The 60,948-nt window shown below is 51.8% G+C and overlaps 2 protein-coding genes across 5 annotated transcripts in view; one reads left to right on the top strand and one right to left on the bottom strand.

The window, feature by feature from the left end:
- Nucleotides 1–201: 201 nt before the first annotated feature.
- On the bottom strand, nt 202–33,536 carry LOC140391494 (sperm axonemal maintenance protein CFAP97D1-like). 4 transcript variants are annotated; one of them, XM_072476018.1, is made up of 6 exons: nt 33,195–33,536; nt 15,238–15,372; nt 12,596–12,676; nt 9,143–9,261; nt 7,801–7,993; nt 205–663 (listed from the first exon to the last, which is right to left on the bottom strand). In XM_072476018.1, the coding sequence occupies exons 1-6, from the start codon at nt 33,285–33,287 to the stop codon at nt 553–555; spliced, it is 732 nt and encodes a 243-aa protein (XP_072332119.1). In that variant the 5' UTR covers nt 33,288–33,536; the 3' UTR covers nt 205–552. The 4 variants fall into 4 exon arrangements, with proteins under 4 accessions (XP_072332122.1, XP_072332119.1, XP_072332120.1 ...); XM_072476021.1 differs by lacking the exon at nt 7,801–7,993 and having other exon boundaries at nt 202–663; XM_072476019.1 differs by lacking the exon at nt 15,238–15,372 and having other exon boundaries at nt 206–663; nt 33,195–33,532.
- Nucleotides 33,537–49,170: 15,634 nt separating this feature from the next.
- rasa3 (RAS p21 protein activator 3) overlaps nt 49,171–60,948 on the top strand; it is a 270,301-nt gene continuing 258,523 nt past the window's right edge. Inside the window, exon 1 of the mRNA XM_072476016.1 lies at nt 49,171–49,266. Within this exon, the coding sequence (XP_072332117.1) occupies nt 49,212–49,266 (55 nt within the window). The 5' untranslated portion in view covers nt 49,171–49,211. The remainder of the gene's footprint in view (nt 49,267–60,948) is intronic.

Raw genomic sequence — 60,948 nt, 5'->3', positions numbered from 1 at the left:
CCCCCTAACCCCATCAGAGTCTCAAAATCCCATCCCTCACTCAATCCCCCAACCCCAGAGCCCCAAAACCTGATCACTCCCCCTCCCCCACCAAATGTACATCACCCCATCACCGGCCCAACATTAGAAATGAATCCCATCATATTCCCTCTGAAACCCTCCTCCCCAATAAAACCAAATGTTTTCACTCTACCCTCCTCCCCCCCTCCCCTCTCCCACTCCCCACCACCCCGCAGCAGTGCGCCCCCTTCCAACAGCTTGCCACTCGTTGATTCTCCCGAATAGTTGATATCCAGGGGTCAGCTGGACTAATTGGTGCCCTTGACCTGGGATCTTACTGGATGGGAAATTGGGACAAGTGCAAATGCGTTGAGCCTCACTGTCCAATCGTGTTACAACTTTCAAAAAATGTTCCCACACTGGGTAAAATCAGGAGAAATAAGATGGGGTTGGTTGAAGCTGGATCTGACTCTGAAGTAAAGGGAGACGGTTCAGATGCCCCATTATTAAGAGTGAGTATTGAAGAGATGGTGTGGGGTTGGTCTGGCTGTCTCACTCCGCTCCACGTTTCTCGTTGTCTTTCGCTTCCTCCCCCTTGCCTATCGGGGCTTCGCTTTTACTGTTTTTGGTTCCTTCCACCAATGAGGATTTACTTGTTCTGGGCTGGGAAAAGAAAATGCAAAATGTGGATTAGGGGAAATAAAAACTACAATTAATGAATTTAAATAAAACAAGTTGAATACTTTCAATTGTAGCCCCAAATCATAAGACCATAAGACATAGGAGCAGAATTAGGCCACTCGGCCCATCGAGTCTGCTCCACCATTCAATCATGGCTGATATTTTCTCATACCCATTCTCCTGCCTTCTCCCCATAACCCCTGATCCTCTTATTAATCAACAACCTATCTATCTCTGTCTTAAAAAATCCCCAAACAAACGCAGAGTCTTCCACTGAAAGTTTAACGCCAATCCCTGAAATTCTCATTGAAAAAAGACAAGACTTGAATTTCTGCAGCAACTTTGAAGATGGCTTTACCACCACTGAGGTCTGGGGCGAGATTCTCTGACCCCCCGCCGGATCGGAGAATCGCCGGGGGCTGGCGTGAATCCCTCCCCCGTCGGTTGCCGAATTCTCCACCACTGGAGATTCGGCGGGGGCGGGAATCGCGCCGCGCCGGTTGGCGGGCCCCCCCCCGCGATTCTCCGTCGTCCCGCCGCTAAAATGCCTGTCCCGCCGGCGTAGATTAAACCACCTACCTTACCGGCAGGACAAGGCGGTGCAGGCGGGCTCCGGGGTCCTGGGGGGGGGGGGGGGGGGGGGTGCGGGGCGATCTGGCCCCGGGGGGTGCCCCCACGGTGGCCTGGCCCGCGATCGGGGCCCACCGATCCACGGGCGGGCCTGTGCCGTGGGGGCACTCTTTCCCTTCCGCCTTCGCCACGGTCTCCACCATGGCGGAGGCAGAAGAGACTCCCTCCACTGCGATGCGCGGGAATGCCGTGAGCGGCCGCTGACGCTCCCGCGCATGCGCTGCCCGGAGATGTCATTTCCGCGCCAGCTGGCGGGGCACCAAAGGCCTTTTCCGCCAGCTGGCGGGGCGGAAATTCGTCCGGCGCGGGCCTAGCCCTTTAAGGTTGGGGCTCGGCCCTCAAAGATGGAGCATTCCGCACCTTTGGGGCGGCGCAATGCCCGACTGATTTGCGCCGTTTTGGGCGGTTTCCGTAGAATTTCGCCCCAGGTCACTGCTGTAATGTTGGAAACACAGCAGCCAATTTGTGCGCGGCAAGATGCCACACACAGCAATGTGATTGTGAGCAGTAAATCTATTTTTGTGATGTTAGTTGATGGATAAAGATTAGCCCAGGGCCCCAGTGAGAACACCCTTGCTCACCAAAATAGTGCCTGGAGATCTTTCACATCAACGTGGGACCTGGGTGAACCTGTGCACAGATCATTGAAGGTAGCAGGGCTGATGGAGAGACCAGTTAATAAAGCAGAGGCTATCCTGGTCTTTATGAAATGAAATGAAAATTAAAATCACTTATTGTCACAAGTAGGCTTCAAATGAAGTTACTGTGAAAAGCCCCTAGTCGCCACATTCCGGCGCCTGTTCGGGGTTTATTAAAGGGCAGAGTACAGGAACAAGGAGGTTATGCTGAACTTATATAAGACACTAGTTAGATCTCAGCTGGAATATTCTGTACAGATCTGGGTGCCTCACTATAGGAAGGATGTGAACGTATTGGAGAGAGAGCAGGCGAGGTTCCGGGCATGAGAAACTTCAGTTATGAGGATAGACTGGAGAGTTGGGACTGTTCTCCTTGGAGAGGAGAAGACTGAGAGGAGATTTGTTAGAAATGTTCAAAACCATGAGGGGGCGGAACAGAGTAGACCGGGAGAAACTGTTCCCACCCGTAAAAGGATCAAGAACAAGAGAGAACAGATTTAAAGTGATTTGCAAAAGAAGCAAATGTGAAATGGGAAGCGGAGTTGGGAATGGAGATCAATTGGGGAGTATGGAGTGAGGCACTGCGAAGGGTAAACGGGACCTCCTCTTGTGCAAGGATGAGCCTGATACAGTTTAAGGCGGTGCACAGGGTGCATATGACTCGGGCGAGAATGAGTGGGTTCTTTCAGGGGGTAGCAGATGAGGGTGAGAGGTGTTGGCGGGGGCCAGCGAATCACGCGCGCATGTTTTGGGGTTGCGAAAAATTGGGAAGATTCTGGGCGGGAGTGTTCGCGGTTTTAGCCAGGATAGTGGAGGAGGGAGTGGACCCGGACCCTTTGGTGGCGATATTTGGGGTTTCAGAGAAGCCGGAGCTCATGGAGAGGAGGAGGGCCGATGTCTTGGCCTTCGCCTCTCTGATTGCATGGCGGCGAATTTTGCTGGCGTGGCGGTCGGCATCGCCACCGGGGGTAGCAGCATGGTTGGGTGACCTGTACAACTTCCTGCGGTTAGAGAAGATAAAGTATGAGTTAAGGGGCTCAGCAGGGGAGTTCGAGAAAAGGTGGGGGATGTTTGTGACTGTGTTTGAGGGGCTGTTCGTGACGGCGGGGGGTGGGGGGTGGGGGGGGGGGGGTGGGGGGTGGATTCAAATAGGCCCCATTGGGTGTTGATGGTGACATAACACCGCAAAGCCTCATCCAACGGCAGCTGCAGATACGCGTTGCTAACGTTTAATTTTGTGAATGTAATGCCGTAGTCAGTTTGGCGTAAAGGTCTTCTATTGATGGAAGTGGATATTTGTCCAGGCGGGAAGCGGTAGTCACGGTTAATTTATAATCACCACAAATGCGGATGCTTGAGCACGGGAAAACCGGAGCAGCAAAACAAACTGGATTATGTCCAATGTTCCCAGACGATCCAACTCTGAATTAACTTTGTCAACTAAGGCGTACGGAGCAGGGTGGGTCCGGAAAAACAGAGGCTGGGCCAGAGGTGAATCCTTGCTCCGGCCCCTCTGATGGTGCCGAGCTCTGGGAGGAATACTGCGGGAAACTTCCCCAAAACAGCACATAGACCACCCAGCCGACCTGTAGAATTCGACTCCAATCTAAATGTAAATGGTGGAGCCAATCACAGCCCAACAAAGTAGGCCCGTCCCCATTAACCACCATTGAAGGCAATTGGGCCTCTGGGGACAGTACACTACGGGGCCTTCGACGCCCCGACAATGTGTAGTTGTGTACAGGTGGTGGGACGCACCTTGGAATTAAATAGTCCAGCACCTGGGTCCCTCTTCAAATATCTTCAAAGGTTTTAAAGCTTACCGCCGACACTGCCGCTCCGGGGTCAAGTTCCATTTGCAGCAGATGGCGATCTACCCGGATGGGGACAGTGATGAGGGCTGCTCGAGGCGTCAAGACACAGTGTCAAAGGAACTCTTCCTCTACCTCCGGATCTCCTATGGGTCCCACCCCTGGACGAACACCGGCTATGGCCAGATCACTGGGATCTGTCGACAGGCCCCTCGGCAGGAGCAACCACAAGCAGGGCACCGAAATCCAACACGCGTGACGAGGGCAGGCGGTGGCCCCGGGAGACGTGGGAACATACGCAGCTACATTTCAGGGGCCTATCGCTGATCCGACCAAAAGGAGGGATCCGCATGGCTCAGTCCACGCCCCAAGGCATCCACCTCCATCGCTTGCCGTTCTCAGACCCCGGTCCGCGCCTTCCTTCGCCTGGGCTGTTTGGACGGCCTGTGACAATGTCAGAGGAGATTCCGCCGCTGCGTCTCCACGTCGCTGATACTCCAGACCAACCAGACTCTCTGATAAGGGCACTCCGATCGAACAGAATCCGGCCATTCGACACAAATGGGCCACGAGCACCGCCACCGACTCCCCTGGATCGCGGGCGGTGTTGTTAAGTCTATACCGCTGAGGGCAGCACGGTGACGCAGTGGGTCAGCACTGCTGCCTCACGGCGCCGAGGCCCCAGGTTTGATCCCGGCCCGGGGTCACTGTCCGTGTGGAGTTTGCACATTCTCCCCGTGTTTGTGCGGGTTTCGCCCCCCACAACCCAAAAATGTGCAGGGTAGGTGGATTGGCCTCGCTAAATTGCCCCTTAATTGGAAAAAATTAATTGGGTACTCTAAAAAAATTTTTAAGTCCACTGCATTATTACCGAAGGCAGTGGGCTAAAATGGGCGCTGACCACCCAGATCAGCTGTTCAAAAGTGCGGGATCGGGGTGTCAGGAAATGCCAAGTTTCAGATCAGACTGTAAGTCTCTGCCCCACCGCAGTGAGGAACATCGCCACGAGCCGCTCATTCTCTGTAATGGTATTGGCCCAAAAGAAAAAGTGAACAATCTCTGTGTAGCCAACCCAATTCTCCCGAGCCGCATCAAACAGGTCCACCCGATCAAACAACGGCATTCCAGGGCACAACCCAACTGGAACTCGGGGATTGGGAGGCGACGAAGGCCAAAGGCTGCAGGGGCGTCCAGAGACCGGAGTTTACTCCTCGTCGCCAATGTTATAAAGTCCGGAAAGGAGTCCACACCGAGCCAAACAGGTTGAGTCAAAAAAAAGGTTTAATGCAACAGAACAAGAGTCCAGAGCAGTTACTCCACTACCGGAGCCCTCACACTTCATGGCCCTCCAGTTTTATACTGTAGAAGAGAGGGGGAGGGGGTAGAGGGTAGGGCCCACCCCTCAGTGGGGGAGTGTGTATTCCCCATGGTCCTTTGGGAATATCAGTCCCCCAGTCCCATAAGTGACACTAAGTCATGGTGCTTGTTTGGAGAGCCGGTGCAGACACGATGGGCCGAATGGCCTCCTTCTGCACCGTAACAATTCTGTCATACTTGAGAGAGCGGACAGAGCCTCGGTTTAATGTTGCCTCCAAATGACACTGTTGGCAGTTCAGCACTCCCTCAGTACTACACACAATGACACTGTTGGCAGTTCAGCACTCCCTCAGTACTACACACAATGACACTGTTGGCAGTTCAGCACTCCCTCAGTACTACACACAATGACACTGTTGGCAGTTCAGCACTCCCTCAGTACTACACACAATGACACTGTTGGCAGTTCAGCACTCCCTCAGTACTACACACAATGACACTGTTGGCAGTTCAGCACTCCCTCAGTACTACACACAATGACACTGTTGGCAGTTCAGCACTCCCTCAGTGCTACACAGAATGTCAGCCTCGATATTTAGGCTCAAGATCTGGAGAGAGACTCGAACCCAGCATCCTCTAACTCAGAGGTGAGATATTGAGACACAGCTGACACCTTTAATACAAAACGTGTGGGTGGAGAGTTGTGGGGAGTTGTGGGGAGATGGGATTTTGAGCCACAAACTACTTCAACATCCTTTACCCACAAATCCTCTAAATTTACACAGGTTGTTTTTGCTTTTGCCTTTTTAATAATCAAAACCCTGCACAAAGCTTTGTAATGCACCTCGGGCGCAATACAGCACAGTGCAATGTTCCTCTGTGGGGTAGGCACGTGGATAAATCAACACCTTTCACAGGAAATAAGATACTGTACAGTTCCTGGGGTGGCTGCGATGAGTGGCTTCACTAGGGGCTTTTCACAGTAACTTCATTTGAAGCCTACTTGTGATAATAAGCGATTTTCATTTTAATTTCATTTCAGTTCAAATCTGACACTGTACCTCATTGGGGCAGGTGAACAAAAGGTAGATTTTAAGAAGAATCCTGAAAGGGGGGGGGGGGGGGGAGAGAGAGAGAGAGAGAGAGAGAGAGAGAGAGAGAGAGAGAGAGAGAGAGAGAGAGGAGGCCGAGACGTAGAGTGGAGAAGTCCAGAGCTTGGGACTCGGGCAGCTGAAGGCTCGACCGCAGGGGATGAAGATTAGGGATGTGTAAGAGGCCAGTACTGAAGGAGCACACAGACCTCGGGCGGGCTGAATGGAGGTTTTTGAACACCCTGGCAGGTAAAGAGTTAAAAGAAGCAAAATGCTGCAGATGCTGGAAATCTCAAACGATTCAGCTGAGAATGCTGAAAAGGCCCAGCAGGTGGGTTCAGCAGCAGTAGTGGCGAGAGAAGCAGGGTCAATGTTTCGAGTCTGGCGAGGCTGCTCAGAACTGAAGACTGTTGGGAAACGGGGGAGGGGGGTGGGTGGAACAAACGAGAAATCCAGAGATAGGTCAGAGGGCAGGGGAGATTAAATGATAAACTTGTCATGGAACAGAAGACAAGGGGAGGGGTAATGATAGTTTTAAACAATAAACGTTTGGTCCAGAGTAGGTGTTAATAGCAGAAAATGGGTCAGAGCTATCTGAAAGCAAAAACGTCACTCCTGGAGGAAAAAACAATCAATATTCACAGTTGATGGTTTAAAGTTGTTGAACTCAATGTTGAGTCCAGAAGGCTATAAAGTGTCTAATCGGGAGATGAGGGACTGTTGTTCCTCAGCTTGTGCTGGGCTTCGCTGGATCATTGTAACAGGAATGAGCGTGGGATGGTGAATTGAAGTGGCCAGTGATGGGAAGGCTGGGGTCACGCTTGTGGACTGAGTGCAGGTATTCAGCAAAGCGGACACACAGTCTACGTCCAGTCTCTTTAGTTTGGAACAGATTTTAGCCGGTCTCTGTGAACATAGAACAGCGACTAGGGGCTTTTCACGGTAACTTCATTGAAGCCTACTTGTGACAATAAGCGATTATTATATTATTATAATGTGGAGATGCCGGTGTTGGACTGGGGTGGGCACAGTAAGCAGTCTTACAACACCAGGTTAAAGTCCAACAGGTTTGTTTTGATGTCATTCGCTTTCGGAGCGCTGCTCCTTCCTCAGGTGAATGCAGAGGTATGTTCCAGAAACATATATATAGACAAATTCAAAGATGCCAAACAATGCTTGGAATGCGAGCATTAGCAGGTGATTAAATCTTTACAGATCCGAAAGCTAGTGACATCGAAACAAACCTGTTGGACTTTAACCTGGTGTTGTAAGACTTCTTACTATATTATTATATATCTGGGACATTCTGGGTGTCTCATTGGTAGAAGCAGGTGATGTAGGTGAATCAAACCAAAGTCCAACAGGTTTGCTTCAAATCACTAGCTTTCGGAGCACTGCTCCTTCCTCAGGTGAATGAGCAGTGCTCCGATAGCTAGTGATTTGAAACAAACCTGTCAGCGCTTTGACCTGGTGTTGAGGGACTTCTTGCTGTGCTCACCCCAGTCCAACGCCGGCATCTCCACATCAAGGTGGATCAAGGCAGGGCAGGGAATTCAATTATTCACTGATGCAGCAGACATACAGACTGGGCAAGGAGCACTGCTGCTGCCCCACAGACTCGGGGGGAATTACCTTTGAGTTCTGTGCATTGTACCAGCCACGAGGGTATCGAGCAATGTGGTCCATGAGTTTCTCAGCTTTGTACCAGTCCTGGTGCCATTTGAGATGATCGTACTGGGGCTGGACCAGTTTGAGGCGTTCCTGCATGCTCTTGTTCTCTTGGCTGACTCTCAGTTGTTCTCGCTGACGCTTTTCACTGTTCAAACTGATAATTGGAAAGGTGACACTTTAAGATAAAGCTCTCATTCATTCACAGCGCCAGGTTGGGAGGTGGTGATGTAATTGGTATTGTCACGAGGCTGATAATCCAGGGACTCAGACCAATGTTCTGGGGATCTTGGTTTGAATCCCACAACGGCACATGGTGAAATTGAATAAAAACTCTGGAATGAAAAGCCTAATGATGGCCATGAAAACATTGCCGGTTGTCATAAGGACCCATCTGATTCATTTGTTTTATGGGTGCGGAGTCTGCACGTTCTCCCCGTGTCTGCATGGGTTTCCTCCGGGAGCTCCGGTTTCCTCCCACAGTCCAAAGATGTGCGGGTTAGGTGGATTGGCCAAGATAAATTGCCCCTTAGTGTAAAAAAAAAAGGTTAGATGGGGTTACTGGGTTACGGGGATAGGGTGGAGGTGTAGGCTTAGGTAGGGGGCTCTTTCAGAGGGTCAGTGCCAACTCGATGGGCTGAATGGCCCCCTTCTGCACTGTAGGGATTGTATGAAATACATTGTGTTACGCATGTACTGAACAATCTGTGTGGCTACGGCACCATACACACCGGAAGGTGATTGGCAAAGTGAGGATATAAAGCTGACAGAGTGAGTTTTGATCTGGGGCGTGTTACTGTTGAAAGTGTGGTGGAAGCAGATTTAATAATAACTTTCAAAAGGGAATTGGAGAAATGCTGGATTTCTGTTTTTGCAGAGCTGTGGGGCAGAGCAAGGGAAGTGGAACTAATTGGATAGACCTTTCAAAGAGGCTGGCCGGGCTGAATGGCCTCCATCTGTGCGAATGCAAATATCGCCACAGTCCCAGACGACCGTAGGCTGCTCGCCCCATTGAGAGCCGACCGGCGGTGATTTAACCTGAGGGTCATCGCACCTCGGGCGAGGGGCGAGGTTGAGAAGGGGGGGCCTTTGGGCGTAACCTCAGCTGTTCCGGGTGTTGAACATGCGCTGCCGGCCTCGCTCTGCATCACGAACCTGCCGTCCCGCCAACTGAGCTAACCGCACCCCCCCCCCCCCTTCTGTACTGTATGGTTCCGTGAAAATAAAACTTGCTACAGACCGAAAAACCATTGCCACACATCTACATAACTGTCAGAATGTGCAGCCACTCAGTCAGGACTGTTACCTTCTCAGTTTATACTCATTCTTGTTGTCAATGCGGCTTGTGGTCCTCATGATGGTCGCCATCTTTTGAAGCAACAGCTGGTTATCTCTTTCAATGGTGGACAGTCTGTCTTCCTCAAGCTGTGAGGTTAGATACAAAATACAATCAGCAACCTTTAACTCTGTTCGTCACTCGCGGGCAGCACGGTGGTGCAGTGGTTAGCACTGCAGTCTCACGGCACCGAGGTCCCAGGTTCGATCCCGGCTCTGGGTCACTGTCCGTGTGGAGTTTGCACATTCTCCCCGTGTCTGCGTGGGTTTCGCCCCCCACAACCCAAAGATGTGCAGGGTGGGTGGATTGGACACGCTAAATTGCCCCTTAATTGGGAAAAATGAATTGGGTACTCTAAATTTTTTTTTTAAAACTCTGTTCGTCACGAGAAAGTACAAATCCGTACATTGCACGTTAAGGATGTGAAACCGAGTCTCTGGCCATGGCTTGTTACCATGGAAACTTTGCCAGTCTCTCAAAAAACAGACTTGGGGCGCGATCCGATATCCACACGGCACCCGAAAGGCAGCTCGGCACGGCGCTGCGTGCCTGATCACAGCCGGGAGATCCCGCACCTGGGATCTACCCGAATCGCAGTGCTTCACCAGCCAATACAACCTCACCAAACATTGTGGGCGGGATCATTTTTGGGCAAATCTGCATATTAGAGCAGGGCAGCTAGCCTCACTCCAATGTGCAGATTCTCGAGGTACCTGAGGCTTTGGGAATCAGCCCGTCCGCCATGGAGTCTCGGGCGAGCGTTGTCACCACTGGTCTCCACAAATGTCGGAAGGACACTTGTGAGGGTCTCCCAGGGGATCGGAGGCTCCCAGTTGCATGTACTTTGGGCAGGGTGGTGCCTTGGAACTGCTGGTGCTGCCTGATAGTACCAGCCTGGCACCCTGGGCAGTGGCACTTGGATGCCGGCCTGGCACTACCAAGGTGCAAAGCTGGCATTTTTGTGGCTGTGCAATTGGGCTGGGGGTGCCCTGTGTTGGGGTGGGGTCTGGGGACAGTCCCATAGTGTATTCAGGCTGGGGTGTTGCTTCGGGGCCCTCTTGCTGTACTGGGGAGTTCCGGTGAGCAGAGCTCCCCCTGTACAAAACAGGGCTATGTGCGACCTAGGCCGTGCGTTCCCTGCTGAGGCCCCTTATTCAACGCATCACATCGAACCCGGGTCCTCAGCGCCATAGTCCCAGTGCTAACCACTGCACCATATGACGCCTGGATCCTTGTCTTTTTTAAGCAACAGGGAAATCAATGCCTGCCTCAAAGTTTGTGGTAACACCCCCTTCCCTATCGCCACCTCAAACATTCCCACCATCAGCGGTATCAGCTTAGCCTTAATTTTTTTAGAATATTCCACCGGAAACCCATCTGGCCCTGCCACCTTCCCCGACTGCATCCTCCCAATCGCAACTTTTATCTCCTGCTCCACTATCGCCTATTCTAATGCAACCCTGTCCCCCTCCCCTAACCTCGAGTACTCCAGCCCATCTAGAAATTCCTGCATCTCCCGGTCTTCCCCAGGTGGCTCTGATCTGTACAACCTCTCATAGAATTCCTTAAAGACCTTGTTAACCTGATCTAGAGCCACCACCAACTTCCCTGCCCTGTCCCGCACCTGGACAATTTCCCTTGCCGCCTCCCTCCGGAGCTGACCCGCTCCATACTTCTCTCCATACTTGTAAACTGCACCCCTTGCTCAACTCAACTGGCACACCGCATTCCTGGTGGACAGTCGGTCAAAGCTCGCCTGTAGTTCCTTCCTCTTTTCCCGCTTCGCTGGATCTGCATCTTCTGCATACCTCCTATCTACCTCCAGCATCTCATCCATTACCCTCTAACGCTCCAATATCTCCTCTTTGTCCACCCTAGCCTTCAATCGCTGGCTTTGAAAGCAGACCAAGGCAGGCCAGCAGCACGGTTCAATTCCCGTACCAGCCTCCCCGAACAGGCGCCGGAATGTGGCGACTAGGGGCTTTTCACAGTAACTTCAATTGAAGCCTACTTGTGACGATAAGCGATTTTCATTTCATTTCAATGAGATTACCTCACCCCTCACCACTGCCTTTAACGCCTCCCAGACGACTGCCTTCGACACCTCACACTACAGTTGAAACCTACATATTCCTCAATTACTTTTTCAATTTTGTCACAGAACCCTCGGTCCCCCACATCGAATATCCACCCCGGCCTCTGTACTACCCCCTTCTCCTTGGGGCAGCACGGTAGCACAGTGGTTAGCACAGTTGCTTCACAGCTCCAGGGTCCCAGGTTCGATTCCCGGCTTGGGTCACTGTCTGTGCGGAGTCTGCACGTTCTCCCCCGTGTGTGCGTGGGTTTCCTCCGGGTGCTCCGGTTTCCTCCCACAGTCCAAAGATGTGCACGTTAGGTGGATTGGACATGATAAATTGCCCCTTAATTGGAAAGAAAAAAAGAATTGGGTACTTAAAAAATGTTTTTAAACCCTATGGGAGTGTGTTCCACATTCTCACCACTCTCTGGGTAAAGACATTTCACCTGAATTCCCAATTGGATTTATTTGTGACAATTGTATATTTCTGGTCCCGAATATTTGAGCTTCCCCACTAGAGAAACTGATCTTTTCCATGTCTATTTTGGAAAATCTCTCCTACGCGACAGTTTTACACAGAGATATACAGAGGATATAGAAGCTGGATGAGGTAGGTCGGCCCTTCCAGCCTGCTCCGCATTCATTGTGAACATGGCTGATCATCAAATTGAATACCTTGACCCTGTCTTCCCCCCCATATCCCTCGATCCCTTTAGTCCCAAGAGCTATATTGAATTCCTTCTTGAAATTACACAATGTTTTGGCCTCAACTACTTTCTATTGTAGCGAATTCCACAGATTCACCGCTCCCTGGGTGAAGAAATTTCTCCTCACCTCAGTCCTAAAAGGTTTACCCCTTATCCTCAAACTATGACCCCCTAGTTCTGGACTCCCCCACCATCGGGAACATTCTTTCTGAATCTACCCTGTCTAATCCTGTTAGAATATTATAAGTTTCACTCTTCTAAACTCCAATGAATATAATCCTAACCGACTTAGTCTCTCCTCATCTGACAGTCCCGCCATCCCAGGAATCAGCCTGGTAAACCTTCGCTGCTCTCCCTCCACAGCAAGAACATCCTTCCTCAGATAAGGAGACCAAAACTGCCCACAATACTCACCAAGGCCCTATTTTGGCATTAACCTGCAGCCCAGAGCAGGTTTACGCATCCTCCAGGCTCCTTCGACACTTTGTTAAACTTTCCTCAATTTCATTTTAAGTTTTTAAAATAACAATTGCTCCACGGGTCCCGGATTCCTGGGGTGTGAATAACTTCACACCAGCAACAATATGAAAAGAAGGTAAAGAAAGAAGAAACTAGAAAATTGAACATGACATGTGTTACCTTCAACTTGTTAAATTTCAGGTTAAGGTGAGGAAAGGTTTCAGGAGAGTTGTTGTCGATTGTTGGTTTTGCTGCCTTGATCTGGAAGAGAAGGTTAAATAAAATGGGATAGTCCAATAATTAAAGAGCACAGCCATCGTTATAGTTCACGCAACAAATGCTGAGTGGAGCTGACATTTTGATACCATCCATTCTCAATTAGATCTGAAAATGGAGAAGTTTGCCAGGCATAGAACGATCCCAATAGGAAGGTCAGACAAACCTCAGATCAGGATCTCTTGGCTTCTTTTCTTAATTTTTCCAATTAAGGGGCAATTTAGCGTGGCCAATCCACCTACCCGGTGCATCTTTGGGTTGTGGGGATGAGACCCACGCGGGCACGGGGAGAATGTGCAAACTCCACACGGACAGTTACCCGGGGCCGGGATCGAACCCGGGTCATTGGCGCCATGAGGCAGCAGTGCTAACCACTGTGCCACCGTGTGCCCCACCACCATACCCCTCCCCTTGGCTTCTTTTGTACCTCTCTCAGTTTAACTTATAAAATGACAAACTTGTAACGGCAAAGAGGAGACATTTTTGTGTATATCAAGTGCACCATTAAAAAAATTTGATCAAAGCTGATTAGATCTTAACTTCAACTACCCGCCTTGGTTCCATAAACGGCAAGCAAAGGATTTATTATTCTTACTTTTGCAAATTTTCATTAACCATCAGTTAACGAGAGATGCTTTTTGTTGCTGCAAAGGGTCACGTGAAGCATACACACTTGTAAAGACCAATTGCCTGTTCCTGAGCTGTAAATTCTATACCATTAATTTGATGAGTACTGAAAGGATTTAATTCATTGACTAACAAACCCATTTGATTTGTAAATTATTGCTTTTGCAACTCCCTGGACAGATTTGCGCGTGTGCTGTTGGATGAACCAAGATCGGTCGACAGCATTGATGAGGAACGTTACACCTTAAACCAGCCGCAGAATTCCTGGGCTGGAGCGGGCAAAATACCTCATTCCCGCGTTTGGGACTTTTCCGGACATTTCATCACGACCCACCCCCCACCTTGAATGGCCCACCCCCACAATGCCCCTATTGGTCACCCAGGTCCATTCCCCTCCCAATCGAAATTCAAAGAATCTCTTCTGATTGGACGACTCTTGGATGTTACTCAATCAATATTTTTCTCTCCATGTCAAATGCTTTTAGAGCCAGTAAACAAAAACATTTGAAGAATTCTTTTATAAACTGCAGTATTTGTTTAACACCAGGATCGATGGATTTCTCCTGGCTGTTTTGCTGCCGGCGCTGAGATTAATTAATTTCTGAACACTCCTTCAGGCTTCCATCAGAAATCCTATTGTTTATGTCCTTGACAAGTCTCTGAGCCTTTGTGAAGGCCCTAAATCTTGAGTAATCAATCACAGAGCAGATCAATTATACTGTCCAGCTGCACAGGGCAAAATAAAGAATTAATGTTTAAACCTTGGCCCAGTTGGATCAATTGCCAATTCTCCAGGAGTGTCCATTATGCTCCAGGATGCAGCTGGGAGTAAACCCAGGAACCGTGAAGATGGCTGTGTTGGGGGAGAAATGGGGAGGTGTGGGGGAGGAGTGGGATGAGGCAGGAGGACGTGTCCTGAATCCTCTCTGCGTGTATCCAACCAGGTTTCGCAAGCCAGGGATGGGGGCCTTCGGTGGATCATGCTGTGCTGGGATAGATGCCCCTTTACAGTCACTGGCGACCCGTCCAGGCCATGCAAAGTGACCCCTGCTCTTGGGGTTTGAGGCATGGCCTCTCACCCAGGTCTAGCCTGATCTGCTGCACGGGTGGAATGGACTCCCAGGATTCAGTGAGACACCCATCAGTCTGTGAGATATGGTAACATAGCCTTATTTAGAATCATAGAACTTACAGTGCAGAATGAGGCCATTCGGCCCATCGAGTCTGCACCGGCCCCTGGAAAGAGCACCCTACTTAAACCAGCGCCTCCACCCTATCCCCGTAACCCAGTAACCCCACCTAACCTTTTGGACACTAAGGACAATTGATCATGGCCAATCCACCAGCACATCTTTGGACTGTGGGAGGAAACCGGAGCACCCGGAGGAAACCCACGCAGACACGGGGAGAACGTGCAAACTCCAGACAGACAGTCACCCGAGGCTGGAATCGAACCTGGGACCCTGGAGCTGTGAGGCAGCAGTGCTACCCACTGTGCCACCGTGTCGCCTATTGATTTAAAATCAACTTTTTCTTAAATTCAAATCCCCTAAAAAAAAATTTCCCAATGCCCTTCCAGGCTGCACGTTCCGGATCACAACAACTAACGGAGTTAAAAAGCCTAACCATCTGTATTGTTGATCTCCTGTCTTTTTCTGTATCTATATGTTGCTGAGACATTTATGCTGAGCTGTACCAATCCTGAGTATTTGTTGCATTATTTGTTAAAATGGAAAAACTCCAATAAAAGATATATATAAAAAACATTCTCCTCATTTGCCCCTCCAGTTCTTTTACCAATTTGTCTTAAACCTATGTCTCTGGTTACCCGCCCTCCTGACACTTGAAACAATTTATCCTTATTTACTCTATCTAAACCCTTCATTTCTTTGAACACCCGTTACAAATCCCCACTTAACCTTCTTCATTTGTGTCCAGATGACTTCTTGTGGATTGTCTTGCATCTGGAGCTTCGGATCAGGTCGGTTTTGATGCTGGTGTCTTTTTCGTGGATCAGTCACAACTTGAACACGGAGATCGTTTGTCACCAGCAGCTTGAGATATTTGGCAATTCGTGGGGGCAAGAGTTAATGAACCAATGGGATCCCTGGTAATCCATTACAAATAATCCATTACTATAAGTGGACAGCTGTGCAGTTGTGATCGATAGCATGCACAAACTGGTGTCACGGAGTATTCACCTTGATTCAAAGACCACCTTACAGCATCTGGCAGTAATTATATGACCCAAACACTCACCTGCTTAACATATGGTGGGATTTTCCCATCTCGCCCGCTGCTGGAATCATCCCTGGCGGGATGGGAAATCCTGATGGGAAATCTAAAGGTCTGTTGACTTTGGGCAGGAGTTTCTGGCCCCATGGTGGGTGGAACTGAAATCTGCCCGTAGTTTCTGTTATAATGAGTTCCTTTGACTGCTGGCCAGAAGTTCCCAAAACATTTATTGTCCCAGCAACATCATTCTTCAAGTTTATAAGAACATGGGAACACGGTAGCACTGTGGATAGCACAATTGCTTCACAGCTCCAGGGTCCCGGGTTCGATTCCGGCTTGGGTCGCTGTCTGTGCGGAGTCTGCACGTCCTCCCTGTGTCTGGGTGGGTTTCCTCCGGGTGCTCCGGTTTCCTCCCACAGTCCAAAGATGTGCAGGTTAGGTGGATTGGCCATGATAAATTGCCCTTAGTGTCCAAAATTGCCCTTCGTGTTGGGTGGGGTTACTGGGTTATGGGGATAGGGTGGAGGTGTTGATCCTTGGGTAGGGTGCTCTTTCCAAGAGCCGGTGCAGACTCGATGGGCCGAATGGCCTCCTTCTGCACTGTAAATTCTATGATTCTATGAAAGCCAACTGCTCTCTGCCAATTGGACTCTGCCAAGCAGGTTCCACTAACCGGCCCCTACTAACCAGGCCCTACTAACCAGGCTACGCCAACCGAGCTCTGCTAACTGCTCCGTCAATCGGACTTCGCTAAATAGGTTCCACTAACCAGGCTTCACTAACCGGTCGGTGGCACGGTGGCGCCGGGGGGTAGCACTGCTGCCTCACGGCGCTGAGGTCCCAGGTTCGATCCCGGCTCTGGGTCACTGTCTGTGTGAAGTTTGCACATTCTCCCCGTGTTTACGTGGGATTCACCCCCACAACCCAAAGATGTGCAGGGTAGGTGGATTGGTCACGCTAAATTGCCCCTTAATTGGAAAAAATGAATTGGTTACTCTAAATTTATAAGGAAGAAAAATTCACTAACCAGTCTCCACTAACTAGGTTCTGCCAACCAGGCCTTGCTAACCAGGCTTTGCTAACCAGACCACACCAACTACTATGCTAACCAGGCTACGTGAAACAGATTCCACTGACCAGGCTCCACTAACCAGGTTCAGCTAACTGGGCCCCACAAACCGTTATGCTAACCGGGTTCCACTAATCCGACTCCTATGACCAACTTCCACCAACCAGGCTCTGTCGATGGGCTCCACAAACCGGGCATTACTAACCAGGCCCTAGCAACTGCTTTGTAGCCAGGCTCCACTAACCAGACTCCGCTAAACAGGCTCTGCCAACCTCGCTCCACTAACCGCTCCTCTAACCTCACACCGCTCTTCTAATTGGGCTCCACTAACCGCTTCTCGAACAAGGCTCCGTTAACCGCTCCTCTAACCGGGCTCCACTAACCCCTCCTCTAACTGGGCCCCGCTAACCGCTCTTCTAATTGGGCTCCACTAACCGCTTCTCGAACAAGGCTCCGTTAACCGCTCCTCTAACCGGGCTCCACTAACCCCTCCTCTAACTGGGCCCCGCTAACCGCTCTTCTAACTGGGCTCCACTAACCGCTCCTCTAACTGGGCCCCACTAACCGCTCCTCTAACCGGGCTCGGCTAACCGCTCCTCTAACTGGCTTCCACTAACCATTCCTCTTACCGGGCTCCGCTAACCGCTCCTCTAACCGGGCTCCACTAACCGCTCCTCTAACCGGGCTACACTAACCCCTCCTCTAACTGGGCCCCGCTAACCGCTCTTCTAACTGGGCTCCACTAACCGCTCCTCTAACCGTGCTCCACTAACCGCTCCTCTAACCGGGCTCGGCTAACCGCTCCTCTAACTGGCTTCCACTAACCATTCCTCTTACCGGGCTCCGCTAACCGCTCCTCTAACCGGGCTCCGCTAACAGCTCCTCTAACTGGCCTCCACTAACTGCTCCTCTAACTGGCCTCCACTAACCGCTCCTCTAACTGGGCTCCACTAACCGCTCCTCTAACCGGGCTCCACTAACCGCTCCTCTAACTGGGCTCCACTAACCGCTCCTCTAACTGGGCTCCACTAACCGCTCCTCTAACCGGGCTCCGCTAACAGCTCCTCTAACTGGGCCCCACTAACCGCTCCTCTAACCGGGCTACACTAACCACTCCTCTAACTGGGCCCCACTAACCGCTCCTCTAACTGGGCTCCACTAACCGCTCCTCTAACTGGGCTCCGCTAACCGCTCCACTAACTGGGCTCCGCTAACAGCTCCTCTAACTGGGCCCCACTAACCGCTCCTCTAACTGGCCTCCACTAACCCCTCCTCTAACTGGGCTCCACTAACCCCTCCTCTAACTGGGCTCCACTAACCCCTCCTCTAACTGGGCTCCACTAACTGCTGCTCTAACTGGGCTCCGCTAACAGCTCCTCTAACTGGGCTCCACTAAGCTCTCCTCTAACTGGCCTCCACTAACCGCTCCTCTAACCGGGCTCCGCTAACAGCTCCTCTAACTGGCCTCCACTAACCCCTCCTCTAACTGGGCTCCGCTAACTGCTGCTCTAACTGGCCTCCACTAACCCCTCCTCTAACCGGGCTCCGCTAACCGCTCCTCTAACCGGGCTCCACTAACCGCTCCTCTAACTGGCCTCCACTAACCCCTCCTCTAACTGGGCTCCGCTAACCACTCCTCTAACTGGCCTCCACTAACCGCTCCTCTAACTGGGCCCCACTAACCGCTCCTCTAACTGGGCCCCACTAACCGCTCCTCTAACCGGGCTCCGCTAACAGCTCCTCTAACTGGCCTCCACTAACCCCTCCTCTAACTGGGCTCCACTAACCGCTCCTCCAACTGGGCTCCACTAACCACTCCTCTAACCGGGCTCCGCTAACCGCTCCTCTAACCGGGCTCCGCTAACCGCTCCTCTAACTGGGCTCCACTAACCGCTCCTCTAACTGGGCTCCATTAACCGCTCCTTTAACTGGGCTCCACCAACCAGGCTGTTAACCAGGCTCCTTTAACCAGGCTTCGCAAACCGCTCCACTAACTGGGTCCTGTTAACCAGGCTCCACTAATCAGGCTCCTCTAACCAGGCTCCACCAACCGGGCTCCGCTAACCAGCTTGTGCCGCCATGGCCCTGGCACACAGTTTAAATCATTGCCATAAGAGGGTTCCGTTTTCACTTCCCTCTCTATCTCGTTATTTTTCTCTCAGGCAGAGCTTGCTGTAAATTGCTGGGATCATCCCCATTCACATCTTCTCCCCCTGACGACACGGTAAGCCAGCGTTTCAAACTGGTGAAGTTGCCACAGCTAGCCTCAAGTTCAAAAAGTGACAAAAACACATCCGCCTGTTTGGGCAGGGAGAAGGGAGTGGGTGGGTCCCACAACCACATTGCGAGGTTGAGCTGCTCGTGTGATTCATTGCTTTGAAGTCCCACAAATGTTTACATGAGCTGCGAACCATCCCTTAACCGGATTTGACAATCACACAGCTTTCTCCCAACACCTGGACTTCATTTAATGTCGAAACATCTCTGGCACTCACTAACATTATTCATCTCACTCGGTCCATCGTGCAAATACTTTGTGTTTCCGTGGAAACCTCTTGGTTCCTCCATACACGCTGCCACTTACAATGAAATCTGTCCAATGAAGTTCAAAAGCACTAACTTTGGCATTGAAAATCAGTAATGCAGCCTGACTGAAATCACAACTCAACGTGACTCATGGATCCTGAGAGCACAATCTGAGGCCATTCAGTCCATCCGGTCAATGCTTTGAAAGGGCTACTCAATTAATCACACACAACTTGTTCTTCCTTCATAGTCCAGCAAAACATTCACCGCAAGTTGAAAACCAATTCCCTTTTGCCAGTTACGGGTGAATTAGTTTCCAGCGGCCTTTCAGGCACTGGATTCCAAATCACAACTTGCTACAGAACAACTAATTCCTCCCCTCCCCCCACTCTGGTTCTTTGGCCAATCGCCTTCAATCTGTGCCCCTCTGGTCACTGAGCCTCCCGCTTTCTCTTTATTTACTCGATCCCCTTCCGTGGATTGCCACCTTGCCGAGGTGGAGCGGTTTGAACGTTCCATTGGTCCCCAGACAACGCTGTCGGGAGTCGGAAAACTCCTGGCAGGGTCACCCATGATGGTAAAGTCCAAAGAGAGGAACCAGACAAAACGCGATCCAAAACAAGTCCTCAACGGCTGCTCAGGCGGAAAATGCTCGTCTGGTATCAACGGTGGCAATGGCGGGTGAAGGTTGCAGCTGTGGGGAGACCCCCCGTCATCGAGGTTCCCTTATCACTGGACCTGGGCCTACCCTCGGTCAAGTTGCGTGTGTTTGCTGGTGTGCAACGGCAAACCCACGTTAAAAGATGCCCCATATCTACCCAGAGGAAACCAACACCCCCCCAAACACAAACTGGCCCTGCGGTGATCGGCAAGAGGTGATGGGGACAGGATTGGGAGATCTGGAAGTCCCGAAGTTCGGACTGGCGCACAGGGGGTGGAGTTTGCTTCAGTCGTCCCGCTCCTGGAATAGGAACAGGAAAGCGTTTCGTCAGCTTTCTCCAGGACTGAGCAGCCCTCTTCAGGGTCCACTCTGCTCAGCCCACATAGGGAAATGACTAGAAACGGTGTCCCAAAAATAGTCTGTTCCATCCCCAACCAGACTGGAAAACCACATCCAGCAGATCATCTACCTGCGGTCAAAAAATCAAAGTTAATCCCAGAACCTGGAATGTAGGAACCCTCATGGATAATGAGAAAAACAATCGACTGGGATGGAGAACTATCCCTGTTGCCGTGAACTCAGGCACTTCAACATTAGCGCCGCTGCCCTGTGAGAGACCCAGAGAGCAGGTGAGAGGCAGAGGTGATGGTGGTAGTTACACCTTCTTCTGGAGAGGAAGACCTGAGGGTCAGCCCAAGACGCATGGAATTGGATTCGCCATCAAGAACAAACTCGTCAACCAACTCTCAGAGCTCCGTGTCGGCATCACCGAGCACCTCATAAACCTCCGCCCACAACTTGCCAAGAATCATCAGGCAATGGTCGTGAGTGACAATGTCTCAACCCTTGATGCCAGTGAAGAATCCAATGAAGGCATCTACTCCAACCTGGACACAGTGCTCTCCAACATTCCGAACGTGAATAGGACCATCCTCCTTGGGGGCTTCAACTCCCAGCTCTGGAAAGGACCATTGGAACGGAAGGAGTTGGGAATTGCAACTCCAACAAGGTTCTGCTGTTGGCCAAATGCACAGAGCACCAGCTGGTCATCACCAGCACACGTTTCCACCTAAAAGACAAGCTCCAGACTTGCTGGGGACATCGGTGATCTGAGAGCTGGTACATGTTTGGCTCAATCATCGTCCCATCCTCCATGTCCATCAAACTCCCCCAGAAGCAGCCGAAGGGGATAAAACAACTCAGAAAAAAAGATAAAAGTTGAGCTGCTTCAAGAGGCAAGCATGTTAGTGAACCTCTAACAATGTCTTCCCCATAATCTCCAAAGTGTCCATTCTAGTGGAAAGAGCTGAATGAAGAAACCATCGGCTACAAGACCAGGAAACACCAAGGCTGGTTTGGCGAGAACGACCACACCATCCAAGGCCTCTGCGACAAGAAGAAGGAAGCTCTCTGTGCCTGGCAAAACGACATCATCAGCAAGGCAAAGAGGAGAACTTATCAATCAGCCATGGCGGAGGGACAAAGAAGGACCAGGGAAATCAAGACCTAATGGTGGACTGAAAAGTGAAGGAGCTGAAACTCCTGCTGACAAGCACGACACCTGTGGCTTTTCCAGTGCCAGCAATGCAGACCCTAGGCCTCACGCTGCGCAGTAAGTACAGAACCATCTTTTTTTAAATAAAATAATTTTAATTAAAATTTTCACAAAATATCAACAACAAAATACAGAAAGAAAAGAACAAACCCCCCACCCCCCCATATACATAATAATAAATTAACAACCTTCATCGACACAAAAGCAAATATACACGGCCACTCAAGAAAAACGAACAAACCCCCCCCCCCCGAGCTCCCTCCCCACGAGCCCCCCCAAGCCCCCCCTCGGAGCCCCCCCAAGCCCACCCCCCCCCGGGTTGCTGCTGCTGCTGACCAACTTCTAACGTTCTGCCAGGAAATCTAGGAACGGTTGCCACCCCCTGAAGAACCCTTGCACCGATCCCCTTAAGGCAAATTTCACCCTCTCCAATTTAATGAACCCCGCCATATCGCTGATCCAGGATTCCACGCTTGGGGGCCTCACATCCTTCCACTGAAGAAGAATCCTTCGCCGGGCTACCAGGGACGCAAAGGCCAGAATTCCGGCCTCTTTCGCCTCCCGCACTCCCGGCTCCTCTGCCACCCCAAATATTGCGAGCCCCCAGCCCGGCTTGACCCTGGAACCTACCACCCTCGACACCGTCCTCGCTACACCCTTCCAAAAGTCCTCCAGCGCTGGGCGCACCCAGAACATGTGGGTGTGGTTTGCTGGGCTCCCTGAGCACCTAACACATCTGTCCCCACCCCCAAAAAAACGGCTCATCCTTGTCCCCGTCATGTGTGCCCTGTGCAGCACCTTAAACTGTATGAGGCTGAGCTCTCAGGGATGTTATTGTACATGTATAGGTAATTGGTATATGTAATTGTATATTGGACTGTTGGACTGTAATTTTGGAGAGTATTTATTTTGGACAAGGCAGTTGCCATTTAGTTTTGTTTTTCTTTTGTTTTTGTTTATATATATTATTTATTTATTTGTTTAAAACTGGCACGATGCTGCATTCGTTAATGGGATCGGAGGCCCTGACGGGTCCGCTGGAGGTGGAGGGAGCCTATCGAATTATGGCGCGAAGACCGAGGGCTGGAGAAACTCCTCGAGCAATAGTTGTGAGATTTCTCCGATATAAGGACAGATGGTCCTCAGATGGGCCAAGAAAACTCGGAACAGTAGGTGGGAGAATGCGGTGATTCGCGTGTATCAAGATTGGAGTGCGGAGGTGGCGAGAAGGAGGGCACGCTTTAATCGGGCCAAGGCGGTGTTGCATAAAAGGAAGGTCAAATTCGGAATGTTGCAGCCGGCAAGACTGTGGGTCACACACCTAGGGAAACACCACTATTTCGAAACGGCAGACGAAGCGTGGACATTTATTGTCGAGGAGAAGCTGGAGTGAGCGGGCCAGAAGAAAAAGAACGTTTGGGACAAAGGTGGGGGGGGGTAAATTTGTGGGATGAAGGAGGGAAAAGGGGGAAGAGAAGACTTCCCAGATTGTTAAACCTGCGACCCTGTAACTTCTCTCTCTTCCCCATGTCGTGGGGGAGGGGGTGAGGGAGGATGAGGAGCTGTGGGCGCCGGCCATTGGGGGCGGGGCCAAAAGGGGAAGCGCGGGCTTTGTTCCCGCGCTATGGTAATCATGGCGGGAACAGGGAAGCAGGAAGGAGGGGGCCTCGCACAGTGTGAGCCGAGGTCATGGAGGGAAGCCGAGGTCGGCCAGAGTTTGCTGACTTCTGGGAGCAACATGGGGGGTGCAATTATGCTAGCTTGGGATCTAGCGGGGGGGAGGTGGTTAACTGGGTTGCTGCTGCTGGGGAGAAGGGGGAGCTGGTATGGGAGGGGGGGGTCGGGGCGGGGGGGCGCCGCCTGGGGGGGATACAGCTACGTGGGAACCGGGTGAGGAGCTGGATTGAAAAAGGAAATGGCTAGTCGTCAAGGGGGGGGGGGGTAAAGAGCCCCCCAACCCGGTTGATCACGTGGAATGTGAGAGGGCTGAACGGGCCGATTAAGAGGGCACGGGTACTCACACACCTAAAGAAACTTAAGGCAGATGTGGTTATGCTTCAGGAGACGCATCTGAAGCTGACAGACCAGGTTAGACTACGCAAAGGATGGGTGGGGCAGGTGTTTCATTCGGGGCTGGATGCAAAAAACAAGGGGGTGGCTATATTAGTGGGGAAGCGGGTAATGTTTGAGGCAAAGACTATAGTGGCAGATAGTGGGGGCAGATACGTGATGGTGAGTGGCAAACTACAAGGGGAGGCGGTGGTATTGGTGAACGTGTATGCCCCGAACCGGGATGATGCCAACTTTATGAGGCGTATGTTAGGACGTATCCCGGACCTAGAGGCGGGAAAGTTGGTAATGGGTGGAGACTTTAATACGGTGCTGGACCCAGGGCTGGACAGATCGAGGTCCAGGACCGGAAGGAGGCCGGCTGCAGCTAGGGTGCTTAAGGATTTTATGGTGCAGATGGGAGGAGTAGATCCCTGGAGATTTAGTAGACCTAGGAGTAAGGAGTTCTCGTTTTTCTCCTATGTACATAAAGTATTTTCACGAATAGATTTTTTTGTTTTGGGAAGGGCACTGATCCCAAAGGTGACGGGGACGGAGTAAACTGTATGAGGCTGAGCCTCGCGCAAGAGGAGGAAGAGTTCACTCTCCCCAGGGCATCCGCCCACGTCCCCTCGTTAATCTCCTCACCCAACTCCTAGAACATAGAACATAGAACATTACAGCGCAGTACAGGCCCTTCGGTCCTCGATGTTGCGCCGACCTGTGAAACCACTCTAAAGCCCATCTACACTATTCCCTTATCGTCCATATGTCTATCCAATGACCATTTGAATACCCTTAGTGTTGGCGAGTCCACTACTGTTGCAGGCAGGGCATTCCACGCCCTTACTACTCTCTGAGTAAAGAACCTACCACTGACATCTGTCCTATGTCTATCTCCCCTCAATTTAAAGCTATGTCTGGGGGGCCCTGCATAGGCTTAACTTTACAAGGCTGGTGGAGCAAATGGAGGAGGAGTTCAAGAGGTGGGACGCGTTGCCGCTGTCCTTGGCGGGTAGGGTGCAGTCAATCAAAATTACGGTGCTCCCAAGGTTTTTGTTCCTGTTCCAGTGCATCCCCGTGTTTATCCCGAAGGCTTTTTTCAGGCGGGTTAACAGGAGTATAATGGGGTTTGTGTGGGCGCGAGGGACTCCGAGGGTGAGAAGGGTGTTCCTGGAGCGGAGTAGAGATAGGGGGGGGGACTGGCACTGCCCAACCTCTGTGGATACTACTGGGCCGCCAATGCAACGATGGTGCGCAAGTGGGTGATGGAGGGGGAGGGGGCTGCATGGAAGAGGCTGGAGACGGCGTCCTGTGTGGGTACGAGTCTGGGGGCGCTGGCAACGGCACCGCTGCCGCTCCCTCCAAGGAGGTATACCACGAGCCCGGCAGTGGTGGCGGCCCTCAAAATGTGGGGGCAGTGGAGGCGGCATAGGGGGGAAGTTAGGGCCTCGGCGTGGACCCCATTACGGGGGAACCACCGGTTCACCCCAGGAAGAACAGGTGGAGGGTTTTCGGGGTGGCACAGGGCAGGGATACGAAAGTCGGGGGACCTGTTTGTGGACGGGAAGTTCGCGAGCTTGGGTGAGCTGGAGGAGAAGCACGGGCTCCCCCCCGGGGAACACCTTCAGGTACTTACAGGTAAGGGCGTTTGCCAGACGGCAGGTGGTGGAATTCCCACGGCTACTGCCACACACAGTACAGGACAGGGTGCTCTCGGGGGGGTGGGTGGGAGTGGGGAAGATCTCGGAAACTTACCAGGTGATGCAGGAGGAGGAGGAGGCCTCGGTGGTGGAGTTGAAAGGTAAGTGGGAGGAGGAGTTGGGGGAGGAGATTGAAGAGGGGATGTGGGCAGATCCCCTAGGGAGGGTGAACTCTTCCTCTTCATGCACGAGGCTCAGCCTCATACAGTTTAAGGTACTGCACAGGGCACACATGACCGGGACAAGGATGAGCAGGTTCTTTGGGGGTGAGGACAGCAGCAACCCGGGGGGGGGGGGGGGGGGGGGGGGGTAGGGGGGAGGAATCGGACGGACTCTCAGGGATGTTATTGTACATGTATAGGTAATTGGTATATGTAATTGTATATTGGACTGTTGGACTGTAATTTTGGAGAGTATTTATTTTGGACAAGGCAGTTGCCATTTAGTTTTGTTTTTCTTTTCTTTTTGTTTATATATATTATTTATTTATTTGTTTAAAACTGGCACGATTCTGCATTCTTTAATGGGATCGGAGGCCCTGACGGGTCCGCTGGAGGTGGAGGGAGCCTATCGAATTATGGCGCGAAGACCGAGGGCTGGAGAAACTCCTCGAGCAATAGTTGTGAGATTTCTCCGATATAAGGACAGATGGTCCTCAGATGGGCCAAGAAAACTCGGAACAGTAGGTGGGAAAATGCGGTGATTCGCGTGTATCAAGATTGGAGTGCGGAGGTGGCGAGAAGGAGGACAAGTTTTAATCGGGCCAAGGCGGTGTTGCATAAAAGGAAGGTCAAATTCGGAATGTTGCAGCCAGCAAGACTGTGGGTCACACACCGAGGGAAACACCACTATTTCGAAACGGCAGACGAAGCGTGGACATTTATTGTCGAGGAGAAGCTGGAGTGAGCGGGCCAGAAGAAAAAGAACGTTTGGGACAAAGGTGGGGGGGGGTAAATTTGTGGGATGAAGGAGGGAAAAGGGGGAAGAGAAGACTTCCCAGATTGTTAAACCTGCGACCCTGTAACTTCTCTCTCTTCCCCATGTCGTGGGGGAGGGGGTGAGGGAGGATGAGGAGCTGTGGGCGCCGGCCATTGGGGGTGGGGCCAAAAGGGGAAGCGCGGGCTTTGTTCCCGCGCTATGGTAATCATGGCGGGAACAGGGAAGCAGGAAGGAGGGGGCCTCGCACAGTGTGAGCCGAGGTCATGGAGGGAAGCCGAGGTCGGCCAGAGTTTGCTGACTTCTGGGAGCAACATGGGGGGTGCAATTATGCTAGCTTGGGATCTAGCGGGGGGGGGGTGGTTAACTGGGTTGCTGCTGCTGGGGAGAAGGGGGAGCTGGTATGGGGGGGGGGTCGGGGCGGGGGGGCGCCGCCTGGGGGGGATACAGCTACGTGGGAACCGGGTGAGGAGCTGGATTGAAAAAGGAAATGGCTAGTCGTCAAGGGGGGGGGGGGGGGTAAAGAGCCCCCCAACCCGGTTGATCACGTGGAATGTGAGAGGGCTGAACGGGCCGATTAAGAGGGCACGGGTACTCACACACCTAAAGAAACTTAAGGCAGATGTGGTTATGCTTCAGGAGACGCATCTGAAGCTGACAGACCAGGTTAGACTACGCAAAGGATGGGTGGGGCAGGTGTTTCATTCGGGGCTGGATGCAAAAAACAAGGGGGTGGCCATACTAGTGGGGAAGCGGATAATGTTTGAGGCAAAGACTATAGTGGCGGTTAGTGGGGGCAGATACGTGATGGTGAGTGGCAAACTGCAAGGGGAGGCGGTGGTATTGGTGAACGTGTATGCCCCGGACCGGGATGATGCCAACTTTATGAGGCGTATGTTAGGACGTATCCCGGACCTAGAGGCGGGAAAGTTGGTAATGGGTGGAGACTTTAATACGGTGCTGGACCCAGGGCTGGACAGATCGAGGTCCAGGACCGGAAGGAGGCCGGCTGCAGCTAGGGTGCTTAAGGATTTTATGGAGCAGATGGGAGGAGTAGATCCCTGGAGATTTAGTAGACCTAGGAGTAAGGAGTTCTCGTTTTTCTCCTATGTACATAAAGTATTTTCACGAATAGATTTTTTTGTTTTGGGAAGGGCACTGATCCCAAAGGTGACGGGGATGGAGTACACGGCTATAGCCATCTCGGATCACGCTCCACATTGGGTGGACCTGGAGATAGGGGAAGAAAAACAACAGCTTCCACCCTGGAGAATGGACATGGGATTATTGGCAGATGAGGGAGTGTGTTTAAGGGTGAGGGGGTGTATTGAAAGGTACTTGGAACTCAATGATAATGGGGAGGTACAGGTGGGAGTGGTCTGGGAGGCGTTGAAGGCGGTGGTTAGAGGGGAGCTGATATCTATTAGGGCACATAAAGGAAAGCAGGAGGGTAGGGAAAGGGAACGGTTGTTGAAAGAACTGCTGAGGGTGGACAGACAATACGCGGAGGCACCGGAGGAGGGACTGTACAGGGAAAGGCAAAGGCTACATATAGAGTTTGACTTGTTGACTACGGGTAAGGCAGAGGCACAATGGAGGAAGGCACAGGGTGTACAGTACGAATATGGGGACAAGGCGAGTAGGTTGTTGGCCCACCAACTGAGGAAAAGGGGAGCAGCGAGGGAGGTAGGGGGGGTGAGAGATGAGGAGGGGGAGATGGAGCGGGGAGCGGAGAGAGTAAATGGAGTGTTCAAGGCGTTTTATGAAAGATTATATGAAGCGCAGCCCCCGGACGGGAAGGAGAGAATGATGTGCTTTCTGGATCAGCTGGAATTTCCTAAGGTGGAGGAACAGGAGAGAGTGGGGCTGGGAGCACAGATTGAGACGGAGGAAGTAGTGAAAGGGATTGGAAGCATGCAGGCGGGGATGGCCCCGGGACCAGACGGATTCCCAGTTGAATTCTATAAGAAATATTTGGACTTGCTGGCCCCGCTACTGATGAGAACCTTTAATGAGGCGAGGGAAAGGGGGCAGCTGCCCCCGACTATGTCAGAGGTAACGATATCGCTCCTCCTAAAGAAGGAAAAAGACCCGCTGCAATGCGGGTCATACAGGCCCATTTCCCTCCTGAATGTGGATGCTAAGATCCTGGCCAAGGTAATGGCAATGAGGATAGAGGATTGTGTCCTGGGGGTGGTCCATGAGGACCAAACTGGGTTTGTGAAGGGGAGACAGCTGAATACAAATATACGGAGGCTGCTAGGGGTAATGATGATGCCCCACCAGAGGGGGAAGCGGAGATAGCGGTGGCGATGGATGCCGAGAAAGCATTTGATAGAGTGGAGTGGGATTATTTGTGGGAGGTGTTGAGGAGATTTGGCTTTGGGGACGGGTATATCAGGTGGATACAGTTGCTGTATAGGGCCCCGATGGCGAGCGTGGTCACGAATGGACGGGGGTCTGACTATTTTCAGCTCCATAGAGGGATGAGGCAGGGATGTCCTCTGTCCCCGTTATTGTTTGCACTGGCGATTGAACCCCTGGCCATGGCACTGAGGGGTTCCAGGAAGTGGAGGGGAGTACTTTGGGGGGGGAGAAGAACACCGGGTATCTCTATATGCGGACGATTTGTTGCTATATGTGGCGGACTCGGCGGAGGGGATGCCAGAAATAATGCGGATACTTGGGGAGTTTGGGGATTTTTCAGGGTATAAACTGAACATGGGGAAAAGTGAGTTATTTGTGGTGCACCCAGGGGAGCAGAGCAGAGAGATAGAAGATTTACCGTTGAGGAAGGTAACAAGGGACTTCCGGTACCTGGGGATCCAGATAGCCAAGAATTGGGGTACATTACATAGGCTTAATTTAACACGGTTGGTGGAACAGATGGAGGAGGATTTCAAGAGATGGGACATGGTGTCCCTGTCACTGGCAGGTAGGGTGCAGGCGGTTAAAATGGTGGTCCTCCCGAGATTCCTTTTTGTGTTCCAGTGCCTCCCGGTGGTGATCACGAAGGCTTTTTTCAAAAGAATTGAGAAGAGCATTATGAGTTTTGTGTGGGCTGGGAAGACCCCGAGAGTGAGGCGGGGATTCTTGCAGCGTAGTAGGGACAGGGGGGGGCTGGCACTACCGAACCTAAGTGAGTACTACTGGGCCGCCAATGTTTCAATGGTGTGTAAGTGGATGGGAGAAGGGGAGGGAGCGGCGTGGAAGAGAATGGAGAGGGCGTCCTGCAAGGGGACTAGCCTGCAAGCAATGGTGACGGCGCCGTTGCCGTTCTCACCAAAGAAATACACCACAAGCCCGGTGGTGGTGGCTACATTGAGAATTTGGGGGCAGTGGAGACGGCATAGGGGAGGGACGGGAGCTTCGGTGCGGTCCCCGATAAGAAACAATCATAGGTTCGTTCCGGGGAGAATGGATGGGGGATTTGGAGCATGGCAAAGAGCTGGGGTAGTACAATTAAGAGATCTATTTGTAAATGGGACGTTTGCGAGTTTGGGAGCGCTGACGAAGAAATATGGGTTGCCCCAAAGAAATGCATTTCGGTACATGCAATTGAGGGCTTTTATGAGGCAACAGGTGAGGGAATTCCCACAGCTCCCGACGCAGGAAGTGCAGGATAGAGTGATCTCAGAGGCATGGGTGGGGGACGGTAAGGTAGCGGACATATACAGGGAGATGAGGGGCGAGGGGGAGATCATGGTAGATGAGCTGAAAGGGAAATGGGAAGAAGAACTGGGGGAGGAGATTGAGGAGGGGCTGTGGGCTGATGCCCTACGTAGGGTAAACTCATCGTCCTCGTGTGCCAGGCTAAGCCTGATACAATTTAAGGTGTTACACAGGGCGCATATGACTGGAGCACGGCTTAGTAAATTTTTTGGGGTAGAGGATAGGTGTGCGAGATGCTCGAGAGGCCCAGCGAATCACACCCACATGTTCTGGTCATGCCCGGTACTACAGGGGTTCTGGGTGGGGGTGGCAAAGGTGCTTTCGAAGGTGGTGGGGGTCCAGGTCAAACCAAGCTGGGGGTTGGCTATATTTGGGGTTGCAGAAGAGCCGGGAATGCAGGAGGCGAGAGAGGCTGACGTGTTGGCCTTTGCGTCCCTTGTTGCCCGGCGCAGGATATTGTTAATGTGGAAGGAAGCTAAGCCCCTGGGGGTGGAGACCTGGATAAACGATATGGCAGGGTTCATAAAGTTAGAACGGATTAAGTTCGTGTTAAGGGGTTCGGCTCAGGGGTTCACCAGGCGGTGGCAACCGTTCGTCGACTACCTCACAGAAAGATAGAGGGAATGGAAAAGAAGTAGATAACAGCAGCAACCCAGGGGGGGGGGGGGGGGGGGGGGGGGGGGTAGGGGGGAGGAATCGGACGGACTCTCAGGGATGTTATTGTACATGTATAGGTATTTGGTATATGTAATTGTATATTGGACTGTTGGACTGTAATTTTGGAGAGTATTTATTTTGGACAAGGCAGTTGCCATTTAGTTTTGTTTTTCTTTTGTTTTTGTTTATATATATTATTTATTTATTTGTTTAAAACTGGCCACGGCTATTTATATTGCTTTATTGTTGTGTAAAAGAAACACTACGTATTGTTATGTTTGGCCAAAAAACTCGAATAAAATATATATTTTTAAAAATCTCCAAAGCTTTGACATTCTTCCGAAAATGCGATGCCCAAAATTAGACACGGTCCTCCAGCTGTGGCCTAGTCAGTGAGTTATGCCGAAGGGTGCCTATGCAAGTCGTCACACTCCAGCTGCCTACGCTAAACCAATTTCCCAGTGCCTCTTTAGAATCTGTTTCAAATACTTATCCATTTCCCTTTTGATGTCATGCCATGGCTGAATGGTAGTTCTCTGTCTCCGAGGCAGAACGCCACGTGATCTGTACACTGTTCCAATTTGCATTGTATTTGCAAACGCGTGGACTGTGCAAGAGCAGATAACCCATCGACAGCAGGTGATAGCAAGTTTGATCCCTGCAAGGTTTAACTTCTGCAAATCTCTATTCACTGTTGTCTGCACCCCACCCCCAACATTTGCCCCCCCCCTCCCCCTATGCAGTCACAGGAGAAGCAGCAAAAAAGTGAAAAGAAAAAGAATGGCCTGAAGAAAGGATTCCCGTTTTGACAGTGTCCTTGAAAACCAGTAAATACCAAAGTGCTTTACAGCCAGTGAAGGACATTTCAAAGTGCAGCTACTATAGGAAGTCCAATTTGTACATAGCAAGATCACACAAACAGCAATGAGGTAAATGACCAGTTCATTTGTTTTACTGATGTATATTTTATAAAATAAATTTAGAGTACCCAATTCTTTTTTCCAATTAATGGGCAGTTTCGCGAGACCAATTCACCTACCCTGCACATCTTTGGGTTGTGGGGGTGAAACCCACGCAGACACAGGGAGAATGTGCAAACTCCACACGGACAGTGACCCAGGGCCGGGATCGAACCCGGGTCCTCGGTGTCGCTATATTTGGCTAAGGCCAATATTTGCAAAATGATAAAATGGACCTGCCTTAATAGACCTGGTGGTTACAAACCTTATAAATGATCAACAATGCAGCCTTAATTAAACTGTGATGAATTATATATTGTTTGCACCAGCTACAGATGCAATACATCAAAATGCAGCAGGCCCATGCAAAGCTTTTTGAACTATTTATGAAATGAAACATGTTAGCATAATGAAACATTTCAATGCAAAACTCTTGATTGACAGGTTGGCCCCAATTACAGTTTCCATTTAAAACCAACTCATTCAATTAAAACAAGACTTGCATTTATGCAGCCAGAGTGGAGAAACAGTTCACATTTTGAGTCAAATATGACTGTTCGACGGGTTCTGGAAAAGAACCATATTTGCCTTGGAAACATTATCACTGCTTCTCTCACCACAGAAGCTGCCAGACCTGCTACGTTTTTTTTTCCCAATTAAGGGGCAACTTAGCTTGGCCAATCCGCCTACCCTGCACATCTTTGGGTTGTGGGGGTGAAACCCACGCAGACACGGGGAGAATGTGCAAACTCCACACGGACAGTGACCCGGGGCCGGGATCAAACACGGGTCTTCAGCGCCGTGAGGCAGCAGTGCTAACCACTGCGCCGCCGTGCCACCCCCTGAGTTTTTCCAGCATTTTTATTTCAGATTTCCAGCATCTGCAGTTTTTGAATTTAGATTATGCTTGCATTAATACAGCTTCTTTTGCCGCCCTTTTAAAAAATCCATTCATGAGATGTGGGTGTCGCTGGCTGGGTCGATACATATCGTTCATCACTGAGGGCATTTAAGAATCAACCACATTGCTGTGCATCTATATGCCATGTAGGCCAGACTGGGTAATGATGACAGATTTCCTTCCCTAAAGGACATTAGTAAAGCAGCTGGTTTTTTTATGACAATTGGTCATTGTTAGAATTTTTTTTAAATTCCAGTTTTTATTGAATTCAAATTTCATCATCTGCCAGTGTGGCATTCCGACCCGGGTCCCCAGAATGTAACCTTGGCTCTCTGGACCCCCTAATCCAGCAACAATACCACTGCCACTGCCTGCACGTTACCATGTTGCAGAACATTTTACAGCCAATGAAGTCGTTTTGTGGCATCCTTCCTGTTCTAATGCAAGAAACAATCTCTCTGTTTCAAATGACTTGTGGTGGGGGGTGAGTTAGAGAATGAAAATGTGCTTTTATTTCTGTGCAGGGTGGCAACCAGGGTGGAGGGCGAGACTTCGGGAAGTCGCTCTCCGGTGCCACCTAGTGGACAGAGTTGGCAACCTGTTACAGGAAACTGTTTACATACAGGATTGACATGGTAAATGCAACATCTAGCCTTTGCATAGAAATAAAAGCAAGAAAAAGTGACATGGGGAATTCGAGCACAACATTTTAACAAGGACATGGTTGCCTGCAGACAAAAACATATTCCTGTACATTTCAAGCTGCAAATGATTGAAAAGACAAGGAGGAAATTGATCGAAACAGAAGCAGCCCTATCCAATCTCATTGTTTGGCTAAATTGACATTTCTTTACATTTATGTGCCAACGAAATATCTGTTGGCTGCTGCCTGTACTTCACATGACAGCGGTGCCAAGCTGAGTTATTGCCAGCAACTCTCCCTACTCGCTTACCTTGCGGCGGTGCTCATGGTAAGAGGCTCGGTCCCATTTCTCCTGTAAGTATTTACTTCCACTGGGGAGAATGGGCTGGTAGGCGCGGTGCATGGCCCAGACTGGGGGCTCACAGCCTGGGGGCTCACAGCCTGGCACAGGGGGGCTGCGATGCACTGTTAGGGGGACCCGGAGCTCCCGTGTGTCTGGCGTGTTTGCGCCCGATCAGATGTCAGTTGCTATGACAAGCGAGCGAATAGCTGGGAGCAAGGTCTTTTGTTCACTGTGTGTTTGAGCAGAGAGGCTAATAAAACCTGGTGAAAACACTGCTCCTCTCTCCCAGTTTGACCTTCCCCCTCGATCGCCCCTCCACTGTGTGCAGGACACAAACACTCCCATTCACAGCACAACAGAGGCTGCAAAGGTGAGGCAAAATCTGAGGATTCTGTAAATCCTCAGCACCAAAAGGAAGATGGGGGGGGGGGGGGGGCTATTGCAGCTTTATTGCCCAAAGCTCAGCCATGTCTGTGTATAATCACTGTTATTAAATGGGAAATGCAGAAGTCAATTTTACAAACAGTGAGTTCGACAACACGGCAACTAGGATGACTGAATCACAGAATTCGGCCCGTTGTGTCTATACTAGCTCCCAAGGGGGCCTCCCCTCCCCCACCTTCTCCCTCTGGCCCCACGCCTTCTTCCCTTTCAAACACTAATCAAATTTCCTCTTGAATTCTACCATTAACCCTGACTCCACCATTATCCTCAGGTAGTGCATTCCAGATCCGAGCCACACATGTGCAAAAGGGTTTTCCTCATGCCGCCATTACTCTTTTGCCAATTACCCCAAATCCTTCCCCTTCCAATCTCAACCCTTCCACCAATGGGAATAGTTTATTCCTATCCCCTCTGTCCAGGCCCCTCATGATGTTGAAAAGCTCCATTAATTTTGCTAAGGCAATGTCCACGGTGCTAAAAACACGGTGGTGCCGGGGCCGGAGGTAGCGATCTTTGGAGTGTTGGAAGATCCGGGAGTTCAGGAGGCGAAAGAGGCTGACGTCTTGGACTTTGCCTCCCTGGTAGCCCGGAGACGGATCTTGTTACTGTGGAGGGACTGAAACCCCCCGAGTGTAGAGACCTGGGTTAGTGACATGGCTGGGTTTCTCAGTCTCCAGAAGATAAAGTTCGCCTTAAGAGGGTCAATGGTCGGGTTCACCCGGAGGTGGCAGCCGTTCGGCGACTTTCTCGGGGAAAATTAAAATGTCAGCAGATGCAGTATTCCAAGGGGCGGGGGGGGGGGGGGGGGTTGGGGTGTGTGAAGATTGGGCTGGGGGGGGGGGGGAAATGTTTATTTTACCATGTTGATGTCATTGTTTATGTTACTGTAATAAACATTTTCAAATACCTTAATAAAATATTATTTAAAAAAACGGAAAGGTCCATTCAATCTCCTCTCAACCTTGTCGTCTCCAAAGAAAACTGCCCTAACTTCTCCAATCTGAAGTTCCTCACCCCTGAAAACATTCAGGTGAATCTTTCCTGCACTCTCTCCAACATCTTCCCATCCTTCCAGAAGTGTGGTGCACAGGGCTGGACACGGTACTGCAACTGAGGCTGAACCAGTGTCTTACACACTTTTAACACAACTTCCTTCCTTTTGTGCTCAAGTCTATGCCCTTGCTAAGAAGAATGGAAATTTAGTCCCAATTAATTTGTAGGATATAGCAGTAACTTGATCCAAAATGTCACACCAGTGCAAACAATCGGTTTTGAAAGTTAGTTCATTGAGGGATAAATATTTTGCCAAGACACCGGGAAGTATCACGTTCATCTTCGAAATAGTGACATGGGACCCTTTTCACCCACCTGAGAGGGCAGACGGGGTTTAACATCCCGTCCACAAGACAGTGCAGTACTCCCTCAGCACTGCAGTAAAAGGCCAGCACGGGTTCTGGGTTCAGATTTTTCGAGTGGGACTTGAACTGGCAATGTCCTGACTCAGCGGTGAGTGAAATATCTCCCTGGTGACTTTGGGCAACTGGGTTGCATTTCTGTTGTGTGTTAAATAGAAACGGAGTTGGTTATACAATGGAGGGATTTGAACACTACAAGAATAGCTCCAATCTATTTCCTGGTTACAGGTAAATTAGCAAATTCAACAACAGTCTCTTGTCCTTGATCTTAATCTGCTTAAGTCCCTTGGAGTCTTTAAGCAACCTGTGAGCCCGCATCTATTTCACACTTGATGTGTATCCACTACATGCAAATGTGGTCTAAGTGAGGGGTGGCAGAGGGATTGGAGTTGTTATGATATTGGATTAATGTTTCAAAGTGTGAATTCAACCCCATCATGGTGATTTGAGGATTTGAATTCAGTTTGAAAAGTCTGGAAATATATTTTCAAAATGCTGATGTCAGGAAAAATACCAGCTGTCAAATGGTTGTTAAAACCCAACTGGTTTACTGATATCCTTCAGGGAAGAGACTCTGCCATTCTTACCCAGGGAGGCCCAGATGTGACTCCCAAGACATCATCTGCTTTATCTGGAGATGAAAAAAAGTGTCCACAGGGACTTGATTACCAATTTTTACAGATGCACCATAGAAAGCATCCTATCGGGCTGCATCACAGCCTGGTATGGCAACTGCTCGGCCCAAGACAGGTAGAAACTACAAGGAATGGTGAACACAGCCCAGTCCATCAGGCAAACCCGCCTCCCGTCCATTGACTCGGTCTGCACCTCCCGCTGCCTGGGGAAAGCGGCCAGCATAATCAAAGACCCCTCCCACCCGGCTTACTCACTCTTCCAACTTCTTCCATCGGGCAGGAGATATAAAAGCCTGAGAACACAAACTAACAGACTCAAAAACAGCTTCTTTGATTTGATTTGATTTATTATTGTCACATGTATTAGTATACAGTGAAAAGTATTGATTCTTGCATGCTGTACAAACAATGCATACCGTACATAGGGAAGGAAGGAGAGACTGCAGAATATAATGTTACAGTTCTAGCAAGGTGTAGAGAAAAGATCAACTTAATACGAGGTAGGTTCATTCATAAGTTTGATGGCAGCAGGGAAGAAGCTGTTCTTGAGTCGGTTGGTACGTGACCTCAAACTTTGGTATATTTTTCCAGACGGAAGAAGGTGGAAAAGAGTATGTCCGGGGTGATTGGGGTCCTTAATTATGCTGGCTGCCTTTCTGAGGCAGCGGGAATTATAGATAGAGTCAATGGATGGGAGGCTGGTTTGCGTGAGGGACTGGGCTACATTCACGACCTTTTGTAGTTTCCTGCGGTCTTGGGCAGAGCAGGAACCATACCGAGCTGTGATACAACCAGAAATAATGCTTTCTATGGTGCATCTGGAGAAGTTGGTGAGAGTCGTAGGTGACATGCCAAATTGCCTTAGTTCTTCCCCGCTGTTACCAGACTCCTAAACGACCCTCTTATGGACTGAACTGATCTCTCACACACCTTCTCTTCTGAGTAGTCCTACACCCTGTATGCTTCACCTGATGCCTATGCATTTACAGTGTGTATTTATGTATGTCCTATGTTTTTTTTCATGTATGGAATGATCTGTCTGCGGACTGTACGCAGGACACGTGACAATAAAACAAATCCTAAAAGATCCTGAAAATGTTGTATGATCCCGTAACAGGGGAGATATTCTGCCCAATGTTGCTTTCATCCCGATGGCCACCTTTGTGTGTGGCTGTATCACGCTGTGTGCAGACCTTTGGTACACATACACCCTGTGTGACTACAGGCTGACATTCTGTCTGTTACCTAGTGTTCTGGACAATGGGTCTGAGGACATTCCTGGTTCGGTTGGACCGTGCCGTACCAACCTGTCCCCTATGGAAACATTAGCACGGAACACATCTTTGACCACCAGTCCATCAGGCAGTGGTGTGTGCCTAACCCTGCAGTAAAAGGAGATGGCAGATCCTGTTGGATGGCTCCCTGAGCAGACTGTCAAAGTCATTTGGCCGAATGCCTCCTCACCAGAACATTCAAACAGGCACTCAGACACAAATTGGCTGATGGTGAGAAGGGAACACCTCGTCAGATACTTCTGCATCATGAACAGTCTCCCCCCCCCCCCCCCCCCCCCACCCCACTGCCTGCTACTGAACAGTTCCATAATGCAGGACTGAGATTTACAAACTCTTCCCAGAGGCGCACACTGAGATAACCATTGACTGCTGTTGGAGGACCATGAACTCCGTGAAAGATGCTCATTGGTCTGCCCGAAGCTTGCTAGTCTTCCAAAGCAAAGAGCTGTTGATGACTGTTGCAGACAGGCACATTCCCAAGCGCAGCACAACACACATCTCTGAAACTGTATAGAAATTGCAATTTATGGAATTAACGTCTGTTACACGATGTGATATACCTTCACAAATGTTATGAATCAAATGGAAAATAAAGTGACTTCAGTTCCACATCAACCTGCTTTTCCCGTACGATCAGCAAGATTCTCAGTTGTTTCAGACCATTACAGGGATATGTTTCTAATGTGCTCCTTGACGGGGAGAGCTCAAGAAATAAGAAAGTAAGAGTAAGAAATACACGGCACTGGACGAAGGCTGAGTTGGAGATCTCTACTGCCTCCCGAAAATACACAAGGCTAACAACCCCATTTTAGGAAGGATGTGGAAGCTTTGGAAAAGGTGCAAAGGAGATTTCCCAGGATGTTACCTGGAATGGAGAGTAGGTCTTATGAGGAAAGGTTGAGGGTGTTAGGCCTTTTCTCATTAGAACGGAGAAGGATGAGGGGCGACTTAATAGAGGTTTATAAGGTGATCAGGGGAATAGATAGAGTAGACAGTCAGAGACTTTTTCCCCGGGTGGAACAAACCATTACATGGGGGCATAAATTTAAGATGAATGGTGGAAGATATAGGGGGGATATCAGAGGTAGATTCTTTACCCAGAGAGTAGTGGGGGCATGGAATGCACTGCCTGTGGAAGTAGTTGAGTCGGAAACATTAGGGACCTTCAAGCGGTTATTGGATAGGTACATGGATTACGGTAGAATGATGGGGTGTAGAATAAATTGTTCTTAATCTAGGACAAAAGTTCGGCACAACATCGTGGGCCGAAGGGCCTGTTCTGTGCTGTATTTTTCTATGTTCTATGTTTAACTAGCCACATGGATCCCAGCACAATGTTTATCGGTCAGCCAGAGATGGGCAATAATTGTCAGCGTTGCCAATGACACCCACATTCGGTGAAGTACTTTTAAAATCTGTGTCCCGTGGTCAAGGATCCACTGGATTGAGAGCGGCATGTGGAGCAGTGGATAGATCTGGGACTGTGGCGCTGAGGACCCGGGTTTGAATCCCGGCCCCGGGTTCGAATCCCGGCCCCGGGTCACTGTCCGTGTGGAATTTGAACATTGTCTACGTGGGTTTCACCCCCACAACCCAAAGATGTGCAGGTTAGGTGGATTGGCCACTTCGTTGGGAAAAAAAAATAATTGGGTAATCTAAATTTTTTTTTAAAAGGATCCACTGGATTGGATTCCTGGTCAAGAGAGGAACATTTGTCCTGCAATGCCACCTTCGATCCTACTGAACATTTACGGCTCTTGTTTTAGGGAAGCGACCACTTGCTGCTTTTACTGGCAAAAGAGATTCCACTTTGTGTGTGGTGGAGTTTGGGGCTGCAGCAATTCTTATAACTCATCGTTATTTCTGACGTTTCGTTTGAACGGGGTGTAATGCCCCACACGACAGAGTTTGTTTATAAAGGCTGCACCACATTTTACTCCACCCAGTTCTTGTCAGCACAAACAGAATAATGTTCCAGCCCAGTCTCTGTGCTGCGGTTTTTACTTGTTGCATTGCAGGAAATGGTCGCAAATGAGCAGCGACATTGCTGTTAGAGATACTGGAAATTTGATGAGACTTCCACTCATATCACTCAACAGGAGTAGACTGCAGAACCGGTCCCATGTTTCAACCATGCACTCACACTTTAGCCAAGTATTTACAGTGGCCTGCCGAAAAATAGTGAATCCCACAAACAACTGACATTTAGCTGGTACCTTTGTCACAGGTGCTGCACATGGACAGGAATTGACACAATCTGACACCAAGCCACGGCTAGATAGTCAGAACATTCAACTTTATTGTTCTTATTTGTAAAATGCAGGGTGGGGTTTAACTTGTGTGTTTAGAAAGCATGTGAATGGAACCATGAAGAACAGCACTTGACATAACAGAGAATGCTGATAAGGCAGAGTTGGTCCATCAGTAACTGGAATGACATTGGGCAGGTTGGCATTTGGATCTTTCATTGCAACAGGGTTAATGCTGAGAGGACGTCTTCCCTCAATTGAGCGTTTGGGACCAGAGGGCTTAGTGTCAGATTAAAGGGAGGGGGGGCAAATTTAAGACTGAGATGAGGAGCAAATTCTTCACTCAGAGGGTTGAGAATCATTAGAACTCTTTGCCACGGAGAGCTATGGGGGCAGAGTCCTTGTGTATATTTAAGGCTGAGATAGATTCTTGATAGAACATTGAACATACAGTTCGGCCAATCGAGTCTGCACCGACCCACTTAAGCCCTCACTTCCACCCTATCCCCGTAACCCAATGAGCCCTCCTAACCTTTTTGGACACTAAGGGCAATTTATCATGGCCAATCCACCTAACCTGCATGTCTTTGGACTGTGGGAGGAAACCGGAGCACCCGGAGGAAACCCACGCACACACGGGGAGAACGTGCAGACTCCACACAGACAGTGACCCAGCGGGGAATCGAACCTGGGACCCCGGCGCTGTAAAGCCACAGTGCTACCGTGCTGCCCTGTCAGTGAGGGAATCAAGGATTATGGGGAAAGATCAGGAAAGTGGACGTGAGGAATATTGAGTGGCCTCCTCCTGCTCCTATTTCTTATGGAAATGGCAGGAGCTATGCTGACATCATAGAATCATAGAATTTATAGTGCAGAAGGAGGCCATTCGGCCCATTGAGTCTGCACCGGCTCTTGAAAAGAGCACCCGACCCAAGCCCACATCGCCACTCTTTTTGATTTGATTTAATTTATTATTGTCACATGTATCAGTATACAGTGAAAAGTATTGTTTCTTTCATGCTGTACAAACAATGCATACCGTACATAGGGAAGGAAGGAGAGACTGCAGAATATGTTACAGTTATAGCAAGGTGTAGAGAAAAGATCAACTTAATACGAGGATCATTGTTAGAGAGTTTAAAGGAGTTAGAATGAAGTTTTAGAAGCATAAAACGAGAGTAAAAGATAGAATTCGAGGGCATGCTGGGTACAGCTTGCAAGAAGTCGCCTCCCTCCGGCGCCATTTTGGACCCTATCTCCGTAACCCAGTAACTCCACCTAATCTTTTGGAAGTAAGAAGTCTTAGTGTCGAAAAGATTATGATGTGGTGATGCCGGCGCTGGACTGGGGTGAGCACAGTAAGAAGTCTTACAACACCAGGTTATAGTCCAACAGGTTTGTTTTGAATCACTAGCTTTCAGAGCACAGCTCCTTCCTCAGTAGGATTCACCTGAGGAAGGAGCAGCGCTCCGAAAGCTAGTGATTTGAAACAAACCTGTTGGACTATAACCTGGTGTTGTAAGACTTCTTACTGTGCTCACCCCAGTCCAGCGCCGGCATCACCACATCATAATCTTTTCGACACTAAGGGGAAATTTAGCGTGGCCAATCCACCCAACCTGCACAACTTTGGACTGTGGAAGGAAACCGGAGCACCCGGGGGAAACCCACGCTGACATGGGGAGAAAGTGCAGACTCTTGGAAACTAAACAGAGGTGTGTCTCACTCACACCCTCCAAACACCCACACACTGCATCCCTTTGCACACATACACCCCCCCCCCCCCATGCTGGAGTGTCAGATGACAACCTGGAGGACCTCTCATGGGTTCTGCCTTAGGTGGAACACATTAGCCCAAGGTATCGTTGGCATGGTCAGTTAACATAAATAAATGCTTGTGCAAGCTAACTGCCTTCTTGTGGTCTCACTGACTCTCTTGAGGACATAGCCTTCAGTTGAATGGAAGCTGCCAACTCCGATTGGATGTATGTCTGGAGATTTCATCACTTGAGGGGGGCATGGTAGCACAGTGGCTAGCACAGTTGCTTCTCAGCTCCAGGGTCCCAGGTTCGATTCCCGGCTTGGGTCACTGCCGATGCGGAGTCTGCACGATCCCTCTGTGTCTGCGTGGGTTTCCTCCGGGTGCTCCGGTTTCCTGCCACAGTCCAAAGACGTGCAGGTTAGGTGGATTGGCCATGATCAATTTCCCTTAGGTTAGGTGGGGTTATTGGTTTATGGGGATAGGGTGGAGGTGTGGGCTTAAGTGGGGTGCTCTTTCCAAGAGCCGGTGCAAACTCGATGGGCCGAATGGCCTCCTTCTGTACTGTAAATTCTATGATTATGGCTATCTGCAGCCACCCCCACCCTGCTGCCATTGGTCATCTAACATTTCCATCCTCAGGGATCACCAATGAACAAAGGTTTAAAGAAAATGAAAAATAAACACACTTTTGCACTGCTGCGATTCTGCTCCTGGATTGGTTCCAGCAGTGAGCAGAGATTCATCCTTCTCCTTGGAAATTCCAGGACCCCTCCAAGTTGAATAGAGGCATCCAGACCGTCAGGACAGGCTCAGATCTCAAACTGGAGCTTTGCCTTTTCCGTGGAACCTCACACCTTGGGAGTGTGGTATGAGTACCTTTGCAATGACCTGGCCATTTATTCTCATAGAAAATCCCAAGGCTTCATTCCGAAGAGCCAGGAGGAAATGCCGGCAAATCTTTGCTCTGATCAATATACAATTGGTCAATTTACAGATGACTTCATTCCTGAGTGCAATGTGTATTTATTGAACAATACAATCTGCACGGGGAGCCGCTATTGAGTGTGTTGTGGCTCTTTGAAAAAGCTATCGAACTAGTCACAGTCCCCGTCTCCTTCAACTTTATATCCAATTCCGTTCTGAAACTTATTCTGGAATCTGTTTCCACTGCCCTTTCACAACAAGTTGCTGTGTCAGAAAACCTCACATCCTCGATTTCTTTCCACCAAGACCATAAATGTGTCCCCCTCTGGTTACAGACCCTCCTCCAGCAGACACACTGTATCCTTATTTGCTCTATCAAAACCATTCCGGATTTAAACACCTCTATCAAACCCTCCCTGAACTTTCCCTGCTCCAAGGAGAACAATGCCAACCTCTCGAGTTTCTCCACATTAACAGAAGTCCGTCCTCACTGGGAACATTCTGGTAAATTTTCTCTGCACCCTCTCCAAGGCCTCTGATCGATGCGAGATCTTCCCAACATTGTGGGACCACATTGCACACAGCTCGTAGGCTTTTACAATGTGTGTGCTCTCATAACGACCAATTCAAAGGAAAGGAAACGGTTACAGATCCGAGTCGGAATAAAGCCCAGTGGTTTTGTGTTTGGAACAGCCCCAGGGCTGGGTGTCCGGAGAGTGTGGCCCTGCAACCCTGTTGCCTTTGGCCACTGGCTGATCCCAGTGGGACTGGTCCGGGAAGGAGCAGGATTAAAGCCCAAAGCTGCTGTGAGTCTGATATTGGGTACAGTCAGCAGCAACATTGTCACTACAATGTTACAATTACACAATGTTACAATGACAGAATGTTACAATGTTACAATGACAGAATGTTGCAATGTTATAGTCACACAACAAAGGCAGCATCCACACAGATACTTTGTGACCAGTGTCCCTTTGCTCCGCTCAGACTCAACGCCAGCTGATACAGTCCGGGATAGAGAGAGAGAGAGACCGGGATAGAGAGAGAGAGAGACCGGGATAGAGAGAGAGAGGAGAGGGAGAGAGAGAGAATGTGCCAGGATAGACAGAGAGGGAGACCAGGATAGAGAGAGAGAGACACCGGGACAGAGAGAGACACTGGGATAGAGAGACAGAGAGAGACCGGGATAGAGAGACAGAGAGAGACATCGGGGTAGAGAGAGAGAGAGACCGGGATAGAGAGAGAGAGACACTGGGATAGAGAGAGAGACCGGGATAGAGAGAGAGAGACACCGGGATAGAGAGAGAGACCGGGATAGAGAGAGAGAGACACCGGGATAGAGGGGGAGACCGGGATAGAGAGAGAGAGAGACACCGGGATAGAGGGAGAGACCGGGATAGAGAGAGAGAGACACCGGGATAGAGAGAGAGACCGGGATAGAGAGAGAGAGACACCGGGATAGAGGGAGAGACCGGGATAGAGAGAGAGAGAGACCGGGATAGAGAGAGACACCAGGATAGAGAGAGAGAGGAGAGGGAGAGAGAGAGAATGTGCCAGGATAGACAGAGAAAGAGACCGGGATAGAGAGAGAGACACCGGGATAGAGAGAGAGACCGGGATAGAGAGAGAGACCGGGATAGAGAGAGAGAGACACCGGGATAGGGGGAGAGACCGGGATAGAGAGAGAGAGACACCGGGATAGAGAGAGAGACACCAGGATAGAGAGAGAGACCGGGATAGAGAGAGAGACACCAGGATAGAGAGAGAGAGACCGGGATAGAGAGCGAGACACCGGGATAGAGAGAGAGACCGGGATAGAGAGAGAGAGAGACACCGGGATAGAGAGAGAGACCGGGATAGAGAGAGAGAGACACCGGGATAGAGAGAGAGACACCAGGATAGAGAGAGAGACCGGGAGAGAGAGAGAGACACCAGGATAGAGAGAGAGACCGGGATAGAGAGAGAGACACCAGGATAGAGAGAGAGACATCGGGATAGAGAGAGACACCGGGATAGAGAGAGACACCAGGATAGAGAGAGAGAGGAGAGGGAGAGAGAGAGAATGTGCCAGGATAGACAGAGAGAGAGACCGGGATAGAGAGAGAGACACCGGGACAGAGAGAGAGACCGGGAGAGAGAGAGACACCGGGATAGAGAGAGAGAAACCGGGATAGAGAGAGAGAAGAGAGAGGAGAGGGAGAGAGAAAGAATGTGCCAGGATAGACAGAGATCGGGATAGAGAGAGAGGAGAGGGAGAGAGAAAGAATGTGCCAGGATAGACAGAGATCGGGATACAGAGAGAGGAGAGGGAGAGAGAAAGAATGTGCCAGGATAGACAGAGAGACCGGGATAGAGAGAGAGAGACACCGGGACAGAGAGAGAGACCGGGATAGAGAGAGAGACCGGGATAGAGAGAGAGAAGAGAGAGGAGAGGGAGAGAGAAAGAATGTGCCAGGATAGACAGAGAGGGAGACCGGGATGGAGAGAGACATCGGGATAGAGAGAGAGACCGGGATAGAGAGAGAGAGACACCGGGATAGAGAGAGAGACCGGGATAGAGAGAGATATCGGGATAGAGATAGAGAGAGAGAGAATGTGCCAGGATAGACAGAGACCGGGATAGAGAGAGAGACACCGGGACAGAGAGAGAGGAGAGGGAGAGAGAGAGAGTATGTGCCAGGATAGACAGAGAGAGAGACCGGGATAGAGAGAGAGAGATACCGGGACAGAGAGAGAGACCGGGATAGAGAGAGAGAGACACCGGGATAGAGAGAGAAAGGAGCGGGAGAGAGAGTGTATGTGCCAGGATAGACAGAGAGAGAGACCGGGATAGAGAGAGAGAGACACCGGGACAGAGAGAGAGACCGTGATAGAGAGAGAGAGACACCGGGATAGAGAGAGAGAGACACCGGGATAGAGAGAGAGACACCAGGATAGAGAGAGAGACCGGGAGAGAGAGAGACACCGGGATAGAGAAAGAGAGACCGGGATCGAGAGAAAGAAGAGAGAGGAGAGGGAGAGAGAAAGAATGTGCCAGGATAGACAGAGATCGGGATAGAGAGAGAGGAGAGGGAGAGAGAAAAAATGTGCCAGGATAGACAGAGATCGGGATAGAGAGAGAGACATCGGGATAGAGGGAGACACCAGGATAGAGAGAGACACCAGGATAGAGAGAGAGACCGGGATAGAGAGAGAGAAGAAAGAGGAGTGGGAGAGAATGTGCCAGGATAGACAGAGACCGGGATAGAGTGAGAGACACCGGGATAGAGAAGAGAGAGGAGAGGGGTAGAGGGAGAATGTGCCAGGAGAGACATAGAGGGAGTCCGGAATAGAGAGACACCGGGATAGAGAGGGAGAAGAGGAGAGGGAGAGAGAGAGAATGTGTCAGGGTAGACAGAGAGGTAGACCCGGATAGAGAGAGAGAGACACCGGGATAGAGAGAGAGGAGAGGAGAGGGAGAGAGAGAGAATGTGCCAGGGTAGACAGAGAGGGAGACCGGGATAGAGAGAGAGAGACACCGGGATAGAGAGAGAGACCGGGATAGAGAGAGAGACACCGGGATAGAGAAGAGAGAGGAGAGGGAGAATGTGCCAGGATAGACAGAGAGGGGGCAGCACGGTGGCACAGTGGATAGCACTGCTGCCTCACGGCGCCGAGGTCCCAGGTTCGATCCCGGCTCTGGGTCACTGTCCATGTGGAGTTTGCACATTCTCCCCGTGTCTGCTTGGGTTTCGCCCCCACAACCCAAAGATTGCAGGGTAGGTGGATTGGCCGCGCTAAATTGCCCCTTAATTGGAAAAAATGAATTGGGTACACTAAATTTTCAAAAAAAAGGATAGACAGAGAGGGAGTCCAGAATAGAGAGAGACACCGGGATAGAGACAGAGGGTGTCTGGGCTAGAGAGAGAGAGACAGAGGGAGTACGGGGTAGAGAGAGAGGGTGTCCAGGATAGAGAGAAAGAGAGAGTCCGGGATAGAGAGAGACAGAGGGAGTGCGGGGTAGAGAGAGAGGTAGCACCGCTGCCTCACAGCTCCAAGGTTCGATTCCCGGCTTGGGTCACTGTGCGGAGTCTGCACGTTCTCCCCGTGTCTGCGTGGGTTTCTTCCGGGTGCTCCGGTTTCCTCCCACAGTCCAGAAATGTGCAGGTTAGGTGGATTGGCCGTGATAAATGACCTCCTAGTGGCCAGGGCTGTGCAGGTGAGGTTATGGGGATAGGGCGGGGTGAACGGGGGTGGGGGGTGTATGGACCAAGGTGGAGTGCTCTTTTGGAGGGTCGGTACAGACTCCATTGTCCAAATGGCCTCCTGGCACTATAAGGATTCTACAATAAATAGAGAGGGAGAAAGTCTGGGATACATGGTGAGAGTATGGAATAGATAGATAGAAGGATAGTGAGTCCGAGAAAGATAGAGAGAGTCCGGGATAGAGAGAGAAAGAGAGTCTGGAATAGAGAGAGAGAGAGAGGGTCTGGGATAGAGAGAGAGAGACTCCGGGATAGAGAGAGAGGGTGAGGGTCCGGAATAGAGAGGGAGAGTCCGGGATAGAGAGAGAGAGAGAGAGAGAGAGTCCGGGATAGAGAGAGAGAGTCCGGGATAGAGAGACAGAGTCCGGGATAGAGAGAATCCGGGATAGAGAGAGAGAATCCGGGATAGGGAGAGTCTGGGATAGAGAGAGAGAGAGTCCGGGATAGAGAGAATCCGGGATAGAGAGAGAGAATCCGGGATAGAGAGAGAGAGTCCGGGATAGAGAGAGAGAGAATCCGGGATAGAGAGAGAGTCCGGGATTGATAAGGAGGGTGGAACTAGGAGCAGAACCAAGATCCCCACCTGATCACTGCCAAATCTCCCACTGCGCCAGAGCCTCACTCGCCACAAAGCTCCCCACCCTCGTCCCATCAAACTGCCTCCTCTGCGAACCACCTTCCTCCAAGAGATACCAAAAAAAACTCTCCATGCTCACTAACCCCCCTCCTCTTCCCTCCCTTCACCCTCATTCAGCTCCACTCCTCACACCCTCTTCCCCAAACCCCCACCCACTTACCCCCACCCCACACTCTCACCTCGCTCCTCTGGTCCCACATCACCCACCCACCCCCTCCCTGCAACCCCCTAGCCCCTTCCCAAACCACTCCCTCCACCCACACCCCCTCCCCACCCACCCAGCCCCATCACACTACCCACTCAGCCCCCTCCAACCACCCTCACCCAGCCCCCCACTCAGAGCCCCTTCACCCAACCCCACATGCCCTCACTCAGCCAACCGCTCCCTATCCTGCCAGAAGCCCCCAAACAGAACTCCCTCCCAGCACCCCCACCCTGACAGCCCCCCACCTCCCAGCCCCCCCAACCTGACTGCCCCCCCCACCCTGACACCCCCCCACCTCCCAGCCCCCCCAGCCTGACAGCCCCCCACCCTGACACCCCCCACCCTGACATCCCCCCCAGCCTGACAGCCCCCCCACCCTGACACCCCCCCACCCTGACTGCCCCCCCAGCCTGACACCCCCCCACCCTGACAGCCCCCCACCCTGACAGCCCCGCACCCTGACCCCCCCAGGCCTGACACCCCCCACCCTGACAGCCCCCCACCCTGACATCCCCCACATCCTGACAGCATCCCCCCACCCTGACAGCCATCCCCATCCTGACACCCCCCCCCCCCGACACCCCACAACCTGACCCCCCCCCCCCTGACTCCCCCACACACCGACCCCATGCCTCGGTCCCTCTTCCATCAATCCCCCCCTTCAGCCCCATCACCCCCTTCCCTAACTTCCCTCCCCTTCCCCTCATTCAGCCCTCCTCACTCAGACCTCACTCACTCACTCAGACCTCTCTCACTCAGACCTCACTCACTCACTCAGACCTCTCACTCAGACCTCACTCACTCACTCAGACCTCACTCACTCACTCAGACCTCGCTCTCTCACTCAGACCTCACTCACTCACTCAGACCTCACTCACTCAGACCTCGCTCACTCACTCAGATCTCGCTCACTCACTCAGACCTCGCTCACTCACTCAGACCTCGCTCACTCACTCAGACCTCGCTCTCTCACTCAGACCTCACTCACTCACTCAGACCTCACTCACTCAGATCTCTCACTCACTCAGACCTCACCACTCAGACCTCGCTCACTCACTCAGACCTCACTCACTCACTCAGACCTCACTCACTCAGACCTCGCTCACTCACTCAGATCTCTCACTCACTCAGACCTCACTCACTCAGACCTCGCTCACTCACTCAGACCTCACTCAATCAGACCTCGCTCACTCACTCAGACCTCACTCACTCACTCAGACCTCACTCACTCAGACCTCACTCACTCAGACCTCACTCACTCAGACCTCGCTCACTCACTCAGACCTCGCTCACTCACTCAGACCTCGCTCACTCAGACCTCACTCACTCAGACCTCGCTCACTCACTCAGACCTCACCACTCAGACCTCGCTCACTCACTCAGACCTCACTCACTCACTCAGACCTCACTCACTCAGACCTCACTCACTCAGACCTCACTCACTCACTCAGACCTCACTCACTCACTCAGACCTCACTCACTCAGACCTCACTCACTCAGACCTCACTCACTCAGACCTCACTCACTCAGACCTCACTCACTCACTCAGACCTCACTCACTCAGACCTCGCTCACTCACTGAGACCTCACTCACTCACTCAGACCTCACTCATTCACTCAGACCTCACTCACACACTCAGACCTCACTCACTCAGACCTCGCTCACTCACTCAGACCTCACTCACTCACTCAGACCTCTCACTCACTCAGACCTCACTCACTCAGACCTCTCTCACTCAGACCTCGCTCACTCACTCAGACCTCACCACTCAGACCTCGCTCACTCACTCAGACCTCTCTCACTCAGACCTCGCTCACTCACTCAGACCTCTCTCACTCAGACCTCGCTCACTCACTCAGACCTCACTCACTCAGACCTCACTCACTCACTCAGACCTCTCACTCACTCAGACCTCACTCACTCCCTGGTTAAATTCCGGGCTATTTGCCTGTCGCAGCGCCCCGCCAATCAGCTCCAGTTCGGGGTCGGGCCTCCCTGGCCTGACCAATCAGCGCCCAGACAGGGACCCGCTTCAGCCAATGAGAGAGCGCGACAGCCTGGTCCAATCAGCGAGTGGCTGCTGCCGGGCTCTGGGCCAATGGGCGGAGAGGGTGCGGGAGGGGGCGGGGCGGGGGTCCGCGTCCCGGTCCCGGTCCCGGCGGCGGCGGCGGGAATGGCGCTGGAGGCGGAGGAGCTGCGGCTTCTACAGAGCGTCAAAGTCAAGATCGGTAAGCGGGAGGCGGCGGGGCCAGTGTCTGCGGGAGGGGAAGCGACTGGAGCGGGGGAGGGAGAACCACCACTGACCCTCCCCATCCCTCAATCCCCCCTCCCGATCCCTCAATCCCCCCTCCCCATCCCTCCATCCCCCAATCCTCATCCCTCAATCCCTCCCGATCCCTCAATCCCGATCCCTCAATCCTCTTCCCGATCCCTCAATCCCCATCCCTCAATCCTCCTCCCGATCCCTCAATCCCCATCCCTCAATCCTCCTCCCGATCCCTCAATCCCCCTCCCGATCCCTCAATCCTCCTCCCGATCCCTCAATCCCCATCCCTCAATCCTCCTCCCGATCCCTCAATCCCCATCCCTCAATCCCCCTCCCGATCCCTCAATCCCCATCCCTCAATCCCCTTCTCTCCAAATCCCCATCCCTCAATCCCCCCTCCCCATCCCTCAATTCCTCCCGATCCCTCAATCCCCATCCCTCAATCCCATCCCTCAATCCCCTCCCGATCCCTCAATCCCCATCCCTCAATCCCGATCCCTCAATCCCCATCCCTCAATCCCATCCCTCAATCCCCTCCCGATCCCTCAACCCCCAGCCCTGAATCTCCCCCATCCCTCAATCCCCCTCCCGATCCCTCAACCCCCCTCCAGATCCCTCAATCCCCCTCCACATCCCTCAATCCCCATCCCTCAATTTCCCTCCCTCAATCCCCCTCCCGATCCCTCAACCCCCCTCCCCATCCCTCAACCCCCCTCCAGATCCCTAAATCCTCCTCCCCATCCAATCCCTATCCCTCAATCCCCCTCCCTCAATCCCCCTCCCGATCCCTCAACCCCCTCCACATCCCCAATCCCCCTCCCTCAATCCTCCTCCCCTCCCTCAATCCCCCTCCCTCAACCCCCCTCCACATCCCTCAACCCCCCTGCACATCCCTCAACCCCCTCCCCATCCCTCAAACCCCATCCCTCAATCCCCCTCCCCCAATCCCCTCCCTATCTCCCCATCCCCCTAATCCCCTCCTCCCCATCCCAATCCTCACTTATTTACATTTCCTCTTGCCCACGCTCAGCCACCCCTCCTCTGTTATCTTCACTGTTCCAGTGCACCTGGCCAACTTGGCTGCTCTGAATCCACCATCAGCTCCCAAGACAAGCCCCCACTCTGTGCTTGCCAATGGCTCCTGCTTCATCAATGCCTCCGTTTCAAAATTCCCATCCTCAACTTAAATTCCCTATGTGGCACTGCCCCTCCCTATCCCTGGAATCTTCACCAGGCTCTGGGATCTCTCTGCTCCTCTAACCCCGGCCTCTTGTGCAGCCCATTCACTGGCTGGGCCCTCAGCTCTGCAATTCCTTTCCTAAGTTTCTCTGCTTCCCCTTTGAAACCCATCCCTCTGACCAAGAATTCGGCCACTTCTCCTAAAACTCCTCCCGTGTCTCGATGTCAAGTGCCGCCTGTTAACAGCTCCTGTAAAACACGCCGGGATGTTGTACTTTGTGACGGGTGCTATATAAATGCACGTTGTTCATTGCAGAGAGCTGGGTGTATTTCTGCTCGGTTTTGAAGGGGTATTCCCGACTCGCTCAGGAACAATAGAAGCTCTGTCAATTTGTTTGAAAAGTAGCCCCGGGGAACGATTTTGAAAGTGTACACTTGAGAGTTTGGGAACCCATTCTGGGAGGGTGAATGGCTGTGCCTTCCTCAGCTGCCTGTCCAGCTCAGTTTTATCGTCTCTGTCTTGCTGCTGTGTTTCCTGCGAAGTGAATGCACAGCTGCATTTAACCTCGGCTTGCCCAGAGTCACTGTCCTAATTCATCCAGCATGCCTGCCCATCTGTCTGCGAAGATCATCTGTGCAGACGTTAAAACCACCCCTTCCCCACCCAGCCCCCATCCCCCATGGGAGGGAGAGGCAGACACTGGAGCCGCAGAGAGCTCTACCCCTCGAGCATCAGAGGTCAGGGCAGCCAGATCATTTTGAAAACTGCATTTTTGTCTGAATTGTTTACAGTGGCACAGTTGCTCTTTCAGCAGGTTAACGCTGACAAGCCCCACAGTGGCAGCTCCACCGTGACTCCAGTGGGAATGCGCTCCCTGGTGTGGTTCAAAACTATTGAGACCAGTATCGTCATACATGCTGCATGGTTTTAGATAGGTGTTAGCACACTGGGGTAATGAGGGAATCATAGAATTGCTACAGTGCAGAAGGAGGCCATTCGGCCCATCGAGTCTGCAAGAGAGAACACGACCTAGGCCCCAAACCCCAAGCCATTCCCATAACCCAGTAACCCCACCAAACGTTTTAAACACTAAGGGGCAATTTATCGCGGCCAATCCAGCTAACCTGTCTGAGCACCCGGTGGAAACCCACGCAGACACAGGGAGAACGTGCAAACTCCACACAGTTATCTGGGGTTGGAATTGAACCTGGGTCCCTGGCGCTGTGAGGCGGCAGTGCTAACACTGTGCCACACTGAGGCAGCAGTTCTAACCACGGTGCCACCGTGAGGCAGCAGTGCTAACCACTGGGCCACCATGCCGCTCCACATAGTTTGCTAGGACTGACTGTTAGTCTACCTGAGCTCAGCTCTGTGAAACCCACTGAGATCTGAACAGGGGAAAGACTGTACGTGGCTGTGAAACTTCATTCTTCTCTTTTCTTTGTTCTTCGCTCCTCAATCTCCCCACATCCGTTTCCCTGTTATAAATACTGGTCAGCCACTCTCAGGAGTTCAAAATAAAAGATTCCTTGTAATTTATGACACTGCGATTCTCTTGAGATTGACTTATTAACGGCTGCCCACGTGTTCTTGTAACGCCCAAAATATTGAACTATTTATGTTTGTGGGTGTAGTGTTTACCAATTAAGATTATTTTTAACTGTTAACACAGCTGTTAAGACAAGAGTATAGCGGAACCTCTTTTGCAATAATGTGATGTACATCAGTAATACAAAAACAAAATAGTGCAGATGATGAGAATCAAAACAAAAACAGAAACTGCTGGAAATAGTCGGCCTGTCAGGTAGTATCGAGAAACATAAGGTGGGATTCTCACAACAGCCGCTGGTGGGTTTGGTGGTGGGGAGCGTGGTGAGTCTGTCGGGGTTCAAAATGTCAGCCACTCGCCAGCAGAAAACCCAGTTTCAATTCTCCCAATGGCAGGTTAATGGCGGGTCGCTCTTCCCACTGGCAGGTGGCGCAAACTGCATTCACTTGCACCTCGTCAATGGTCATGAAAACAGCTGCCCACCGGAATCTCAGCAGGCCTTTCAATCTTGCGTGGCGCTAGCATGAAATGATGTCAGTGTCAAACCCGATTGCTGATGAGTGGCGGTCCTCAGTTCACCTGGGACTTCGAGGTGAATGCGACAACGTTCTGCCACAGAGCTGCCCTGCACCTGATGCGCTGTTCACCACCGGGGCAGACCCGTTCCTGCCTCCATCTCCATTCTGAGCTAGTCTTCATGGACCGCACCGTGCTGCTGAACCCACGTACCCTTTGGGTGGGGGGGGGGGGTATAGGGGGGCTCCCTCCCCGGTGCCACACACCTGTGTCTATCCGGACAGGACTGTGCAGTGGGACCCCTGCAGCTACCACAACAAGGGTCTGAATTTGAACTGGGGATGGAGTGGAGGTAAGGCCAGGGGGTGAGGGGATGTGGCCTTATTAAGACAAGGGAGCAATGTGGAGGGGAAGGGCGAGGGCTCACGGTGGCAGGCAGAGGGGCAAGGAGGGGGATGGAGAAGTTGAACAATGGAAGGCAGGGGGAAGACGGAGGCGAGGGAAGCTGGACCCCGATAAATCTGCAGGAAAAGCACACAGACACGGGCCGGGATTCTCCAATCCCGCAGCCAAGTTCTGACACTGGTGTGAAAAGTGGCATCAACATTCCCCGATAATGGGGAATGCTCCCCTTCCTAGGGGGCCAGGTCGGCGCCAGAGTGGTCCCCGGAGCTCCAGCTGGCGAGGAACGGCCGGCGCAAGTTCGCGCATGCGCGCTACGGCCGGCGTGATTCCGCGCATGCGCGGGGGATTCCCGTCTCCGCGCCGGCCCCCAGGCAATATGGCGGAGTCCTACAGGGGCCCGGCACGGAGGAACATAGGCCCCCATGGAACCAGCCCGCCTGACGATCGGTAGGGCCCGATCGCGGGCCAGGCCACCGCGGAGGCCCCTCCCGGGGTCGGATCCCCCCACCCCCACCCTCCCGGACGGCCCCTGCAGACACACCATCCAGGTCCCGCTGTGTGGAACCTGAGTAACCCACGCCGGCGGGACTCGGCCGAACCCGCCGGCCACTCGGCCCGTCGGGGCCCGGAGAATCGCCATGGGGGGGCGCTTTCAACGGCCCCCAACTGGCAGGGCGGCGATCCCGCGGGCACCCGAGAATCGGCAGCGGAGAATAGGTAAGCCGGCATCTGGGCACGATTCTCGCGTCCCCCCGGGGATTCTCCGCCCCGGCCTGGGGCGGAGAATCTGGGCCACGGGGGTCAAAGGGATAGTACATCGTTTACTGGAAGGGGATCAATGAAAGCTCCAGATGTGGTGGGTAGAGGTCCAAGTGGCTTTGGGCGTCTCTCAGGTGATGGGTTCAGTGGGGGGAGGGTGGTTGAATCGAGGAACTGACTTCTTCTCGAGGCTGTTAGCCTTTTCCCTCTGGGTTGCTGACATCCTGCGCGGTCTGGTGAAGACAGATGGGCTGGAGAGAGTGATATGAGTGCGCTGGACTGGTCTTTAAATATGGCGACGGGACCTTCGAACCCACCAGCTGAGAGCGGGCAGTGAATCAGCGGCGGGCCCACCCGGAGAATGGGAGGAGAACTCGCCTGTGCATTAATGAGCTTCCACGTGCCGAGATCCCCCCCCACCCCTTTCCTTTCCTCCCTCTATGTTAATTGCCCCTTCATCTCCCCAGGAAGAAAAGCTGTTGTTTCCCAGATTTTTAAGTCTGCTGCCTCAAGGTGTAGGAGCGATGGGTTCAACGCAGTCTGTTTGTAATAGCAGTTGTTGGAATATTGAGCAAAATACACTCACTCGCTTTGCCAATTGTTGGAACACGCATGCTCTCTGGGCATGGTATTAACTCTTGGGCTAATTAGTTTTTTTGGGGGGTTTCGATTCTTCAGTTCTAACCAAGAGTGAAATTTCCTCATTTCTTTCAAACTGTGACAAACCAGAATGGGCGACTACAAATGGACGTTCATCTGTGGTTGTGACAGAGAAATGAACAGAAAATCAAAACTAACATCTTTCATCACATCAGAATGTCCCAAAGTGCTTCCGAGCCAATGGCGTACCTCAGAAATGTAGTCGCCGAGGAAAGAAGGGATCCAATGTGTGCACAGCAAGATCCCACAAATAGCCATGAGATCCGGTCGGATCATCTGTGTTCAGTCCTGTTGGTTGAGCGATAACTATTGGTCAGGACACTGGGGACAACTCCCCTACTTGTCTTTAAAATAGTGACAGTGGAATCGTTTGGGTCTACCTGAGAGGTCAGATGGGGACGTGATTTGATATTTCATCCAAAAGATGGCATGATCAACAGTGCAGCACTCCCTCAGTACTGACCCACTGATACTGCAGCACTCCCTCAGTACTGACCCTCTGACAGTGCAGCACTCCCTCAGTACTGATCCTCTGACAGTGCGGCACTCCCTCAGTACTGACCCTCTGACAGTGCAGCACTCCCTCAGTACTGACCCACTGACATTGCAGCACTCCCTCAGTACTGACCCTCTGACACTGCAGCACTCCCTCAGTACTGACCCTCTGACAGTGCAGCGCTCCCTCAGTACTGACGCTCTGACAGTGCAGCACTCCCTCAGTACTGACCCTCTGACAGTGCGGCACTCCCTGAGTACTGACCCTCTGACAGTGCAGTACTCCCTCAGTACTGACCCTCTGACAGTGCAGCACTCCCTGAGTACTGACCCTCTGACAGTGCAGCACTCCCTGAGTACTGACTCTCTGACAGTGCAGCACTCCCTCAGTACTGACCCTCTGACAGTGCGGCACTCCCTCAGTACTGACCCTCTGACAGTGCGGCACTCCCTCAGTACTGTCCCTCTGACAGTGCGGCACTCCCTCAGTACTGACCCTCTGACAGTGCAGCTCCCTCAGTACTGACCCTCTGACAGTGCAGCACTCTCTCAGTACTGACCCTCTGACAGTGCAGCACTCTCTCAGTACTGACCCTCTGACAGTGCAGCACTCTCTCAGTACTGACCCTCTGATAGTGCAGCACTCCCTCAGTACTGACCCTCTGACAGTGCAGCACTCTCTCAGTACTGACCCTCTGACAGTGCAGCTCTCTCTCAGTACTGACCCTCTGACAGTGCAGCACTCTCTCAGTACTGACCCTCTGACAGTGCAGCACTCGCTCAGTACTGACCCTCTGACAGTGCAGCACTCCCTTAGTACTGACCCTCTGACAGTGAGGCACTCCCTCAGTACTGATCCTCTGACAGTGCGGCACTCCCTCAGTACTGGCCCTCTGACAGTGAGGCACTCCCTCAGTACTGACCCTCTGACAGTGCAGCTCCCTCAGTACTGACCCTCTGACAGTGAGGCACTCCCTCAGTACTGATCCTCTGACAGTGCGGCACTCCCTCAGTACTGACCCTCTGACAGTGAGGCACTCCCTCAGTACTGACCCTCTGACAGTGCGGCACTCCCTCAGTACTGAGCCCCTGACAGTGCAGCACTCTCTCCGTACTGACACTCTGACAGTGCAGCACTCCCTCAGTACTGACCCCCTGACAGTGCAGCACTCTCTCAGTACTGACCCTCTGACACTGCAGCACTCCCTCAGTACTGACCCTCTGACAGTGCGGCGCTCCCTCAGTACTGACCCTCTGACAGTGCGGCACTTCCTCAGTACTGACCCTGTGACAGTGCGGCACTCCCTCAGTACTGACCCTCTGACAGTGCGGCACTCGCTCAGTACTGACCCTCTGACAGTGCGGCACTTCCTCAGTACTGACCCTCTGACAGTGCGGCACTCCCTCAGTACTGACCCTCAGACAGTGCGGCACTCCCTCAGTACTGACCCTCTGACAGTGCGGCGCTCCCTCAGTACTGACCCTCTGACAGTGCAGCACTCCCTCAGTACTGACCCTCTGACAGTGCGGCACTCCCTCAGTACTGACCCTCTGACAGTGCAGCACTCCCTCTGTACTGACCCTCTGACAGTGCAGCGCTCCCTCAGTACTGACCCTCTGACAGTGCTGCACTCCCTCAGTACTGACCCTCTGACAGTGCGGCACTCCCTCAGCACTGACCCTCTGACAGTGCAGCTCCCTCAGTACTGACCCTCTGACAGTGCAGCACTCTCTCAGTACTGACCCTCTGACAGTGCAGCACTCTCTCAGTACTGACCCTCTGACAGTGCAGCACTCCCTCAGTACTGACCCTCTGACAGTGCAGCACTCCCTCAGTACTAACCCTCTGACAGTGCGGCACTCCCTCAGTACTGACCCTCTGACAGTGCGGCACTCCCTCATTACTGACCCACTGACAGTGCGGCACTCCCTCAGTACTGACCCTCTGACAGTGCAGCACTCCCTCTGTACTGACCCTCTGACAGTGCAGCGCTCCCTCAGTACTGACCCTCTGACAGTGCTGCACTCCCTCAGTACTGACCCTCTGACAGTGCGGCACTCCCTCAGTACTGACCCTCTGACAGTGCAGCTCCCTCAGTACTGACCCTCTGACAGTGCAGCACTCTCTCAGTACTGACCCTCTGACAGTGCAGCACTCTCTCAGTACTGACCCTCTGACAGTGCAGCACTCCCTCAGTACTGACCCTCTGTCAGTGCAGCACTCCCTCAGTACTAACCCTCTGACAGTGCGGCACTCCCTCAGTACTGACCCTCTGACAGTGCGGCACTCCCTCAGTACTGACCCACTGACAGTGCAACACTCCCTCAGTACTGACCCTCTGACAGTGCGGCACTCCCTCAGTACTGACCCTCTGACAGTGCAGCACTCCCTCAGTACTGACCCTCTGACAGTGCAGCACTCTCTCAGTACTGACCCTCTGACAGTGCAGCACTCCCTCAGTACTGACCCTCTGACAGTGCAGCACTCCCTCAGTACTGACCCTCTGACAGTGCGGCACTCCCTCAGTACTAACCCTCTGACAGTGCGGCACTCCCTCAGTACTGACCCTTTGACAGTGCGGCACTCCCTCAGTACTGACCCACTGACAGTGCAGCACTCCCTCAGTACTGACCCTCTGACAGTGCGGCACTCCCTCAGTACTGACCCTCTGACAGTGCAGCACTCGCTCAGTACTGACCCTCTGACAGTGCAGCACTCCCTTAGTACTGACCCTCTGACAGTGAGGCACTCCCTCAGTACTGATCCTCTGACAGTGCGGCACTCCCTCAGTACTGGCCCTCTGACAGTGAGGCACTCCCTCAGTACTGACCCTCTGACAGTGCAGCTCCCTCAGTACTGACCCTCTGACAGTGAGGCACTCCCTCAGTACTGATCCTCTGACAGTGCGGCACTCCCTCAGTACTGACCCTCTGACAGTGAGGCACTCCCTCAGTACTGACCCTCTGACAGTGCGGCACTCCCTCAGTACTGAGCCCCTGACAGTGCAGCACTCTCTCCGTACTGACACTCTGACAGTGCAGCACTCCCTCAGTACTGACCCCCTGACAGTGCAGCACTCTCTCAGTACTGACCCTCTGACACTGCAGCACTCCCTCAGTACTGACCCTCTGACAGTGCGGCGCTCCCTCAGTACTGACCCTCTGACAGTGCGGCACTTCCTCAGTACTGACCCTGTGACAGTGCGGCACTCCCTCAGTACTGACCCTCTGACAGTGCGGCACTCGCTCAGTACTGACCCTCTGACAGTGCGGCACTTCCTCAGTACTGACCCTCTGACAGTGCGGCACTCCCTCAGTACTGACCCTCAGACAGTGCGGCACTCCCTCAGTACTGACCCTCTGACAGTGCGGCGCTCCCTCAGTACTGACCCTCTGACAGTGCAGCACTCCCTCAGTACTGACCCTCTGACAGTGCGGCACTCCCTCAGTACTGACCCTCTGACAGTGCAGCACTCCCTCTGTACTGACCCTCTGACAGTGCAGCGCTCCCTCAGTACTGACCCTCTGACAGTGCTGCACTCCCTCAGTACTGACCCTCTGACAGTGCGGCACTCCCTCAGCACTGACCCTCTGACAGTGCAGCTCCCTCAGTACTGACCCTCTGACAGTGCAGCACTCTTTCAGTACTGACCCTCTGACAGTGCAGCACTCTCTCAGTACTGACCCTCTGACAGTGCAGCACTCCCTCAGTACTGACCCTCTGACAGTGCAGCACTCCCTCAGTACTAACCCTCTGACAGTGCGGCACTCCCTCAGTACTGACCCTCTGACAGTGCGGCACTCCCTCATTACTGACCCACTGACAGTGCGGCACTCCCTCAGTACTGACCCTCTGACAGTGCAGCACTCCCTCTGTACTGACCCTCTGACAGTGCAGCGCTCCCTCAGTACTGACCCTCTGACAGTGCTGCACTCCCTCAGTACTGACCCTCTGACAGTGCGGCACTCCCTCAGTACTGACCCTCTGACAGTGCAGCTCCCTCAGTACTGACCCTCTGACAGTGCAGCACTCTCTCAGTACTGACCCTCTGACAGTGCAGCACTCTCTCAGTACTGACCCTCTGACAGTGCAGCACTCCCTCAGTACTGACCCTCTGTCAGTGCAGCACTCCCTCAGTACTAACCCTCTGACAGTGCGGCACTCCCTCAGTACTGACCCTCTGACAGTGCGGCACTCCCTCAGTACTGACCCACTGACAGTGCAACACTCCCTCAGTACTGACCCTCTGACAGTGCGGCACTCCCTCAGTACTGACCCTCTGACAGTGCAGCACTCCCTCAGTACTGACCCTCTGACAGTGCAGCACTCTCTCAGTACTGACCCTCTGACAGTGCAGCACTCCCTCAGTACTGACCCTCTGACAGTGCAGCACTCCCTCAGTACTGACCCTCTGACAGTGCGGCACTCCCTCAGTACTAACCCTCTGACAGTGCGGCACTCCCTCAGTACTGACCCTCTGACAGTGCGGCACTCCCTCAGTACTGACCCACTGACAGTGCAGCACTCCCTCAGTACTGACCCTCTGACAGTGCGGCACTCCCTCAGTACTGACCCTCTGACAGTGCAGCACTCCCTCAGTACTGACCCTCTGACAGTGCAGCTCTCCCTCTGTACTGACCCTCTGACAGTGTGGCACTTCCTCAGTACTGACCCTCTGACAGTGTGGCACTTCCTCAGTACTGACCCTCTGACAGTGCGGCACTTCCTCAGTTCAGTATTGGCGTATGAACCACTTTGAAAGTAGAGCAGTCTTTGTTGCTACTTGCTAAGTTACATTGTCTACCTGTCTTCCTAGGTGTTAACTGTTTGTTTCTATTCCAGTCTTGCTTCTTCCCATTAGCCCCACAGCTATTTGCTTTTACAGGTGTTTTTGTAATTCCATTCTAAAAATACTGATGAATCTGTTTCATCACCTTTTCACGCAACAAATTCCAGATCATAATCTACTTGTTTATTCCATTTTTCCTAAATCTGACCCCCATTTGATTTACTATGTTTCTAAAATCTGTGACCCCTTGCTTAGTGATCTTTCTGCTGTTGGTAACGATTGCTCCCCGTTAACGGGGTGTTGAGGGAGAGGTGATTCCAGCTCAGGCTTTGCCCTGATTCAATTTTTCTGGGCATTTCTGAAGATTTTGTTCTTGGCTCCACGTTGTAAGTTTCCCTCGTAAATTCTGTCATGCCATGCCTCTCTGGAAGCTCCAAGCATATGTTTTGTTGTTTTCCCTCCATGTTAAAAAATATCTTCTTAGACCAGCGACAATTAATTGTCCATTAGCCAAGGGTGTGTCTTGCAATTGGAAGCAACTGGTGTCCTGATTTGGACAAATATTTTGTTGGTGTCTCCACTCGAGAAGTATTTGCACATTCTCCCCGTGTCTGCATGGGTCTCCCCCACAACCCAAAAAACCTGGTCGGTGAATTGGCCACTCTAAATTGCCTCTTAATTGGGTACTGTAAATTAAAAACAATATAATCAAGAGGTAACAAGAATAAGTCAACAGGTGGCAATTCTGCAGACAACCCTGTTTGTGAAATTGAATGTGAAGATGGGTGAGGAAAAGAAGCCGGCAGCTCCCCAGAAGGGCGGGAAGAAAGCTCTGAAGAAAATGCCAGCCAAAGGCAGCTAGAAGAGGAGATGATGCAGGAAGGAGAGCTACTTCCATCTTCATCTACAAAGTGATGAGGCAGCTTCACTCCAACTCCAGCATCCCCTCCAAGGCCGTGAGCAGCATGAACTAATTTGCCAATGGCATCTTGGGGTGCTTCGCGGGTGAAGCCTCCGCCTGGCCCATCACAACATTCGGCAAAGGGCGGCTTGGTGGCCTAATGGTTAGCACTGCTGCCTCACAGCGCTGAGGACCCGGGTTCGATCCAGGCCCCGGGTCACTGTCTGTGTGGAGTTTGCACATTCTCCCCGTGTCTGCGTGGGTTTCACCCCCACAACCCAAAGATGTGCAGGTTAGGTGGATTGGTCACGCTAAATTGCCCCTTAGAAGATAGAACATACAGTGCAGAAGGAGGCCATTCGGCCCATCGAGTCTGCACCGACCCACTT

Source organism: Scyliorhinus torazame, chromosome 15 (assembly GCF_047496885.1).
Source record: "Scyliorhinus torazame isolate Kashiwa2021f chromosome 15, sScyTor2.1, whole genome shotgun sequence".
Lineage (NCBI taxonomy): Eukaryota > Metazoa > Chordata > Chondrichthyes > Carcharhiniformes > Scyliorhinidae > Scyliorhinus > Scyliorhinus torazame.
Note: the sequence above shows the minus strand (reverse complement) of the source record. Positions and strands in the feature narration are given on the sequence as shown.

Bases quoted from the DNA above. Each gene is read 5' to 3' on its own strand.
- LOC140391494 (XM_072476018.1), bottom strand. From the start codon at position 33,287: ATGCACCGCGCCTACCAGCCCATTCTCCCCAGTGGAAGTAAATACTTA. The intron at 7,994-9,142 runs GTAACAGTCCTG...TCCAATTATCAG, and splicing joins AATGAGTATAAACTGAGAAG to TTTGAACAGTGAAAAGCGTC. The intron at 664-7,800 runs GTAATTCCCCCC...TTCTTTTCCCAG, and splicing joins ACAATGCACAGAACTCAAAG to CCCAGAACAAGTAAATCCTC.